The sequence below is a fragment of the Furipterus horrens genome, unplaced genomic scaffold (assembly GCF_987537825.1).
Source record: "Furipterus horrens unplaced genomic scaffold, mFurHor1.1.pri manual_scaffold_7, whole genome shotgun sequence".
NCBI classification, from domain to species: domain Eukaryota; kingdom Metazoa; phylum Chordata; class Mammalia; order Chiroptera; family Furipteridae; genus Furipterus; species Furipterus horrens.
The window spans coordinates 1,525,253-1,586,200 of NW_028327177.1; the positions used below are offsets into that span (position 1 = coordinate 1,525,253).

At 61.4% G+C, this 60,948-nt stretch overlaps 2 protein-coding genes across 2 annotated transcripts; one reads left to right on the forward strand and one right to left on the reverse strand.

The window, feature by feature from the left end:
- Positions 1–14,087: 14,087 nt before the first annotated feature.
- CUNH8orf90 (chromosome unknown C8orf90 homolog) lies at positions 14,088–18,079 on the reverse strand. The gene is made up of 2 exons (XM_090283109.1): positions 18,013–18,079; positions 14,088–14,569 (listed from the first exon to the last, which is right to left on the reverse strand). The coding sequence occupies exons 1-2, from the start codon at positions 18,077–18,079 to the stop codon at positions 14,088–14,090; spliced, it is 549 nt and encodes a 182-aa protein (XP_090139235.1).
- A 6,795-nt stretch (positions 18,080–24,874) lies between these two features.
- On the forward strand, positions 24,875–60,678 carry LOC150003938 (maestro heat-like repeat family member 5). Its single transcript, XM_090283111.1, has 32 exons — positions 24,875–24,954; positions 25,795–25,945; positions 27,714–27,793; positions 27,944–28,125; positions 29,269–29,414; positions 30,075–30,203; positions 31,472–31,631; positions 32,706–32,758; positions 34,578–34,685; positions 34,934–35,050; positions 35,514–35,633; positions 36,062–36,214; positions 36,335–36,457; positions 37,141–37,220; positions 38,088–38,223; positions 38,881–38,976; positions 40,362–40,466; positions 41,716–41,851; positions 42,155–42,324; positions 45,813–45,962; positions 46,776–46,930; positions 52,975–53,134; positions 54,132–54,313; positions 55,853–56,035; positions 56,447–56,561; positions 57,214–57,357; positions 57,642–57,818; positions 58,353–58,508; positions 59,553–59,675; positions 59,781–59,883; positions 60,126–60,200; positions 60,422–60,678. Exons 1-32 carry the CDS (start codon positions 24,875–24,877, stop codon positions 60,517–60,519), a joined length of 4,146 nt encoding a protein of 1,381 aa, XP_090139237.1. The 3' UTR covers positions 60,520–60,678.
- The last annotated feature ends 270 nt before the right edge of the window (positions 60,679–60,948 follow it).

The following is a 60,948-nucleotide window of genomic DNA, read 5'->3' on the forward strand; positions in this document are numbered from 1 at the left end:
CTCTCCCTGAGGCCCAGGAACTGAACATGCAGCTGAGGCCACAGTGGCCAGAGGGGACCGGCAGTCAGTAGGCAGACACGGGAGGAGGCTTTCAGAGGTGAGGCCCACCAGATCAGGCCCCCAGGGGACATGCCCCAACAGACAAGAACTCATCCCCTGCTTCCGGACTCAGCCCCTGGTCAAAATGGAGACCACAACCCAGGTGGCAGTAGAGACAGCAGGGTCCTCCCGCCTCGCCCCACCCCCAGCCACAGGTGTGGCCCATTAGGAAGAGGAAACCCGGAAGTCAGGTGAGGCCCGACCCCTCGTTCTCCAAGGCTGGGCCCGGAGCCACGCCTCTCCTATCGGACCTGGAAACCGAGGCCCAGCTCTGAGCCCATGGATTCCTTTCGGGGCCTGGCTGCAAAGGGAGGGCCAGGTGATCACCCCTGAGGCCCTCCAGGGGCCAGCCCAGCCAGTGGAGGCAGCTAACCTCTGCCACGCGTGTGTACGAGGTGGCTGCTCTAGGTAAGGACATCGAGGGGTCCCCATGCTCCGCACGGCCGTCTTACTGATGGGGGAGGGGGCTGGAGGGAGGGGCCCTGCTGCCCTTCAGGAATTGGCACCCAGGGAAGCTGGTCCCCAAAGGCACTCCTGAGTGCCCTCTCCATGAAGCTGCACAGACCGTCCCAGAGGGCCCCCAGGTAATCCAGCCTTGGGAGAGGCCGGCCAGGTCTGGAGTGAGGCGGCTGGGGCGTCACGTGGGAAGACCAGGATGACAGCTGGCAGGGTCGGGGGTGGGATATCAGCCGTGACTCAGCATGAGCCATGGGGGGATCCGGTCAGGGGTGCAGAGGTGAAGGTGTGAGAGAGGGCCAGGTTCCAGGCAGGTTTCCTGCCTCCCTCGCTGTGCCGCCCCCGCTGGGCAGGAGGAGGCAGCTGCCAGCGGCAAGCACACCTCTGCGTCCCCGAAACCCTGCCTGCGCGTTCCCTGCCAGTGCGGCTGTGTCTAGCTGGCCCCGGGAGCACTCACGGAGGCTCTCAAATGTTAAGTGAGCCCCAGGCCCACCTCCTTGCAAAGGTCACTTTCTGGAGAGTGGCTGAGACACCGCTGCCCCTCCCACCCCCAGGGACTGGCTGACAGCCAACTGCCCCCCTGCAGCGCCCAGCCCAGCCCCAAGTCCCACCCCTCCTGCGGGGCAATGCAAGGCAAGAGGGAACAGGCACCCACATGCAATGGCAGCGCTGGGTGCTAAGCCTTTATCAAGCACCACCTGCATGCAGTCCCTGGACTGGCCCCTTCCTGGGTCTCCAGCACATGGTGACCCCATCGTGCAGTGAAGCAAACAGGCCCCCGAGGCGATCCCTTGCTGGGGCCACAGGGACTAGGACAGTGAAGCTCCCCAGCCATCCTGCCTGTTCCCCATCTCCCACTGGGCTGGGGGGGGAGGTGCCATGTCCTGTCCCAGTGAGTCACAGCCCCGCCCCCTGTCATCCCGGAGCACTGGCTAACTGTGGTGTGGAGTCCCCAGCCTCGCCCCTGTGGACTCAGGGCAGGCTTTGCATGAGCAGGGAACAGACACTCTCCTTATGACATCACTGAGCTCAGGCTGTTTGTTACAGCAGCAAACCCAGCCAACCCTGACGGGTCAGGGACCCGGAGGTGGTGGGGCCTGTGCTTCTCCTGACTGGGCTGACGGGAAGGACCCCAGGCTGGCCCGCCTCTCCCTCACGGGTCTTCAGCCCCTACGTGGGACACCGTGGGACAGTGGGTGCTGTCTCCCTTGCTCCGGGTGCACTGCCCGGGAACTAAACCACCGCATTCCACTCCCCACAGCCCCTGGGGTGGGACACAGCCACCCCAGCTGCCAGGACTGCTCACCCCGTCACTGGTCTTCTGCTGAGGCCACACGAGGGCCTCATGGGGCAGCTGCTTCCCTGTCCCCATCTTCAGACGAGGGAATGGAAGCTCAGAGAGGAAGAGTGTGGGGTGTCCCTCTGAGGGGACTGCTGTGGTGAGGGGGGCAAGGGCTGTGAACCCGTGAAAGCCCCTGAATCTTGCATTAAAAACCCATCGACGCCACAGCATGTGAATCCTGTCTCAAGAAAACTGCCGTCTGGCTGCTGTCTGTTTTAGTGCTGAACAGCTTCAAGCCAAGCGACGGTGGGTGAGCCGCGTGCTGGGCTGGGCCCAGAGGCGGGGCCTAGCAGGCCCCCAGGGCTGCGGGGCTCCCAGCGCCTTCTCCCCTCCGGTCACGGCTGTCCCTCTGTCCTTCACTGCTCAGTGGGGGAAACAGCATAATTTTTTAAGAGAGGGCGGAGGAGGGCCAAGGGGGAAAGGTTGGGACAACTGTAATAGAATAACAATTTTAAAGTCTCAAAATAGAGCAAGAATTTAATGTCTCCACTACTTTTTTTGCTTGTATTTCTTCGGGGTTTGTTTTTGTTTCGTTTGTTTGTTTGTTTGTTTACAATTTGTGGTGCTAGGAAGCTGAAATTTTGTTTTCTCCAGGCTCTGGGACAGAAAGAGGGGGAACTTCTGGGGGCGGGGTGGGGAGGCGGCAGGGGACAGGCCAGGGTGCAGAGAACACCCCTGTCCTCAGGCGGGGAGGAGGAGCAGCAGGTTGGGGAGGACCGCCAGAGGCGGGGACGTGTCCTGGCTGGGCCCCTTCATGGCTCTCCCTTCCAGGACTGATTTCCGCCTCCATTTGGATAATTGCTCTCCACTCAGCACTGTTTCTCCCCTTCATTCAAGGAGGAAAAACGCACCTGAATGTCTTTGGGGAGAGACACTCTTCCACACTCCGCGCAGCTGTCCTCTGGAAGGAGGGGGAGGGGCCTTTTCAAAGTTACCCAACTTTCCTCCCCCAATGGAAAACGGGCCCTTTCTCCCCCACCTGGGCGTCAGGTCACAGGGGCGTTTGACCCCAGACTCACCTGCTGGGGGTCAGGGTCAGGCCTCTGCCTCTGAAGGAGATGAAGACGCTGGGGTCAGGGAGGGCGGCTGCTGAGCCACTGCCGGTCAGCACCTTCCCAGGCGTGTGCCACCTCCCCCGGCCCTGAGGCACACGGGACAGGAGTATCCTGTCACAAGTGTGGAAACGGGGGCTCAGTGGACCAGGTGGCTCCCTGGAAGTCTGGAGCTGGGTGCTAGCTGAGCCCGGCCAACGCCCAAGCGTGTCCTCTGTGCCTGCACCCAGTCGCACGACACACGAGTCCCCAGGCCACGGGCAGCCGGTTTGATTCCTGAGTCTTCATTTCCTCTGGTGAAGGGATAGGCCCTCGGGGCCCTCGGTCACACCCTGGTCCATCTCAGCTGCTCCTCCCTCCGAGGACCCTAGGTGTGGACCCTCCAGGGAAGCGACAGAGAGCACAGTCACCAAACAGAGGCAAACCTCCCCCAAAAATGTGCTGAGTGCCAGAGCAGTCGATACGATTTATTAATCTGTCAGGAACTTTTCAAGATTTTAATGTGGTATTTAGAGTCTATTTAACTGGGTAACAAAACACCCCGCGTCAGAAACTGTAAATAACCATCGCTCCATCGGGCCTCGCCGTGCGGTCGGCCAGCTTCCCTTCCCAGCTGCCCGGCGCCCCTCAGCTCCCCTCTCCGCATGGACCAAGCTCCCAGATCACTGGCGGGGCGCACCCAGCACAGTGGGAGCGCGGAGGGGGGAGCTGCGAGTCTGATTAGAATACAAGACAGAAGATCAAGCTAATTAATTTTTTTCACGTAAAGAAAATTTTTTTGGTTTCCCCTTCAGCTCCCGCAAAGCCCCGTGAATTCTATCTGCTTATGTAAATAAAGCTAAAGAGCAGTAACATTAATTAGCAGCATAAAACTTTTGCACATCCGCTGGAGATAGCAGGCAGTTGGGGGCGCGGATTAAGTTCTCCTTTAATTAGAATTTACATTTTCCGCAGCTTGGCCCCCAGCACGGATTCCATGCCCAGTGACGGATTCCAGTTCCTTCCAAATGTGTTGGCTTCCAATAGGGCACCAGGGGGCCTGTGCCCCTCTGAGGGGCTCTTCTTCAGCTCCCCAGCCAGCCTGGAGCCGGCTGATTACAAACAACGCGACTGGGTGACGAGCGTCCTTTGTGGGGCTGGTCCCTCTGTGAGTCTCCCCACCAAGTCCCAGCCCCAGCAGAGGTGAGGAGACCGGAGCGGGGAGGCAGCCACTGTGGGGTCACATAATGCTGACCCCCTCTCCACCCCCCAACCGTCCCAGAGGGCTACGGTCTCTGATGACCTCACTCAGAAGGCGACAAGAGCTGGCCTGTGAGCATCTGAGGGGACAGGTGCCACCCTAAAATGCACCTGGCCAGCCAACCCTCACCCGCACCGCAGCCCTGCGCCCCTCTCCTCTCTGGCACAATGTGACCACATGCCCCCGAGCGCCCGCCGCAGACGCCTCTAGGAGACTCGGGTGAGCAGTCCACCATCCTCCGGTTCCAGCCTTTGGTCCGTCTGGCCTCCCGAGGCAGCAGCACTTGGCCGTGAGAAGGCAGTTCCCATGGCAACAGCCAGCTGCAGAGGGGGGAATCACCGGAGAGCTCAGCCTCGGAGCTGCAGAGGCCGGAGCTGCAGACAGGGCTGGGGGGGGTGGGGGGGGAGGACCCCCGGGGCTGAGGAGCACTGGCAGGGAAGGGTGCCAGGCGGCCCTCAGGCCTCGCCGCAGTCCTCGCTCACGGGGGGACCAGGCCAGCTTCCTCCTCTGAGCCTCCGTTTTCCCTCTTGAAAAGACGGATCAGTTCTACTGCAGAAGGGTTGCAGGAAAGGTGTCATTTACGGCGGTCACTGGGGTCATTTTTAGAGCCTCTACAAATGCCGGGCACGTTACAAACACGTTACAAAGAAGACCTCCGAAGAAGGTGTAACTGTCCCATGTTCCAGGTGATAGGAAAGGTCCGTGTGAGCTGAGGGACCCCCCAGGGCCCCGGGGCTGCTGGGGCGGAGTCGGAGTTCAGCACAGGAGCCTCTGAGGCTGTGGCCTTGTCCCCTGCCGCCTCCCACTGCTGGCTGGCCAGCCCTCTGAGGTCGCTGCCCACAAGCCCAGGGGGGCCCACGGACGGGCACAGACCCAGGGCTGACACCAGGCTGCTGAGGCCACGCCTGGCGGAGAGAACCGGGGCTGCAGCTCTTCCCCCAGAAGCGGCGAGTTGGACTTGTAGCTCCAAACAGTGGCCAAACGCATTTCCCCAAGACACCCATCGCCGGGCCCAGGCGTGGCTGCGCCAACTCCCGCCTCCCCACGCAGGGCGGCGCTGAGATGTGCCCTCTGGGCTGGGGCCCATGACAGCGTTTTCCCATGTCGCCACCGGCAGCTGCACTGAAATGACTCTGTGGGGGCTGCTTTGCAGGTGTGTGGCACTGAGGATCCGGTGACAGACGAGCTGGGAGCCACCCTGTGACCGGTGCTCAGCCCTGGTCACTGCACCTGTCCCTGCCGCTGTGCCCTCCACTCCGATGCCAACATAAAGGAGGCAGATAACGTGCGACTGCTATTGGGAGGGCAGCTTTGACCTTGTGGGTCACCTGAAAGCATCCTGGGGACCCTAGCTGGGGTCCCACGGGCCCCGCCTGGAGAACTGACGAGTTAAGGTGCGCGCTCCGGGAGAGGAGGGTCCCTGCAAGCTTCCCCCTGCTCCTCCTGGCGTAGGGCCTGGCATTCAGAAGGGGTTTGCAGGGCAAATTATTGTTCCACTTCAGACCGGCGGTGTGACCCAGCATGGACACTTAAACCCTGGGGCGGCAGCAGGGCCTGTCTGCTGAGAACCGTCACCGCCGCTGGCCCTTTCCTCTGGGCACAGCTCGGTCCCGAGGCCAGCTCACCTGGCCTCTCAGGAGCCACTCCTCTTAGGGCCCCACACAAGGAGGGCCCTGCCCCCTGCCCAGCACCCTGGTCCTAGAGATGCCGATAGCAGCCACCATGATGTGGGGGCTGTCACCTCCCGGAGCCACCACGTGACCGTTTGTGAGGCAGGGCTGACAGGACCTGCCTGGGGTGGGGGTGGAATCAGAACTCTGCCCCTGTGGGCCTACCAAACAGCCTCTGGGTCTTCATCAGGAAGCGGTCTCAAACTCTGTGGACTGGATTTGGGAAGGAAAGACACTTGGGTGCCCAGGAAGTTAAGGGTCGTAGCTCAGTCATCAGAAAAGAGACCATCCCAGCACCGCCGTCCAGGGGGGTCACTGCAGTTCTTTTGGGGCTGCCCAGCTTCCCTGCAGGCTCAGGGCCTCCATGCATGTCCCCACAGGAGGCACCAGCAAGGGGGCCGAGGCCGTCCCAGTAGGTCCAAGGACTGAGTCCGTGAACATGAGGTCGGCTCAGTCCACAGTGGGAGCAGTGCTCGGGCCATGACCAGGAGTGGGGCCAAGTTTGTAATCGGGGTCAGTTTGTGCCCAGGGTCAGGGTTCAGCTTGTGACTAAATTCAGGACCCGTTCTATGACCAAGGTCAGGGTTCAGCCTGTTATCCGGGATCAGGGCTCAGTTCATGACCAGGATGGGCTCAATGCTCACCCAGGGTCAGCGCTCAGTGGGACCAGGTCAGGGCTCAGCCTGGGACTGAGAGAGAAGGGTCAGCAGGGGTAGAGCGTCTGGCGCCCCTTCCGGCCCCTTGTCTGCATGGGCATCAGTGAAGAGCCTGCAAAGAGGGGCCCAGAGGAACTGGCTGTCGCCCCTGACAGCAAACCACGTGTTTTGCCTGGTCGTTCTCTCCCTTCCCCTGCCCTCAGCCCAGCCAGGCAGCAGGGAAGGTGTAATTAAAAATCAGGTTTGTTAACATGAACACGACGTACATAATATTTAAAACATCCAAGCGCCTTTAACTTGCTACTGACATGCATTCGCTCATTAAACAGGAATTTTTTTATGGCAGCAACACTGCAAATAGCTCTTATTAAAATGCTCAAAACACCATCTGGTCCTTAGCTGAGACTCTGAAGCGTGGCGGAGGTGGCCCAGCAGCCCGAGGACCCGGAGATTCCTAGTGGGCGGGGCGATTGGTTTCCCCGCCCCACCCCCCAGTCCTCTGGGGGTCCCCGTCTGCAACCACACACTTCTCACCTCACTCCGTCTGACAGAGGAGGAAAGGGAGGCTGAGGCTCAGACACCCGCCCAGGATGGCACAGCTAATGAGGGGACACCCGTGGGTGAGCCTGTGTCTGACTCAGCCGGAAGCTCCAGCTCTCTCCCGGGAGGATGGAGGGTGATGAGAGGGAAAGAGCCAGGCAGCCTCGCCAGTCAATGAGGCAGGGACACAAGATAAGCTGGGCTGCAGGACATTCCAAGAGTCACGCTTTCCTAGGGCTGGGCTCTGTGGATGGGATGGAGTCCATCCCCTCACCGGGCTAGGAGGACACATGAAAAGGGTTTTTTTTGCACACTGTCCCCATGGGACACCCTGGGACAGGGAGGGGCTGCAGGTCCCCTGAGCTGCCCCTGGGCAGTGTCTGGTGGGGCTGCAGTGGAGCCTTAGGCTGGAGGGGCCAGGAGGGAAGCAGCCCAGAGAGGTCAGCAGCCAGGCGGAGGTGAGGGAGACAGAGGGAGGGGAGGGGTCCCACCCACCTGGCCCGCTGTGCACGAGCTTCTGTGTCTTTGAGTGGGCCTTGCAGACGCAGATGTCCAAGCTGGGGCAATTGTCATTTGGGGGGCCTCAAGCAAGTCCCCTGAGCCCCTCAGCCTCAGTTTCCTCATCATTAAAGTGAGTCTAAAGTTGCAGTGTTCAGAGAGCTGCTGAGATAGTGGGCAAGGGGGCTGCAAAGGCCTCTGTGTCATCGTGTGCAGATCCCCACAGGCTCACGCACACATGCATGCACACACATGTGTGCCTGTGTGCCGACACAGAACACGCACCCACACTAGCAAGCACAGGCACACATGCATGTACATGCATGCACAAGACACAAATGCATGAGTACATGTGTGCCTGTGTGCTGCTACAGGCATTCACATACACACTAGCAAGTGCAGGTGTGCACACGTATGCACATGCATACACACAGACACAATTGTATGTGCATGTGTGTGTGGCTTGTGCTGACACAGGCATGCACACAAGCAAGCACAGGTGCATGCACGCTCACATACATGTGCACGGGTGCAAATGCATGCGCACACGTGTGTGCCTGTGTGCTGGCACAGACCACGCACACGCGTGCAAGCGCAGGTGCACATGCGCACGCCCAGGCACGTGCCCACTGGCACCTGTTTGCTCACAGGTGTGGGGTCGGCCAGAACTCACAGACGTTAGATGCAGGGCCCTGACTGAAAGGCAATAGCAACCAAACGTTCTAGGTGACGAGCTGATTTGAGACGTGTTGCGATAAAAATGAAACACAGACACCGTGATACAAATGAGCGACGTGCAGACGCCTCTCTGCCACCCCTCCACCCCCAGAGCCCCGGACAGTGCCTGCCCTCCCCCTCCTGGACTCGCTGGGCCCCTGACCTCCCACCACGGACCCCCTGCAAAGCCAGGATCCCCTCCTCATGGGCGCTCTCAGATCAGGGCCCGAGGACTTGGCAAGCGAGGGGCTCCTCCCCAGCCCCTTCCCAAGCGATAAGTGACAGTTTTTAGAAAGTGTCAACTTATTCCCAGCTGTTGTTGCCAAAAAAAGGAGAAAGGAAAAAAAGCCTCCTCGGTTTCAAGGAAACTCACGACAACTTCAGAAAAACGCGTGAATGTGATGGATGTGCTCACTTCCCTGAATATTCAGCGGCGGCCAGGAGCCCCCATTGGTCACATGCAGTCTGGAGCCACTGGATGGGGGCCGGCCAGAGCTGGGGGACCCCTTCCGGGCCTGGCCTCATTCCTCCCGGCTTCCTGAAAGGAGCCATCTTTTATTTCTCTTTATTCCCGGGAACAATGGCCCTTGACATAAACTGCTCCTGCCAGCAATTAGCCGTGATTAATGCAGTGCCGACCGCGGGGGCGAGGAAGCACGCGGGAGGGGTGGGCAGGCCTCTCGGGTCCATGGACTCGAACAATCGCGTCTTTAAGGGGCGTGCAGGGGCTGAGTCCAGCACTCAGCCTGGGAACTGGCTGCGACCCAGGGTGGCCAGTGGCTGACGACAGGGCCGGGGTCAGAGGACAGAGCCCCCCTGCCCCAAGGACTCCCCACCTGCCACAGACACGCTGCTTTCAGCCTCCAGGCCCAGGACCTCAATGGCTGGGGGAGACTCGGTCAGCCCGGTGGCCTGAGCCAGGCCCCGAACTGACCATGCCTGTTTCCCCAGCTGGAAAAACGGGGACCGATGGGACCCACTTGGCCTGGGGCTGGGAAGCTCTCAGGCACACACTGTCCCTGGGGTCCATGTGAGCCCAGGGGACGCCCGACTATCACAATACCCTGGACACTCCCAGGCCCTCCCCACCCTCCCAGAGCAGCCAGGTGAGGCCTGCCCTACACACGCCATCCCCAGCCTCCATCTGTTCCCGAGATTCTCGTGAACTCCCATGGTAGGGAGAGAAGGGATGTCTGCCGTAAGCACCTCTTCTTAATTTAATTTCAGGGCTCGTTAGCACTCGGTAATTAGAGGGCGGTGGGAGCACTCATCCCCGGGCAGGCCAGGGGCCTCGCGTCTCCTGCCAAGGACAGCCTCTGCCTGCAGAGGGGACCCGCCCGCCAGCCCGCATCAGACCCATGTCACAGAGGAGAGGCCCGAGGGCTCCCCCAGCACCTCCGCTGGGCCGTTCAGCAACGCCACCCGCCACCGCGCTGTCCTCCTGCTGCGCCCAGCCTGGGTCCCCAGCACGCCCGTCAGCCTGCAGGCCGTCCCTCTGCAGGATCTGTCTGCAACCCCTCCAGCGTTCCCCCTGCCGCTGCTTCAGCCAAGCCCTGGGGGTCCCCGGCTCCTCTGCCTCTCTCGGTCCCAGCCTGGCCTTCAGGAAGCCCCGCGGCTGCCCCTGTCCCACGGGGTCTCCAGCTCAGTCGCCCGCCCCAGATCACGTTCCACCCCCAGCAGCAGAGGGACCTTCCAGGCCGGCGTTCTCAGCTTCCCTCTCCGGGCTCACCCCCGCCCCCACCGAGGGAGCCCTTTCAAACACTTGCTCCTAACTCACCGCCGAGAGGCTAACGCCGCGGACCAGCCAGGCCTCTGCCGGGCTGCTGGGCGTGTGGCCGCGCTTTGTACCTGGGAGGGGGCTTCTTCACCCCCTCAGAAGTGAATTTCTCCTTGGGGAGCAATATCGTCCCCCAGGAACACCTGCTCTAAAGCATTCATGAGATCATATCATGTCTCTGCTCCAACCTACTCATGGGACAAGCCACAGTCACCTCACTCAGGTGCAGACTCCACATGGACACCTGCATCCTCCACTTTCCCCACCTGGACACCTGGTCGTCCCCTCCCCCTGTACCCCCTCCCCTGGGGCCCCCTCCCCCGGGGTTCCCTCCCCCAGGGGCCTGCCTCCCAGCCTCCTTCCCCAGAGGGTTCTGCTCAGGTCCCCCCTCTCCAGGGGCCTCCCTCTGAGCCACCAAGCACCCAGACGGCAACTACTTCCTACGCCCAGAGGGCAGGGGCAGCTGCTACTCCCCAGGGGCCTGCGGGCAGGGCTGGAGACCCGTGAGCCCCTGCAGAAAGGAGAAGGGCTGAGCAGGCCCACCTGCCATGCGGCCTACGGCCCCTGCCACTCACGATGCATGTCTACAGCCTCCTTCCCTTTGTCCAGCCCTCAGGGCCCACAGGCCGCAAGTGAGGAAACCGAGGCACAGAAAGGCAGCAGCTCAGCCTAGTCCACATGTCCACGTGGCCTCCAAGTCACCAACAGGTGACTCAGGCCATAGCACAGGGCGCCACGTCAGGAGGCCCCTCCCTGGCTCAGTGCTCCGCTGGCCCCGTGAGGAGCAGGCCCCTCCCTGGCACCGGGCCTGCCCGCCCTGCAGTGGCGCTGCCTTCCTGCAGGGGCCTGCCACCCATGGGGGAGGCTGCATTGTGCAGCAGGAGGGGACAAGCCCAAATCTCCAGAGCTGGGGCAGCCGGGGCTCTTTGTCACTCACACGGCAGGTACCCCGGGAGTCACAGTGATGAAGGAGCCACAGTCTCGAGCACCCCAGAGGGTCTTGCTCCGGCCCAGGAGTGATAGATGTCAAAGTGCCCATGACTCCCTGACCAGCACTGGCCACCCAGCCCTCCCCAGCCACAAGGGGCTGGGGGCGCAGGCCCGCCTAGGAAGTGCCAAAGACCGGAACAGGAGACACCTGGCCAGTGGTGAGCAGCAACCAGCGGCCACAGGAGCCTCAGGCCATCCCAGCCTCCCCTCCATGTCCAGGCCATGGCCTTGGCTGTAGGGGACCGCTCCTTGTGGTTTCGGGAATTGCAGCCCAGGCCACGAGCCAGGCCCCCCACGGGAAGGCCTGTAAGTCTCAGCAGAAGACGGAAAGGCTGTCAGGCAGACAGGACCAAAGGCCGCTCAGAGGGTTCCCATGGGAGCTGGGTTTAAAGAATACATGTTATGCTTTAGAGCCTGCTCTGCTTTTCTTATCTCTTAGTTACCTGTAAACACTCTGTAGCTAAAAATGCATGAAGCCCTGCACCTGATGTCAGCATGGCGTCGGGACGGTCAGCAGACCCTGACAGACTGGTCACTGCGTTCTCTATATTGGTATCTGTAATCAGTAACTGTCAGCTGTAACCCGAGCGCCTGAAAGCTTATTGATGAGTCATGAGTCTTGACCTTGTAGCTCGAGAATCCCCTCCTCAGTAAAAGGCACAGGAAACAGAAGTTCTGGGCTCTTCTCCACTAGAGATTAGCCGCCTCCCGTCCCTCCAGACAAAGCACAGCGTCCTGGATAAATCTGCCCCGTCGGCCATGGTCCTGAAACCTCTGCGGGACAGGGAGCTTTCCCCGAGCCGGGGCGTGGGGGTCAGGGCCGCCTTCTGTGACCGTGTGGACCTTCGGGAGGCCTTCCTCCCCGCTGCTGCCTTCGGCCTCCCCTGGCCCTCTGCTCATTGCCATTCATTCCAGCTCGGCCTTTATCGGCTGAACGAGGGTTTTATCTGACGGGGGAGGGACCCAAAGTGGGTCCTCGAAGCAACTCAATTAATCTTCCATCAGAAACTCTAACACAATCAATTTGGGGAGCCGGCCGACATCACAACACAGTAATTAGGAACAACTTTCAACTCTTGGCTTCCTTTGAAGATTGTAATTGCAATTAATTAAACATCCTTGCTGCTCCTCAGAGCCTTTTCCCGAGGAAACTGGAGCAGAGAGGAGGGGCCTCACCTGACCCTGTTCCTGGGAAACTGGGAAGTTGGTTCCTCTGAACACCAAAGGGCGTGCTGTTTTCTGTGTCCCTGGGAAGCCTGTGGTGGATGCCAGGCAGGGAGAACCGAGCCTCGGGCTTCAGAGCTGATGCCCCAGCATCCTGCCCTCCCCCCAGGGCGCTGCCTGCACCCAGGACAGAAGGGGGACCCTTGGGGGGCCCAGCCCTTCTGCTCAGCAATATATACCCCAGTCACATTTCTAGAAAAATGTCTACTTAAAAACATACTAAGTATGCACTCCAAATTCTGAGTACACTCCACAGTCATGAAATGACTCCGCCAACTTGTGAAGGTTGGTAAATGGTCCTCTCCATTTCTGTTCTTGAGGAGGCATGTGCTCCATCCCCCCAAGGGCAAGCAGGCCTGCCAGAGTCAATGTCCGTGAGAGACCTCCTTGTCCCTGGAGTGGGACAGGTCTGAGGCATGCCCCACGCTGCCCCAGGGTCCCCAGCGGGACCTGCGGCTGCCCATAGGGACACTTGCTGTACATCACACCTGTTACGGGCTTCCTTCCCTCCTCTGTTTGCCTTCCCATGGCCCTCCCTGTGTGTCCTGGTGGCACCTCCCATGTCAGGTGCAGGGGTTGCTGCTGGGGGAACCCAAATAATTAATGTGCGATAGAGGATACTGATGCTGAATGTCATCACTGCTGTTCTCCCATCGCAATTCAGATGTAAACTATTACATGGCAACTGTGCGCATCTCTATAAAAGTAAAGGCTGGGAAGGTGGCTGGAGCAGGAGCTAAGGGTCTGTGGGGCCACCTGGGGGAGGGGGTGCTAGACACACGTCTCCTGGAGCCCCAAGGCTTCCTTCCCCTCCGAGGTATGCTTTTCCTCTCACTGGCTCTCCAAGCAGGGCTTTGGGAAAAAAAAATTTCTACCCAGGACTAGGAAGCTATAAATAAGCCTCAAAGTAGAAGAAAGGGGGGAAAAGCAAAGCTCGGATTCTATCTGCACTCCAGCGAGAACGCGCCCTCCCAGCCCGCCCGCCCGGCCGCGCACACGGAACCCGGCCCCTGGCGTGCAGGGCGGAGGAGGGAGCCGCCGGGGTCGTGCGCACAGCGGCTCTGCCCCGCGGCCCGCCAGCCCACCGCAGGCGGGCCTCAGCCACTGCTTGTCAGCTGTAGGAGGACGTGCTCCCGGGACGGAGGCCGGCTCCCTGTGCTGTTCCCAACTCGGGGTTCTCTCAGCCCCGAAGTGGGAAGCAGGAGGCGACCCTTTCTCCGCAGGGTGCGCGCGTAGGCAAGGGGCTGCGGTACCGGGGGGTGTCCTGCACGGCGGCCCTGCCCTGGTGGCCCTTCACTGTCACAGCCTCTCCCCGTGGGCGCCTGTGTCCCCTCCTCCCTGCCCTGACACGGCCGCCCTTCCCTCCGCCTCTGCACCCCGTCCCCCGCACCCCAGGGCCTCTCTCACGGAAACGGAACACTGCTGAGCCTGGAGTCAGACTCTCCAGGAACCAGGTCCCAGCTGTGCCTTGGGGGAGACAGGACTTCGGTGTCCTGACTTGTGGGGTAGAGCCACCCGCCCCTACCCCAGGGCTGTGGCTAGGACCCCAGCGGGGAGGCCCTGGGGGAGCCGGGCCACCACCCTCCCTGTTGCAGGTCCCCCTCCGTCTGGCAGCCCTGGCCACCCCGTCCTGCTCGCCATATTGATTCTGTCCCTTCACTCACTGTTCACTTGAGACCCGTGTGGCTCTCCTGCCCCACGCGGACCAGGCCTGCCCTGGGGGCAGAGCAGAGACTAGATGCCGGCCCAGGTGTGTCCATCAAAGAGCCTCAGAGGGGCAGGAGCGTAGAAGCACTCTTTATTAACTTTCTGGGGGATGCTGGGGGCTAGCCAAGTCTTGGGGTGCCCCCATTGAGGGCGGTGGACTCAGACCCCACAGGCCCTTTGAAGGTGGTGCCGGTGGTGGGCCCAGGTGCCTCGGTCACGAGGCCAGGCCCCCAGCCAGTGCCCACCTGTGCGCACTGCGACGCCAGGCATTCCAGGCGCTGCTTGCGCAGGGCCGCCTGGGCTGTGTTGTGCAGGGGCCGCAGCAGCGCAGGGGGTGCTGCCCCCGGGCCCCGCAGCAGGAAGTCGAAGTCCGTGCGGTCACGTGGGTCATAGAAGAGCGGCCCATTGGCAGGGTCCGGCCCCGGCGGCCAGGCATACGGGAAGGGCAGCGTGAAGTCCTCTGTGAGCACGCGGATGGCGAAGTCATCCTCCTTGCCCAGGGCGCGGTAGGCCCGCCCAATGCCACGGAAGTGCGCCTCCCAGAGCTGCATGTCCCCGCCGTAGATGTCCGGGAAGGGAATCTTGTGTGGTGTGACCTGACCTGGGGGACCAAGGCATGAGTGACAAGTGACCGCTGTGCAACAGGCAGAGCCACCGAACAGACAGGATAACAAAAAGCGAGGAGGAGACTGTGCTGCGTGGCTGAGCCTGGGACAGCAGAGTGGAGGGCATGCAGTGGCTGAGGGGGGACGGTACCCACAGGCGGCCCTGAACTGGGTGGGAGAGTATGCACCACTGAATATTATGGGGGGCAAAGCTCCATATGGGGAGGAAGTCTGGGTAGTCTGCCGGACTGGCCATGTAGGGCCTCCCAGACAAGCTCAGGGTGTTGGGCTCACCCCCCCCCCCACAGTGGTGAATAGGGAAGGGGGTGACCTAGCCTCTCTCCAGAGAAGGTTGATTCTGGGCTGTGCAGAGAATGGACTGTGGGGACCCAGCCCAGAGGTCAGGTCATATCCAGCTGAAAATGAAGTAAGGACAAGAAAGGAGAAGCACTCCTCAGGAGGGGAGGTTGAGGAACCAAATGCCAGGCCTTTGAGATCAAAGTGGGGGGTATCCCAGGGTGTGAAGCCAGTTCCCGGCCTGGCACTGCTGGCCCTGGGACCCGGGGGGAGGAGCAGCGCCACAGGGGGCAGGTCAAGTTGGAAGGGGAGTTGGCTTTGTCTCTGCTGGGACCCCTCCCTGGGGGCCGGTTGAAGGAGAAATGTGAAAAGCTCTAGGCCTCTGTCCTGTGGCCTTACAGTGAGTGATATGGGGATTCTTGGAGGGGCTGGTGAAATCCAGGGACCCATGCTCAGAAAATCATGTGTCTATGAGCATCGCACTTTGCCCCTGGCTTGGGGCCTCTGTGCCCTGGGAGCCCACCCACGGCCCCAGATGGCAGCTCTGGCTGCCTCATGCCCACACCTTCACTCTGACTCAAAACACTGGCCGGGCAATCCCTTTCCACTTGGCCACACCCTCCTGGCTCAAGAGCCTCTGGGTGATAATTCTCCTCCCCTTCGCACGGATAATCATGGGCACCTATGTGTGCCAGACGGGCGCCGTGCCAGGCTGTGCACCACACACTCATGTCCTTGTGAACTCCAGGGCAAAGAGCTGGTAGACCTGGGTTGGAGGTCTCACCTTCTGCCTGTGAGAGCCTGGACCACTCCTTTAGCCACCCTGCACCTCAGTCTCTCTTCTGGAAAGCGGGAGCGATCAGGCGCGTCTTGCCACCCTCACAAACGAGAAGGCACACCCGCCTTATCACCTGGGAGTATTTTTCTTAGCTCAGCCCCCAGAGAGCACCGGAGCAAGCCAGCTGCAGGACTGCGGCGCTCCGTCAGCACCGCGGACAGCTCCCAGGCTGCGCCCCGGGCGTCCAGCACCGCGGACAGCTCCTAGCTGGGCTGGGCTTGTGGTGCCCAGCGCGCTGGACAGCTCTAAGGCGCAGAGCAGGTGCCTCCGACCGCAGCCCGTCCTGTCTGTCCTTGGAGAGGCCTCCTCCCCAGGGTCCCCAGGGCAGGCAGCTGGAGTTGCAGGGCTGTCACATTCCGCACCGAGAGACGGGCAGGGGGTCAGGGGCGGGGCTGTGGAGAAGAGGGGAGTTGTGAATGGGACCCCTGAGAGGCGAGGAGGGAGCCCGGGGTGCATGAGGGGAGCGACGCCCTCTGACTGCAGTTAGCCGGGTGCGTGAGGTCGTGGTGCAGACAGGCGGGAGGGGCAGGGCAGCAGGGGCAGGAACCCGGGGCAGAGGGCGGTGGTGAGAGGCACTCAGATTCTGTCCCTACCGTGAGGACGGACAGACAGGCTTTGCTGACAGAGAGGGCGAGGGCGGGGGTGGAGAAGGGGAGAAGGCAGGAGGGCCCTGGGGTTCTGGCCTCAGCACCTGGCAGGAAGGAGGCTCCATTTGCTGAGATCGGGGCTGCTCAGCGGAGCCTTGAGTCAGGCTTAGGAAGGTGGGCGCCTCCGCACAGGCCGGGGAGAGGCTCCGAGTCTGGAGGTGGGAGGGGGCTCCAGGCTAGGCTAGACCCCCGGCAGGTGCTATTTAGGGGCGCAGAACTGAGCGAGGTCCCCAAGGAGGGGAGGAGAGAAGAGGCCCTTTCCCTCCACCAGGTCAGGGAGAGGGGGGCCGGCAGAGATGCAGGGGAAAAAGCGGGGCAGGGCCTGAGCCGTGCGCACGGGCCACATCCAGGAGGTCCGAGGAGCGGCTGCACGCGGCGCTGCTTTGGTGAAGTGCGTGGAGGGAAGGACCGGCTCGAGTGGGCTCGAGAGCAAGCGGAAGGGGCAATCGGGGGCAGGGAGTATAAAGCGCCTTTGTGAGGAGTTTTGCTGTAACCGGGAGCAGAGAAACTGGGTTGCCAAAAGGGAAGTGGGGTCAAGAGACACGGTAAACGGCAGCACACTTCTGCGTGGGCGGGAAGGTCGCGTGAAGAGATCAGGGTCCTGCTGGGGCGGGGTGGGGGGCTTTGGGGGAGGGTCCTGACGAGCACGGGGAGCGTGGCCCGGGTCACGCGTGGGAGCAGGCAGGGGAGGACGGCCCCTGCGGGCACAGGTGCGGGTGGGCGCGTGCTCACGGAGCCTGAAACCCACGGGCCAGCAGCTGAGCGCGAGGGGCGGGGCTTGGGGAGAGAGCGCCGGACGCCCCGCGGGCGTTGGTTAGTGCGGCGGGGTCTCCCCAGCTCCGCTGGACGGGCCCAGGGGAGGCGTAGGTGGGAAGGTGGGGGGTGCCAGGCTGAAGCGACAGAAAGGAGAGGGCCAGGAGGGAGGACGTGTGCGGGTGTGCGGGCCCTGCAGAGGGGGAGAGCGAGGGGGGCAGGATGGGGGGGGACCTGCCAGAAACGGTGCCCCCCGCCCCCACACAAGGAGCACTGGGGTCCCGCTCCAGAGGGGCCGGGCTGGGGGGAGACTCCCAAGACTGGGCTCGGGCTGGGCTGTGGTTCGCGGTGGCCAGGCCCCGGGCACGGGGGCATGGCGGGGTGAGGCATTTAAGAGGAGTCTGGGGGGCGGAGGGGCCATTGCTATGACAGCAGGGATGGAGAGAGGGTCCGAGACCAGAGTCCAGAATTCAAAGAGGGGGGGCAAGTGGGAGGAATAACCTCGGTGGGGGGGTGCCTGCCCCTCCCCAGCGGGGGCACTGGGAGTGTAATTCTGAGTGCAGCCGTGGTGTTCAGGGAGGTGATGGGGGAGGGGAGGGCCAGAGAATGATCCAGAAGGAGTCTGAGGGGTGAGGAGGAGCCTGCCCCACCTGCAGGCTCAGGGTGCAAGGGCTGGGGGCCCCCCGGGGGGGCTGCAGGGCAGCTGGTCCTCAACTAGAGCAGGAAGAACGGTCTGTCAGTTCTGGGACGGGGTTCCCGCGTGCGCCGCCCTATGACCTGGGAGAGCTGGCCCTCCTCCAGGAAGGGGGGCTGTGATGGCTGCTTCCTCTGTCACGTCGTCAGGGCCCCAGGTCCCATGAGCACGCACTCCGCCTCCATCCCTCTCGCCTACCTAGCGTCCCACCTGGAGTAGGTTCAGAAGGCGGCGGCAGAGTCGCTTTGCTGGGGTCCCCAGAACAGGAGGAGGCCATGTCAGGAGCCTGGGAGTCAGGCTTGTGTACCTGGTTGCCCAGGAGACTGGGGGAAGGGTCTCCTAGGGAGAAAAGAACCTTGTATTTAAAGGGGCCCCACCTGGAAGTGGGCTGGGCTGGGAAGGGAGAGGTCAGGGAGGTGAGCAGACACAGGGGCCCCTCCCCCACACCCCTGCAGCTCACCTGCCATTCAGAGGCCTGCCACGCCCCCAGCCCCACACCCTGTCTCCACCAAGCCACCCAGGTTTATGGGCTCCTGTGCCACTCCTTCCCCCATCGCTCAGGCCACTCTGGTGTCCACAGCCCGCACCCTGTAAGTGCTCCCACAGCGTGGAGGCCATGACCCAGCAGAGGCTGAACATGCCTCCCTACCAAAGCCACCTGCCCCGCCAGCATTCTGGGGCTCAGGGCTGCTCAGCGGCCCCTTCTCGGCATCTCCGCAGGCCTGGAGATAGGGGTCCAGCGGAGCTGACCTCAAGGACCCCGTGGGGGCCCAGGAAGGTGCTGTGAGTGGGTGGGTGGGCAGGCGTGGTTGCCGTGGTGAGGAGCCCACTCTGTCTTTCCATGTCCCTGGGGGCCTAGTAAAGGCAGGCCAGACCCCTGGTGGGAAGAAAGAAATCCCTCTCCCCCAAAAGAACCCCCTGACAGCCTGTGTGGGGAGGGCCTTGCTCCCCTCCACCCCAACCCCTGGGAAGGGCACAGGGGCGGGGGCTATGCAGGCCCCTCCTGCCGGCTCCAGCCCCTCAGGGGCCTCTCTTCACTTCCTGTGCCACCTCCAAGTTCTGCGTGAGTGAACCTGCCGCACACTGCAAGGGCTTCCAGAGGCGGCGGAGCGGGTTCCAGCCCCAGCCCCCAGCCCCCCGCCCCCAGAGGAGTGGCGGCTCCTCAGCCCCTGGGGCCAAGTCCCAGGTGGCCAGGAGTCAGGCCTGGGGGTGGGGCGGCCCATGTCGTTACATCACAGCACCCTTCTCCAGGTAACCTCTCTCGCATAATTTCAGGTAAGCTGGCCTCATCCCTGTTTTACAGGTGGGGAAACTGAGTCTCAGAAAGCTAAGTGTGTTTATTTGCTGGGTTGAATGGAGTCATACCACCCTGGGAAGAGGGTGAAAACGTCAGGGGAAATGGCGCACTTCACGTCTCAAATGAGGTGTGAGAATCTGGTCACGTGGCCACTCTCAGCTGCAAGGGAGGCTGGAAAGCGAAGTCCACAACTGGGCAGCCAGGTGCCTGGCATCTGGAGGGAAAAGTTCCAGTTTGCCACAGTAATTAAGGCAGGCCCAGCACATCTTAGTTTGGGCTTTGCAAAGCATGTTGTTAACTTACTAGGGCTGCTGCCAACAGTCACCACACTGGGAGGGTTAGAACAGTGTCACTGGGCTGAAATCAAGGTGTTGGCAAGGCCACGCTCCCTCCAAAGCCTCTAGGACGACCCGTTCCTGCCTCTCCCAGTATCTGTGGCAGCTGGCATTCCTTGGCTTGTAGCCACATCACCCCAATCTCTGCCTCTGGGGTCACATGGCCTCCTCCTCTTCCACCGGTATCAAAACTCCCTCTTACGAGGATACCTGTGACTGCATGCAGGGACCACCCAGGCAACCCGGGATAATCTCCCCATCTGGAGACCCTTCACTTAGTCCCAGCCGCAGAGTCCTTTTTTGCCATGTAAGCTAACAATGACAGGTTCCAGGGACTGGGACATAGATATCTCTGGGGCCATCGTGCAGACCCTACAGCAGTGGTGTGAGGACAAGAGGTCACTGGGAGGCATCCCCGGGGTGACAGAAGGAGGCCGATCAAGGGTGTCATCAGGCAAGCCGTCCTCTCTGGGGACCCCTGGGGCTCAATCCCACTCCTGTCTGAGGGATGAAGGACCCCGCCAGTTGCCCGCCCACCCGTCGGTCATGGGCTGAGCGCTGGTCCCAGGAGAGCTGTTTCTCTGGCACCTTAGCCTGTGGCCAGGGAGCCCCCAGGACAAAGAAAAGCAGGGCTGATGTTGACTATGGAGACAGGAAGCACCCATGGGAGGTGGCTGGGGGACCAGGGTCGTCTGCTCCCTTGTCCCCACCGCAGGGAGCTTACAGTCCAGCTGGAAAGTAAAAGACAAGGTAATCAACCAATAAAAGAAACACCAGCTGCTAAGAATCCCAAATCACAAATTCAAAAGAACTGTGCACCCCTATGTTCATAGCAGCGCTATTATAGCCAAGTGCTGGAAACAGCCTTAGTGCCCATCTGTAGATGAGTGGGTCAAAACGTGGTGCATTTACTCAATGGAGTACTATGCAGCAGAGAGAAAGAAGGAGCTCCTGCCTTTCATGACAGCACGGATGGAACTGGAGAGAATTATGCTTAGTGGCACAAGCCAGGCGGCGAAAGACAAATACCATATGATCTCACCTATAAGTGGAAACTAATGCACAAAACAAAGAAATGAGCAGAACAGAACCAGAGGCATGGAAACAAGGGACAGACCAACAGCGACCAGAGGGGACGGGGAGGGGAGAAGGGGGGAGAGAAGGGGACAGGACTAGGCCAGGAACTAGTATAAATGACCCACGGACATGGACAACGGGGTGGGGACTGGCTGTGGGAGTCGGGGTGGACTGGGTGGAGGAGGACAAAGAGGGGGAAATTAGGACAACCGTCACAGAACAACAATTGTAAAAAAAAAAGCTCAAAGAAAAAGAAACACCATCTGTGACGAGGAAACCGTCCGGAGCTGTGACAGTGCCATTCCGTGGTCAGGGGCAGCCTCTTGGGGAATGACACTGAGGCTGAGGGTAAGGGCCGCCTGTCACAGGAAGGGAGGGGAAGGGTGGGGGGCGCCGCGTGCACAAAGGCCCTGAGGCAGGACAGGCGCAGGGTCCCGAGGGCCAGGAGGCCGTGTGGCTTGGCTGGGAGGAGGGCAAAGGCGTTCAGCCAGAGTGCAGCCCCAGCCACACACGCCTTCCTCCTCCGGCACCCTGGTCACCTCCATTCTTGGCAGCTCCCTCCTGCACGGTTCCCCTTCCCTCCTCGCTGAGGGGCAGACAAGGGTCCTGGCAGACAGAGCAGGGAGGGCACAGCCAAGGGGGCAGCACTGAGGGTGGTGGCCAAGGAGCAGAGGCCAGAGCCCCTGCTGGACCACTCTTCACAGATAATCCCTCCTAGTGCCAGCAGTTATTTTTAAAATCTCATTTTCAGAAAGTGGAGGAGAAACCTCTTTCCTTTGCCTTTTTTCCCTCTTCTTTCTGTGAAAGATTAGGAGGCGGGTGTGAAGGGAGAAGGGAGCCCTGGCAGGGAGGAGGTGCCCCCAAGCAGTGCACCTGCTTGGGGCCCAGGAGGCTTCCGCTGTCTCTGGGTCCCCATCCCATGGGTCCCAGGCCCATGAGGCAGGACTCCCCTTCTCGGGCAGCCCCTACAAAGGCGCTTGTCTGCTTCTTTCACCCAGCAGGCACTTCATGGGCAAATACTACATGCTTGGCCCAGAAGGAAGGGAGCCCCAGGTCTCCACCTTCCTGGGGTGCAGGGTCCAGTGGGGAGACTCTGGCTAGGAGCCAAGAGCCAATAGGGAGAGTCCCAGGACGGGCCTGAGGGAGGGGCACGAGCCCGGCCAGGGCCATGAGCCCAGGAGCAGTGGCAGGAGCGCGAGGCTCCATGCGCACAGCAGGTGAGCCTGGGTGGGCTGGCAGGACCAGGACGGACCCCAGGGGACCATCACGTGGGAGGTCTCACTGCCACCCCACAGGAGGCCCAGAGAACGGAGTAAGTCCCTGAGCCAGAAGAGGCAGGAGCCAGCTGTCCAGTCCCAGAGGGAGGAGCCGGAAGGGGCGGAGAGGTGGGGTCTCCTCCTCTTAGGCGCAGCGGCAGCAGCTGGAGGGAACCGGGGAGGTGGGGGCGCAGGAGCTCTCCCAGGGTGGCGATGTCTGCAGCCCCCGGCCCGGCCCTGAGCGGTGGGGCAGCAGGGTCCCCTCCCGCACACACTAGGCCCTGTCCTTCTGGGTCCAGCAGGGCTGTGCGTTGGGGAGAGCGGGTCGCTAAAGGGACACCGCATCCGCCCTCCGCAGAGGCCTCTGCCGGTCCTGCCTAGGCCCACGGCGCCATCTGCTGGCCGTGTAGAGAAGCGCGGGCGCGCGGGCCCCAGCGGGGCCTGCACCCTGGGGAGCAGCTGGTACCCCGGGGGGTGGGGGCACGTGTGAGGCAGTCTGTGGGTCTCATCCTCACCCTGGACCGGGGTTAGAGGGCCTCCGTTTGAACCCGGCTCCACCACTGAGTGCTGCATGACTTCCCACCAGCCCCCGACCGTCTCTGAGCTCCAGCCCAGCGCCAGGGTGCTAGGGAACACGCACACCAGGCTCCCAGGCGGCTGTGGAAGTGGCCACCAGGCCGGGTGCCCGTGTCCAGCAGGGGCTGGGACCGCTGGTGCTGACGATGCTCCCTAATTCCTGAGAAGTTCTTGGGGGTACAGGCACCCAGGGTGCCCCAGCGGGGACACCGGACCCTGACCTCTTTATTTTCAAACACGGTGAGCAGTGGGGGAAGTGCACAGGGACCCGATCCCGCGTCTCGGTGGGGATCCTGCCCCGTGTGCTGGGGCTGAGGTCTGTCCACAGAGGGGCCCGTTTACTCCCACCCACCCCATGTGCTGCAAGAACCCCCGACCCGGCCTCTCCCGGACCCTGCAGAGATGGGCGCCCCACCTCCGAAGGGGCTCCGTTTGCCAGCCAGGACTTGCCAGAAAGTTCTCCTGTGGAAACAGTTTGCAGAAGCCCCGCCTCATCGTCGTCCAGGGGCAAATTGTCCAGGCCACTCCAGGCTCCCGCACAGCCACGGGGGGCCGGGGCGGTCTAGGCTAGGGCTACAGAGTCCCCAGGGCTCAGCCTCTCTCCCCACCCCTCCTCTCTCCTCCCTTCTGCCTGGAGTCCTAAGAAGGGGACCCAGTCCCCGCCCCAAGGCCTCCCCCTTGGCCCCAGTTCCAGGTTCCCAAAGGAGGGACCCAGTTGGCCCCCCTTGTCCGGTGAGCCTGGCAAACGTTCACCGGGCAGCTCCCCGGAACACCACGGCCGGCATCAACGGCGCCCAGAGCGTGGCTGCTCCCACGGCAGCTGGCTTCTGCAGCAGTGCGCCGGCACCGCTGGGGACAGGCGGAGTGTCCGCGTCAGTCCCCTCGGGGCCTCAGGAGCAGGGCTGGAGTCCAGGAGCCGTGAGTGCGGGCTCTCTGCTGCCTGGTCTTAACACAGCCCGCTGGACGGCAAGCCTCTGCGGCTGCGTTCCACCACCAGTGGCCTGAAAACTAGTCATGGCACCTGCGGGGTGGCTCCGATTCACGGGCCGAGGCCACCGGACAGAATGACTGCCAGGGACCTGCCCGGAGGCCAGGGGCAGCTTCTCAGAGAAGGGGCGCTCCCCGAACCCCCGTTCCGGCGGCTGCACACGACCAGGCCTCCCAGGGGCCCTCGTTCATGACGGAATTTCTCAGCGCCCTTCATGGTGCAGGAGGATGGAGAAGGCGGTGTCCGGGGGAACTGGGGGATGTGCTGACCCTTCCCTTCCAGAGTGACCTCCACGAAGGACCCGCTCCCCGCGCCTCGGAGAAAATCACAGCACCTACCTGCAGGGCTTGTGTTGGGGTTGAAGGTTCAAGGTAATATACTCAGGATGGCGCCCGGGGCCTGGGGGGCCCCCATAAACACATCTCCTCCTTCCTCTCCCCTCACCCGCCTGCCTCAGTTTCCCCACCGCCCAGCAGGACTCCTTAGTGCCACGTCGAGGGAGTGTCAGGGACTCTACTGCACGAACACCCAGGGGTGCCGCCCAGAAAGCCCTGTGCTACTCACGGAAAAGCATTGGCGTCTCCAAGCAACCTGGGGAGGTGGGCATTGTCGGCCCGTTTACGAAGGGGTCATGGCCCCAGACGGGCCATCTGGCCAGCCGTGCCAGAGCCAGGGTTGGGACCCCGGCGGCCAGCCCTAAAGCCTCCGTGGCCTGGGGGTGGGCAGTGCCCGTCTGTTGTCTCTGAGACCCTCCCACCGTGGTCCCGGTCCTGGGCTCATGGCTGTCTCTGGAGTCCAGGGGCTGCCCGCACAGCGTGGTGGGCAGAGACCCTCCTGTCCAGGGGCTGGCAGGGCGGAGGGAGGCACCAGGGGCTGGGGTTAGCTGGTCCAGCAGCAGGTCCCGTCACCAAGAGTCCCATGGTCCCTGCAACCTCCTCACTCCTCACCCCACCCAAGGGCCTCCAACAGCCATGCATGGTGACAAGAGTCCATGCTGGGGTCCCCGGTCTGCCTTCTGGGCCCAGCGCCACTCTGCAGCCCCGCGTCCGGCCCACACAGAATACTAACCCTCCGTCTCCTGGCATGGGACGTGTAGCAGTTAGTTAGCCACCGCTGTGTGACAAAGGACCCCGCAGCGTACTGCTTCCAACAACACGCACTTGCTGCCCCACGGGTTCCTGGGTCGGGAGACCCAGCACAGCTGAGCCGGGTCTCCTGTCTCGGGGCCTCTCGAGGCTGCAGCCCCGCTGTCTGTGAGGCTGCCCCATGGGATGCATGGGGCACAGCTGCCACCCAGAGGTGGCAGGTCAGGTCCAAGGTTGCACGGGGAGCACAGGCCTGTGCACTCGTACACATGCTGTGCTCAGAGCACTGTGCCCGGTGTCACAGCTCTGTTCCTAGAAAGGTGTCCTGGACGCTGGAGCCATTGTGACCTCAAAGGTGAGGTCAGGGTTGGCAGGGCCAGGCAGGCGCTGCCCAGAGAGACATGTGCCCTGCTGGGCATGAGGACAGGGCCTGCGGGTCCTCCACACCGCACCCCAACATGGATGGGCAGCATTCCGAAGAGCCAGGTGGCCACACCACTGCTGACAGGACATCAGTGACTGTGTCCCAGAGCGCCAGGTCAGCCAGTGCCAGGCCAGGCCCTGGGGAAGCCCAGGAGGGGACCTGATGCCCTGCTTCCCACAGGGGCCTTGGCCTCTCCCTCTCTGGGGAGAGAGCCTCCCTGTGGGGTGCGAGGACAGACCCCCAGGCCCCAGGAGGGAGGGGTCCTGCAGCCACGAGCCACTGGGGAGGGCGGCCCCCACAGCAGCCCTGGGCGTGGGAGAGGCGGCCAGGAGGGAGGAGACTGGAGGTCAGCCACGTGGCTGGCAACTGCTTGTGAGTGGTATGGTGCATTCGCGAGAACGGAGAGCCCGAGACAATTTGAATTTCAAATTGTAGCGTTTATTTTAGCTGGCCAGCGACTGCCCACCCGTCCACAAGCCGGACTTAGGTGAACAGCCCCGACCCTGGGGACTGGGGGGCTTATAAAGCATTTCAGGTGCAGGAACTGGGACAGGAATGCAGCTTGTATAAACAAAAATTTCCCACTGTTCCCCAGGTCATTGCTCAGAGGACCAGGTCCCTGCTCAAAGGCATAACAGTTAGGCTAAGTTCCCTATTCTGCTTGGTCGGAGCACGCCACCGCGGGGGTCCCGTTTCCGGGACCCAAGTCCAGCTGATTACCCTACTGGCTGGACATCTGAAAAATACCCTCTACCATGAGGACCCGAGGCGTGGCTAGCCGTGTGTCAGTCCAGCCCACACGCCTGCCGTGGGGGTGGACAGAGGGCAGGCTGTCCCCCTGCTGCCCTGAGCTCCAGCTTCTTCACGGAGCGTTCCTCTAGGGCCTTCAGGCCTCAGTGTCCCAAGTGTCCTGGGCGGCCCCAGGGGCAGTGCCCGCTTCCTCTGCCTCCTCAGCCCCAGGCGGAAGGTGGCCTCCATGGGGCGCAGGGACGCCCAGCTCCCCAGACTATCCTGGGCAGTTCCGGAGCCGGTGCAGCCCGTGAGCGCCTTCCTGAGCGTCGTTCCAGGCACAGCCTTGCACCTGCGGACCCAGCCGTTCCGATCAGTGCGCCCTTGTTTCTTGTCCCCATGGGGGTGGTCAGGCCTGTCTTCTCCTTGCCAGGCCACGTCTGCAGCTGTTTGTGTTCCTATTGTTTCTTTGTATTAAAAACACCTTCCATCTTGGCGGCTGCAGGGCTGGGGTGCCGATTTGGGACAAGAGAGCAGGTGGCCACGGCCTCCGTGGCCAGTGCAGACCGGCCAGAGGCCCCTGCTGGGCACAGAGGTGTGAGGCGCCCGCGGGCGCGGCTCGATCCAGGCTTCGTGTGAGAGGCCGAGCTCCCCAGGATGCGGGCCTCGGGGTCAGGGCCCAGCTTTGAGCTGGTGCATGCGGCCGAGGCTGTGGTTCTCCACCTGCGTCCCGGCAGCTCATGCGGTTGGTGTGAGGCCACCCTCACCGGGCGTGGCCGAGGCGATGACGGGGCAGAGGAGACGGGAGGGGAGGCGGGGAGCTGCCCCGTCCCTGGAATGCCTTCATCCACGCATCACTCACTCATTCATTCCTCCTGTCAATCAGCACCCTCTCTGGGCACGTCCTCGGCCAAGCCTCCCTGAACCAGGCTATTTGAAGTCTGGCCCCCACAGCTCGTCCATCCTGTCCCTGCTTGACTTCCCCCCGTGTCCCTGTCCCCAGCTGACACGATACACAGCTCCTCATCTGTTCATCATCTCCCCCCGCAAGAATGGGGGTACGAGGGCCGGGGCTTCTGTATGTTTTGGGTGCCTGGCTATGTGATCCGCCAATGTTCCCTCCAGGTTTGTGGCTCATCTTATCATTTTTTAATAGATGTCTTTGCAAAAGCAGACGTTCTTCCTTCAGATGAAACCTGGTTTTACTTTATTTTTCCCTTATGGATAGTCTTTTGGTGTCAATCCGAGAAATCTTTGTCTAACCCAAGACCATGAAGCTGTCCTCCTATATTTTCTTCTAGAAGGTTTAGAACTTTAGGTTTTACTTTTAGGCCTGTGATTTGTTGTCATTTCTGTACATGGTTTGAGGCAAAATCGGGAGGTTTTGAGTGTGTTCGCCCCACCACAGCAGCCCATCGGGTCGGGCTTTCCTAACGGGGTTGCTCTGCACCCTCACCGAGAACCAGCTGGCCTCGCACGTGCGGGTCTTCTGGACTCTGCGTTTCATTCCATTTATTTGTTTCCGTGTTTCCGCGTTGTCGCGTCTGCTATACTTTGTAACAAATCTTGAATCAGCTGTGTTACTTTTCCGTGTAAATTTTAAAAACAACTTATTGGTTACCACACACACAAAAAAATTCCTGCTGGGATTTTAACTGGAACTGTAATAAAGATTTAGATAAATTTAGAGAAAAGTGATATTGTCACATATTGCGTCTTCTCATTCATGATCATGGTATGCCTCTTCTTATTAAAGTCTTCTTGATTTCTTTCGTCATTATTTTTCACTTTACAGTATATAGATCTCGCAATTATTTGTTACGTTTATACCTATATGTTGCATCATCTTTAGTGCTATTGTAAACGGTGCCTTTTGAATTTCAATTCCCAATTATTTATTGCTAACCTATAGAAATATGACCAATTTTTACATCCTGACTATACTTGCAAATTTGATGGACTTGCTTTTTAGTTCTAGTAACTTTTTTTTTTTTAATGGGGAACCATGGGAGGATTCTGAGTGATGTGGGCTGGCACATTTCTTCCATGGTGGAGCGAATGGGGGGCGGTGAATACTGAGAGATGCGCTCCTTCTCATCTGCCGCTGCCCCCCCTGCCCTGACGCTCCCTGGCTCCCATCCCAGACCCCCCCACCGGGGTTGGGTGGTGGTGGGGGGGGCATCTCACGTGATCCTGAGAACACTGGCTCCCCCTCCAAGCCAGGGTGGGAGCTGAGCCCAGATGCCCCACCCTGAACGCTCCGGTCCTGCCAAACCTGTCTGGCCCTCCAGCACTAGCTGGGAAGTCAGGACGCCCCGGCCCATGCCTCCGAGGCGGCCAGGCGCAGCCACCCAGGACCCCTTTGTCGTTCCAGAGTCTCCTCCCACACCTCGGGATCCTCGCAGGACCCGTCTTGCAGGAGGGCACCTGGGAGCTGCGCCCGCAGGGACAGACTGACCCGTCCCACCACCGTCCCCCCGTGCCCGTCACACAGCAGCCCGGCGGCCCTGGTGCCCCGGGAGCACAGGGTGTTCTTGGAGAACGCCTGCAACGCAGGTGACCGCCGGCCTGGGCCCCAGGTTCCAGCACCTCCCACCGCGGCCCTCCACCCGAAGAAGTCCCAGGGAGGAGCGCTGGGATCCACACTCCAGGACCCGAGGGTGTCAGGGTGTGGACACAGCACCCCTTTTCGCAGGGGGCCCCGAACACCCTCCTTGGCTCCTTCATGCCTCCTAAGCCCCAAAACGCCCCCTTTTACCCCTCACCGCCACGCCCCTCCCACACCACCCACACCTCGGAACCTCCCTCAAATGCCTCTCCCCTCACCAAAAGGATGACTTGCCCCCATCCTTCTATGCTAAGTTAGACTGCCTTCAAGGAAGCAGCCTTGCCTGCCCCTCCTTCTTAGCCAGGGCTCATTGCCCATGCCCTCTGTGTGCCCAGAGTCTTTTGTGCAGCTACCCCACAGAACAGACATCCGCTGATGCCAAGCAGGGCCCCCCGAGCTGGAGGCTCCCTCAGTGTGCATCCAGGCCCTGACTCCTCTCTGAGCCCCCCACACACAGCCCTCTGCGCCCCCAGAGCGGACAGCACTGAATGCTGCCTGAGTGGCTGGAGGGTGAAGGCCTGAAGGAATGAACAGATGGAGAGAGAGGGGGCTGGATGGTGAATTTATGGGAGATGGATGGATGGATGGATGGATGGATGGATAGACGGATGGATGGGCAGATGGATGGGTGGATGGATGGATGAATGGATGGATGAGTAAATCGATGAATGGGTGGATGGATGGATGAATCAATGGATGGACGGATTGATGAGTGGATGGGTGGATATAGTTATTAATGGTTGGGTTGGTGGGTGAGTGTCAGGATGGACAGACAAGGGGAGGGGTAGATGGGTTGATGAGCAAACATACGTACAAATGTGCAGGTGGATGGACGATGACTCAGTGGATAGGTGGAGGACACACGAATGAAGTAGATGGACAGGAAGATGGCTGAATCGATGAATAGGTGGAAATATGCATGCATTCCTGCTCTTGGGTCTTGAACCCCAGAGGACTGACTGGCCCAGGAATGTGCCCAGCGCTCCGTCCTCACTGTCAGATCACGTCTCCCCATGCCCAGCCCACCCAGCCCTGCCGGCCAGTTGCCCCCCCAGCCCCCCCACCTCACACCTCTTTGCCATGTGCTTTAGTCACCTGTTTCAAGATGCTCCGAGACCTGAGTGGCTCAGACCCACTCCACCTGAAGTACATTGTCAAGCAGATCAGGGACATGGCTCATGGGTCCCCCAGCCTGGTGATGGAAACCATCCATGACTACTTTGTGGACAACCCTGAGGTAGGAGCTGCCTTGGCCACTCACGGGAGGCATGGGGAGCAGAGGGGAGGGCTGGGTCCCCAGGCGGGCTCAGAGCCTGGCTTCTCCGTACAGCAGCTACATGATTTGGGGCAAGTCAGCCTCCTGCTATGTCCAGTGGGCTGGTGGGGGGGGGCAATATGTGTTAACTGACCTGAGAACAATCTCGTGATACAGATATTACGATCCCCATAGATGAGGAAATGGAGGCTTAGGGAAGGGAAGGGATTTGCCTAAAGTCACAGAGCCATGAAGTGGCAGAGATGGATGATGGATGGACGGACGGATGGATCCTTGGTTGGGCGCATCACTGGGTGGATGATTGCCGGGAAAGGTGTGTGCACTTTAATGAGTGTGTCAATGAATGACTGCATAAGTAAACTGGCTTTAGAAATGGAAGGCTTTTAAAATCCCATGGCAGTTCCCTGAGAACAGAGACAAATTTTTATTCACCTGTCTCTACAGAACCTAGTTCAAGGCCTGCATATACTCATAGTAGGTGCTCACTAAATGGTTATTGGGCAAATGGCCAGATGCATGCCCTTGGCACCTTTCCCCTGGGGCCTCCTCTGCCTCCCCCCACATGCTCTCACTGGCCTCTCCTAACGTGTCCCTAAGCCTCCGTCCCCCTGCCGCCCACAGATCTCCAGCCACCACAAGCTGCGGCTGCTGCATGTCCTGGAGAGCGTCATTGGGGCTGGTGACTCCCTGGAGGAGGCCTGGGAGGAAACCTTCATAAAACTGGCGCTGGAGAACATGACCAAGTCCACGGTGGGCCTCCCCGTCCCCCCTCCCCCCGGGGCTCCCGGGAGTGCAAGCAGCTGCCCCAGGGACCCAGGCGTGCTAGGGCGGCCCGGCCTCGGGTGGCCAAGCGGTTCCTGTCCACTCTCCCATTTTCCGACCACCAACCCCTCCTGCGGGACAACCTCACGCACCCATTTCACAGTTGAGAAAAGGGAGGCTCAGAGAGCTCATTGTCACCTGACAATATGCACTGGAGGTGTCGTCCTGCCCCCAGTGCGGCTGTGGGGACTCCAGGGCCGATCTGAACATTCCCTCCTTTATCCGCGCCCTGCCTTTCTGCTGGCAGGCTCCTGGGACCTTCTCTTTGTCCCGCACGCTCCGCGGGTCCACAGGGGCGTGCCCCGCTCTGGGGCTTTGTGGTTCTGCATCCTTGCTTTGCGGAAAACGGCTCCCGTGACTTCGCCGGGGGTCACGGCTCCAGGGTCCGTTCCGGGCTCCAGGAACGCCTGCCACTCAGCCGAAGCGCCTCCGAGGCTCCTGACGGCCTTATCTTCCTCCCCTCTTCCGTCTGTCTGTCCTTCGCTCTGCCCTCTGCTGACGCGCTGTTATCTTCAAGCCCTCTAATTGAGTTTCCCATCCGTGCCTTCGCGTCTTTAACTTGCAAGAGATCTCGATTTGTTCTCGGAATGTTCGTCTCTCGTATCACCCTGTTCGTACATTCACGGATGCAGTATCTCCTCTTATCTGTCAGAGGATATTAAAGAGGGTTTTGCTGGAAGTTTCCATCTCTCTGTTTGGCCTCTGTCTCCTCCAAGCTACTCGTTTCTGGGTTTCATCCGCATGTGGTTGTGGGTTTTATGTGCTCCCACGTCTGAGGCCTTCCCCTGGGGGGCTGTCTGCCGGGGGTCAGAGTTGACCAGGTGCCCCAAACCCACAGGTGGGCTGAGAGGATTCGGGGTCCGTTATGGAGTAAAGAGGGGAGCCCACTGGCCCCTGCTCCCCCACGTCACGACTCTGTCTTCCCTCCTGGTCCGGTGCCCCGCCTGGGGACTGAGGTTCGGCTGTGCTGTGGGGGACCCAGTTCCCCGCTCAGAAACCTTCCGCAGCCCCCTAGACGCCGGACCTCCAGACGCTGCTGGACTGCCCATGTGTGTGTGGGGAGGGCCCTCGGCACCTGGCCGCTTCCTCAGCCGCTGTCCCCATCCCTGCCAGCCACAGAGGCCGGGAGGTGTGTGTGGACACCGAAGCGCCCAGCATGGGCGCCCGCTCTTACATCTGCCCCTCATCACCCGCAGGAGCTGGGGGAGGTGTACCAGGACGCGGCCAGCGATGTGCTGCTGGCCATCTGCAGGCACTCGTGGCGAGGGGTGGCCCAGCACCTGGAGACCGAGGTCCTAAGGGGCGACTTCCCCCACCGCAGCCTCCTCTACGTGATGGGCGTCTTGACCTCTAAACGTACGTCCTGCCCTTGGGACCTAAGGCACCTCAGGCCCCTCTGCCCCAGGCCCGCATGGCAGGGCTGTGGCAGTCACGGAGAGAGACCCAGGAGGGAGCTGGGTGGGAGGCGGAACAGCCCGAGCACACCCGCAGCCCGCCTGCCCTCGGCCGGCCCCTGTAGGACCCTCTGTGAAGGGTTACCCTGTCCGGCTGAGCTGCCCCGTTCCCGCCCTAAGCCAGGGTGCCACTGGGACGAGGGCTTAGCTAGTGTAAGACAGCAGATGCTGACTGAGGACCGGCCACATGCTGGGCTCCCTGCCATCAGGTGCTCACAAGAAGGCCAGCACCCACTCCCACTGGGGGTGAGCGGAGCTCACTAGTGCTTACCTCGGGAGGCACTGGGCTTGCCCTGGTGGCCATCAGGGAAGGCTTCCTGGAGGAGGCAGCCAGGTCTAAGCTGTGCCTTGGAGGGTGAGCAGGACTTTGAGGAGGGAGTGGTATATATGCCTCAGGGCCTTAGGGAGGGATTGGTCCACAGCATAAGCGACAGGTTGGGGGCAGTGGAGGACATGGTGTGGCCTCAGAGGCCTTGCTTGGGAGTTGGAGCATCGAGGTCTGGGGGAAAGCAGGCTCCAGCTTGCCTCGGCTTCGTGCCCCTGCCTTGGGACTGGCAGGCTGGGTGGAGGTCCCTCCGTGCCTGGGGTGGCCTCTGAGACCCCCAGGGTCATCCCTGAAGCAGCCCTTCCCTCAGAGGCTGGGTTTCCCAGCTCACAATGCCCCCCTGTCAAAGCCCTATTTTCTCACCTTGAGGCGACCCCAACACATCCCAAAAGACAATGGGGGAGCCTCCCATGGCCTCCTGAGGTCTCCCAACAAAGCCAATGAGGCCACAACTCCAGCCTGGCTAGGGTCCCCGAGCTCAACCACACTGCAGTCCTGGGAGCTCACTCCCGCCCTGGAGCCGAGATGGGCAGGGGCAGGACAATGTCACCCTGACTCAGTCCGGTGTCCGGGGAATGGAGGAAATGGGCCGGAGCCACAGCCCTGGCCGAGGACACCAGGCTGGCCTCCAGCAACGGCTCTCTCCCACAGAGGAGCTCCTCGGCCAGGCTGAGAAGGAGGGCTGGGAAGAGCAGCTGACCAAGGTAGGGAGGGAGCCCAGACCACAGGGGACGCCAGCGTGTGTGGGGAGGGGGGCCCCACTTCACGGGTGAGCACTTGGCACAGGGCAGGGGTCCAGCATATACAAGGCCCTTCCCACCCCTCCTGGGGGCGGGGTCCATGACTGAGGGGCCAAGGGGACAGAGTGGCGGATCTCTGAGCTGGGCAGGAGGGAAGCAAGGTGGGGTAGACTAAAGCCGCTGGAGCCGAGGATTGGGGTCCATGCGGGTCTGCCTCTGGCCACCCACCCAAGTGAGGGCCTGTGTGGCTGGGAGGAGGGACGTGGGACCCCAGCTGACCTGTGTTCAAGTCCAAATTCAACCAGTCACAGCCATGTGACCCAGCTGACCTACCTGGCCTCTCAGTACCTTAGTTTCCTCATCTGCCAAATGGGGATGAAAGCACCAACTCTAGTGTGTGCTGTGAGGGTGTAGGAAAAACTCCATCTAAAGGGTTTGGTAAGTGTCCATTCTTGTTATCACGTGGTAGCCGCAACGCAGCCCTGATTACCTGTATTCTGGTAGAAATAAGACCAGCAGCAGAAGCAGCAGCAGCAATGCAATTAACAGACACTGAAGACAGAAAATCACTCAGGGTATAGACTTGAACAACCTAATTAACCAGATTGATCTCATTGACACTCCTTTCAAAAGTAAACAGGACATTCACTGAGCGAGATTCATGGCTGGGCCATATGCAACATTTCAATAAACTTAAAAGGACGGAAATCAAGCAGAGTACATTCTCGGCCCAGAACATAAATTAAAGATCAATAGCAAAAGCAGCCCTGGAAAACTCTCAAATATTTGGAAATTAGACAGCACACTTGAAAGGAACGCATGGGTCACAGGAGAGACCGCCCGGGGAGCTTCGGCAGGACTTGAGCTGAATGATAAGGAGAACACGGGCTAGGGAAGCGGCTGGGGCCGGACAAACGCGGCGCTGAGGGAGAAATCTCTGTTTTAAATGCCGGTGTTAGAAACGCAGCCAGGTGTCCGCTCTGCTATCTAAGCCTTCATTGCAAGGAGCTCTAGACTAGAGGAGGGCCCGGGCTTGGTGCCACAGTTGGCTGGAGCACCGTCCCACGAACCAAAAGGTGTCAGGTTCGATCCGGGTCCGAGCACAGGCCAGGGTTGCGGTTCCATCCCCCGTCAGGGCACGTATGGGCGGCAACCAATTGAGGCTTCTCTCTCCCGTTGATGCTTCTCTCCCTCTCTCCCCCTCTCTCTGTCTCTCTCCTTTCCTCTCCCTGTCAAATTAATTAAAAACTTAGCCTCAGCTGAGGATTGTTTAATTAATTAATTAAATTTAAAAATGCTTTGTATTAAAAATTTAAAAGCTAGAGGAGGACTCAAAGTTTGTAAAGGGACAAAGGATAGGGAGTGGGGGATTCAAACAGGACAAAGTGACACACTCCCTGATAGGTTAATCCGAAAATGAGGACCAAACCCAGAGCCCCAGCGTCAGGGAGGACACAGGGCCGCGCCCGCAGCCTCACTCCCCCAATGGCAACGACCGAATGCCGTTCCAGTGACCTGGGCCGTTTAAGAGAGAACAGCCAAGTGGCCTGAAAAACACCAAGGGCCAGGCTGACCCCAGGAGACCCAGCGGCTCTGAGCAGCTGGACACACAGCCCCACACCCGCCCGCAGACACCTCCAGGGGCTCGCGCTTCCCCAGGGCAGGGAAGTGGCAGCGGGCGAGGAGCCAGGGCACCGAGTGGCTGGGGTGTGCCGGGCCGGCGGGGGGGGCCCCAGCGCGCAGGGAGGGGGGCTCCAGTCCTGCCACCCCCGCCTGCTCACAGATAGCCGTCAAGTCAGTCCAGTTCCTGAACTCGGACGTGTGGTCCAAGGAGCTACAGTGGGCACTCACCAAGCCCGACCGGACACACCAGGAGCAGCCCCCAGAGAAGGTGGGCCACACCGCCTCCCTGCCAGCAGCCTGCTGCCTGCCCACCTGAAGTGGGGCCCGAGAGAAATAGGGGGCAGGGGGGCAGGCAGTAGGACTCAAAGCCCCACACCTGAAGCTCTCCCACTGGGTGGGGGGTGGATAGCATCTCAGAGAGCTGCTACAGGAGCCCCACGGGTCGTCCAGGTGGACAGGGATGGACACAGCAGGGTCAGGCTCAGGACAGGGAGCTGACCGCCCCCCGCCCCCCAGGCCTTCCTGTTTGTCTTCTACGGGCTGATCCTTCAAGCCGAGGACAACCGCAGCATGGTCAGGGCACACCTGCGAGCCCTCCTGGAGACCTCCCACCAGTGGCCCAAGCAGAGGGAGGTGAGGCCAGCCCTCGGCCCGTCCCCAGGCTGGCTGACCCCGAGCACAGGCTTAGCCTGATCCTGGTCACCTGCTGAGCCCTGACCCCAGTCACACTGGAGCCCTGACCCATCACAGATGGAGCCTGTCACGGCTTGGGTCTCCTTTCTCATCACACACCCCGTTCCTCCCTCTGGCTCAGGTCTGCTCTGGGGGGAGGGCGGGGCGCGGTGGGGGTGATGACAGACCTCCAGGGAGCCGCGTCTCCCTCCTGCCCCACCCCACCTCCCTCCAGGCCCCGTAGAGAAGCCTCTGAGGGACTAGACTCAGAGCTGCACGTGCTGAAGAGAGCGCAGGGTGGCGGGTGCATGTCTGTGACCCCAGACAAGTCTCCTCCCTTTCTGGGCCTCAGTTTCCACACCCAGCGAGGGGCCAGGCCTGGCCCTGAGACCCCACGTAGTGGCCCTGCTCCCCCACCGCTTAGGGCATTGCTGTCACGGTGGGGCTGGCCGCAGCGCGCCACCTGGACCATGTGTGGGCCATCCTGGAGCAGTTTGGCCGCAGTGCGCCCGTCAAGTGCAGCCTCCATTGCTTCTCCCCAAAGGTACTGCCCTGGGGTCGCTGGGGCCTCCATGGGGGGCTGGGACATTGAGGCCCCCACCCCCCAGAAAGATCTGAGCCTCCCAGTAGGGTCCTCTGGGGCAGGTGAGGGGCACAAGCTTTGGAACACATGTCCTGGCCCCTGGTTTGGTTCCACCTCTACGTCAACTTGTGGTGTGACCCCCTTGTGCCTCCGTGTCCCCCTTGAATAGTTCCTTCCTCCCTCGCCAGCTGCTGGAATGGACAGGAGCCCTGTTGGGAGGTGCTCTGTGACAGCTCCTGGGGTGGCAGTTGTGGCCACCGTGTATTTATTAGTAGCTCGTTGACCGTGGCCCTTGTCTGAACATGAGACAAGGGCCTGGGGCACCTCCTGCCACTGCTCCACCAGGGCAGTGTCCTGCAGGCCCTGATGCTCCTCATCTGCCCGCCCAGGGCCGGACCTCGGCAGACCTGCGGTGGAAGTGGGCCAGCAGCACCATCCTCCTGGCCTATGGTCAGATGGCGGCCAAGGCCAAGGCCCACATCCTCCCGTGGGTGGACAACATCCTGTCACGGATGATCTTCTTCTTCCGCTGCAGCTCCTGGGTACGTCCAGTGCCCGGGGCCGCCCTCTCCCCCTCAGCAGTGCCTGCGCCATGTGTGACTGTGGCTCTCGCTCTCTCCCGCCCTCCCCACCCCGGTTCTGGGCCTGACCCCAAACGCCAGGACGAGACCCTGAAGCAGAGCTTCCTCACTGCCATCCTCATGCTGGTGGGGGCCATCAGCCGCGACAGTGGCGCCCACAGCTACAAGTTCACCCAGATCTCCGAGCTCCTGGAATGTCTGATGGTGAGCGCCAGGTCCCGGGGCAGACGCGGGCAGGGAGGGGAGCCCTCCCTCAGACCAGCTCATTCCCAAGAAGCACCACTGGGAAAGGGGCGGGGCAGCTGGATTTCTAGAGCATGAATAAGCCCCTCACAGGCTTTCACACCTGGAAGCATATCCATGTCCCCACCTCACTTGGTCCTTTCAGTGACCCTCATCTGGCCAGGTACATGCCCCTAATAGGACGTGGTTGAGGCCCAGAAAAGCCAAAGCCATCCATTCTGCTTATACTGGCCTTGATATGAGCAGGAGTTACGGAGACTGTGACTTCATGGAGCCCTAGGTTAGGGAGGAAACACACACATGAGTGGTGGACAGTCACAAAAGTAATAATAATAGCGTTTCCTGTTTGCTGAGTGCCTGCTGGGACTCAGACACTGCTTTGCATGCCTTTCTTCATGCATAACACGTGCAGCAATGCCATGCTATTTGTGAGCAGCTTGGAGACTTGACCAAGGTCAAGCAGCTAGTAGGTGGGAAACCAGCATTTAGACGTGACCTATCTGAGTGTAAAGTCCACACTCTGGTTCTCTAAGTGGGAGCCAGGGCACCCAGTGGGAGAGGAGCTGGAGCACACAGATCAGACTTGGTGTCAGGAGTGGGATCGGTCCAGACGTGAGTGGCAGCCTTTGCCCGGGCGTTTGCAGGTTGTGATGGAGAAGGAGCCCAAGGACGCGCTGTGCACGCTGACCCGCCAGCAGACCCTCCGCATCATCTCTGGCCTCTGGTAGGCTCCCCAGCCCTACGCACGGCCTTGTTCAGCACCCAACAGCAGCCTGTCAGGTCAGGCGTGCTGTCAGCCTGGCAGCAAGGCAGGGAGGGGTCAGAAGTCAAGGCCCTGCTGGGAAGGGCTGGGCAGCCATGGTGGCCATGGTGGCTGTGGGTGTGCCGCGCATGGAGGCGAGAGCATCTGGTCCTCTAGACACTCAAGGCCAGAGCAGTCAGGGCAAGATCTCGGTCACAGACAGGACCTAGAGCAGGCTCCAGCAGTCGGGGGAGAAAAAACTAAGGAAAACCGAGTCTAGACACGGGAAGGGAGGGAGGCTCAGGGATGCCAGTGTGGGTGGCAGGTCCTGATTTAGCCCTTCACCTACCGGCAGGACCAGGGGGTGCCTGGCCCCCCTACCCTGGCCAGGACAGGGTGGATCTGACTGGGAGGCAGTGGCTCCGGAGTTCAGACTGCATGCTCTCTACCTGCAGAGGGACATGGCAGGCAGGCAGCCGAGCGTCCTGTGGGCCCGGCTCTGCCTGCAGCAGGTGGCAGGTGGAGGTTCCCAAGAGTGGTTAGACCAGGTCCAAATCCCAGTGGAGCGACCGCCATGGGGGAGATACCAGACTGGCCCCGTAAAGGGTGCCCGGGGCTCAGAGCTTCTTGAGTCCCTTACAAATCCCTGTGGAAGCCACCTGCACAGGAAGCCTGCCGCAGCACACAGAGGGGACAGGCTGAGGGGTCAGACAAGCAAGAGGGGACAGAATGTCCAAGTCCCAGGAGGGGCTGTGCTCCAGGATTGCCTACTGCTGGCTGTGCCGGCAGCTGTCCCTTCCCACCCCCAGCTCCTGCGCCCTTCCCTCACCACCTGCTGTCCCCACACAGTAAGCTGAGGCCACCCCTGGACGTGGAGAAGAAATCGCGACTCCTGTCCGTCTGCCTCCGCAGTGTGCTGGCCCTGCCACTGCTGGACGTCCTGGAGAAGCACACCTGCCTCTTTCTGGAGCTGCCCATCATACAGGTGCAGACCAGCACCTGCCCCCTCCTCCCAGGGGGCCCTTGGGCAGGGTACCAGCTCTGCCCGCTGTTCGTGCCTTGGAAGGGAGCTGGTGTTAACTGAGCACCTGCTGCATGCCAGGCCCTGCGTTTACCTTTCCAGAGAGCTGGGGGGAGCTCCCCAGGGCATCCAGGGAGTTGGTGGCCAGCGCCCAAGGGCTCTGCTCTGATGGGCTCTGATGGAGGTGGGCTAGGTCATTTCTGTGGTCCCTCCCTCCCTGGGCATGCCTGGCAAACCAAGCAGAAAAGGTTGGGGGCCTCATGTGGGGGCCAATCACTGGCCGCAGCTGTATCACTGGCCAGAACCACTGTGCAATGAGAATGTGAGCTCTTGTGGGAAACCTACTAGGATGTTCCTGATGGTGGAGGCAGAGCCGTAAACGGGGCAGCACAGGGCCTCTGCGGGCCACACGCCCAAGAGCCAGCCCTGCTAGAAGTGACCTTGCCTCAGCCACGGAGAGCCTGTGCCCTCCTGCCCAGCCTCCCCACCTGCCAGACTGGGGTTGTGATGCGTCCCCTCCTGGGCACGCTCTCTAGTGGGCAGCCTGGCCTGCTCAGCCCCACACGAGCCTCCAGTCACCCTCTGCAGCTGGCTCCTGACCGGTTCCTTGTCCCCACACAGAACCTCTACAGCAGCACCTCAGAGGCCCTGAACCAGCTGCTGCAGACCTTCATAACGCAGAACCCCACAGCCGAGGAGCTGCACCTCCTTCTGTCGGTGAGGCGGGGGAGCGGTGGCCAGTGCAGGGCTGGACACAGGCAGGTTTGAGCCAGAGAGCAAACACAGGAGGATGTCCCAGAGGAGACAGGGCCTGAACTGGGGCTGGGGAGTGGCCCAGGAGACTTGAGAGCTGTCCTCTTCAGGGATCACAGTGACTTGGGACACTAGTGGGCAGGAAGGCACAGGGCAGGTGCATCCAGGTGGTAAGTTGGCCTTAAATGCCACACTAAAGGAGTTGGTGAGAAAATGCGCCACAGCTCTGGCCAAGGTCTGCCCTCCCAACCCCCAGAGAATGTCCCCTGCAGCTGCGTTCCCAGCTGTAAAGGGGTCTCAGGAGCCCACAACCCCCATTCTCTCTCCTGCCCTCCAGGGGTCCCACCTGGACAGGAGGAAGACAAGTCAATAGGCAGTGACAGTATCCAGAGGCAGGTCAGAGGTCAAGGCCACTGGGACTTCACCCTAATGAGGACTAAGGAGATGGAAAAGGAAGGGGAAGGAAGGGAAGGGGAGGACCCTGCAGGCAGCGGCACACAGAGCAGTGAACAGTGTACATGGGGCAGTGGGCCCAAATGGAGAGCGGTTACATATGGCCAGGACACGGGCAGGGTGCTAAGTGAGGGCAGGTCAGCAGGGGCCAGCCCTTGGATGACTGGGGGTTCACGGAGGTGCGGAGAGCGGCTGAAGCAGGGACTCAACCTGGGAAGACATGTGGAAGTTGGGGTGTGTGAGCGTGGCTGGGAGGCAATGCCGTTCGCATCTGCACTCACCTCAAGCTGCAGAGGAGCACGTCCCTCCCCTGGGAAAGTGCGTGACAAACGACAGCAGTGCCAGAGTGGCTGCCTGCCACCAGGAGAACTCACCGATGTCCTAGTGCATCGCCGGGTCACAGAACCCCCAAATACTGCTTACCCTCCTCCCGCTTCGGAACCACTGCTCTGCGCACATATCGCCTTAACGAAGAGACTCGCATTTGGCCTAAAACTGTTCAGTGTAACTGTTTCACGGGCCTCGGTACCCCTTTATAACTGGGCGTTCACGTGGTGCGCAGAAAAGCACCGCTCTGGAAAGGGGCGCGCTGTGCGAGGCGGGTTAACAACCAGGCGCCTCCGCAGGCTTTGAGCAGCAGCGGGGCGTCAGCGACAAAAGGAGGGAAACACTCCCCTAGGAGCCCCGCTGCCTGGGCCGTGGGCGGAGACTGTGCGGGGAACAAAGGAGGAGGACCTGGAGAGGTGCAGGGTGAAGGGGGCGGAGCCTGAGCCCAGGGTGGGCGGGGCCTGCGCCGAGGTGGGCGGGGTATGCGGCGAGGGTGCGGCCCTGCTGTGGGTGAGCCGAGCCGGGGTCCGAGGCTGCAGCACCCCTCCCTGACCCCCCCCCAACCGCAGCACCTGTACGTCTGGCTGGCGTCGGAGAAGGCGCACGAGCGGCAGCGGGCTGTGAACAGCTGCGTGGGCCTCCTCAAATTCCTGAGCCTCAACCTCTACCTGGTCGTGAGTACGCCACACCCCTCTGCTGTCCTCGCCAAACCGCCCCTCCCAGGGCTTGCCAGGGTTCCTAGGGTTCAAGGCCCCCTGCGCCCCGCCACCAGTGCAGCGTGGCTCCATGAGTGCCCTGGGGCGGCCAGGTGATCCCCCTTATTACATAGGAGGAATCAGGCCGGACTGGGACTTCAGGACCTCTCAAGTCCTCCCAGCTGGGCTCTGCCCCCGGGTGCCATGACCCTTGACCCAGGAGGCTGGGCACTTGTCAATGCCCCTTGAAGCTCCACCCTGCGCCTCCGTCTCTCACCCACGGAGTGGGAGGCAATGGGTCCTCCTCAGAGGGGTACAGTGGGGGCCAGGAAGGGGCTGGTCAAGTGTGCGGCCAGGCCCCAGACCAGGGGTACCCACCATCCCGCCGCCCTCCGTCCGCCATGACCCCCATCAGGTCACGGGTCTCCGCTTACCCCCATCCGTGGTTACCCAGGGCGTGAGCTGTGCTTCATCTGTCAGCCAGAATCAGCATGAACTCCACGGGGAGCCACATGGGGAGATAAGGAAATTAGTTCCCCACCTGAGGCCTGGCAGGCCTGCCCGTCTCACCAGGGTGGAGGGGCGGGCATGGTGTTGGGGAGCGAGGTCTGCTCTGCAGCAAAGCCCACCGCAGAGCCCTCCAGCTTTCCGATGACGAGGAGGACCCTCTAGAGGGGTTCAAAGTGGCTTCAATTTACTCACAATCAATTTCCACAGCACAGAAGTGGGACTAGGGTGAGGCCCTTGCCTCAGGCGTAACATTTATGGGGGCAGTCAAGATCAGTACTATTTTAATGTGACGTTTGAAACAATTAACTCAGCAAACTGTGGCCCATGGGCTGGCTGCCTGCTGTTGTAAGTAAAGTTTTATGAGAACCAGGCCTGGCGCTAGGGTGAGACCAGGGTGGGGGGAGGGGCAGGGAGCGCACAAGGTCACCGGAATGTAGAGTCCAATGCTGTCTTTATTTACAGTTTTGAAACTTATTTCATCATGGGATTTTTCCATTCATTTTGATTTGTCTAAATATTACATGAACATGTTCTTCCTCTTGATTCCTGAGTGTTTTTGGCCACCCCCTAAATTTTGCCCAAGCCCGAGTGCCAGCCAGCCCTACCACATGGAGGGAGGGTGTCCATCTGACACTGTCCATGCTGGCGTGAGGGTGTGGCAGGGTGGGGGCTCCATAGGTGGCCTCTGCCATCAGGGGTTCCCCTGCACTCCCCACAGCCAAAAGAAGATTTCAAAGGGGCCGGGCAGCTGGTGGGAACGCTGGGGATTCTGTGTCAGGACCCAGACAGGGCCACCCAGCACTGCAGCCTGGAAGGGTTGGGCCACCTCTACCAGCTCCTGATGCGCCAGAGAGGTGAGCCTCCACAGGCCGCCCGAGCGGCCCCTCCCACCTCAGGACAGCCCCTGCCAAGCCCACACCAGCACCCCTGAACCCAAGTGCCCCCCGATCTGCCCCAGACGCCCCTCTAACCTCAACCATCGCACTGTGATGGCCCCACCTGGACCCCCAGAACCTCTGTGAGTCTCATGCCCAAAACTGGGCGCAGGCCTGACCCTGATTACCAGTGGTCGCACCCTAACTCCTGCCCATCCCAGTCTAGACCCTCAGCGCCCCTCTGCGCCACACTCACAGCTGCCCAATGCTGCCTCTGTCCAGCAGAGTCTTCGCAGGTAGAAGTGCTGGTCCCTGAGCAACGTCTCCAGGCCAGCACGGGTGGAGCCCTGCTCTGCAGCAGTGGAGACCAGGAGGCCATGCCCCCCGTGCCCCAAGAGGTGGCATTCACAAAGGACCAAATCTTCCAGCTTGGCAGCTCCCAAGTCATCAAGGTCAAAGCCCTTAGAATCGTGGGCAGATCCGGGTGGGGGGCTGTGGCCATGCTCTGCTCCGACCCCCACCGCCACCCCCTCTGATAGAGATCCGACTGCTGGCTCAGCCTGGCTGGACCCAGGGGGTCAGCACCTGGGCCAGGGTGTGGGAATTAAAACCTAGGCCAGGATCTCGCCTCCGTCTTTGGTGGTTCACTGAGAGCTTTAAGAGGAGCCCCTGCCCCTGGACTGGAACAGGAGAGTTGGGGAGAAAGGAGCTGGGCACAGACTCTGGGGTCAGCAGCCGGGCTTGAGTCCCAGCTGTGTCTCTCAGGGCTTTGACCTTGGACAAGCCCCTTCTCTCTGAGCCTCAGTCTTCCTCTGTAAAATGGGCACAGTGGTGCCAGTGACACCCCAGGCTCCGTGAGCAGCCAACCAATGCCACTGTCACTCAGCTGTCATGGTTAGTGTTCTCTGAGGCACCAGGTGACATCCGTCACTTTGAGTCTGATCTTTACAGGGTGACCACTCTGTGGAAATAGTCCTGCCCTCCTCGTTCTCACAGGGGCCTCTCCTAACCCTCTGGACGTCAAACTCCACCCCTGTGACAGCCTTGCCTGTCTCTCCTCCCCAGCTGTTATCTGGTCGTCTGGTCATCTGGTCTACCTCGGCCAGCTCCTCCTTGGTCAATGGCTTGTGGGGGAAAGAGGGTTGTCCAGTGGTTCCTAGTGCCCCTTTCATCACCATAGTGAAATCCTGTATCTTTGTGACACTTAGTATCAGATTTGAGTTGCACTCCTTTCTGAAGATGAGTGAGGCTGAGCCCTGGGTGTGGCTGGGCGCTGGGCGTGGACAGGCTGTGTTGCACAGGCCTCGTGTCTGCATGGCTAGGTCGTGATGTCACTGCCATGGCAACTCCAGCCTGCCCATTCTTGCTGTTGAACCCGTGGCTAATGAAGACCATGTACTTGGCTTGTCCACCTCCTGTTAGACCTTGTGCACCCCAGCCCAGAAGCGGGGAACTCAGCATGGCCCAGCCCAGGGCTGGTGGTAGAGCCAGCCTTCAATAAACACCCATTCAGTAAAGTCGACCCAAATGATAAAGGAGGAGTCAGGGCCCGGCAGGTTCTGAATCTAGTCCTGGCTGGCTCCGGGCGCCAGTCCTCTGCAGCTGCAGGGAGCTCTCGGTGAGGCTGGTCGTAAGAAGATTAGTACAGAAGAGCTAAAGCCCTGAGGAGGGGGCTGTAGGCAGAGGCAGAGCAGGAAGGGAGGGTTCCGCTGGCCACCAGCACCGTGGGGACCCGTGGTGAAGGAACCCCAGAGCATTCAGGCCCTCGGGTGGGCTGAGTTACTAGGAGCATAGCATCCAGGACCGGGGGAGGAGCAGTCAGCCCCCGTCTGCACTGTCCCTGAACACAGAGTGGGGGTTCCACTCTGGAGCTCCCTTGGACACGTGACAGTGTGGACAGGAACACGGAGAAGGGAGAGGATGGGATGGTCTGCTAATCAAGGGATGGTATATCTCAGAAGGTTTGAGGAACAGATCTGGGTTCTAGTCCCAAGTCTGTCCTTGATTCCAGTGTGGTCTGGATACACTACACCTTCATCACTACCACCACCTTTATCACCACTATCACCACCACCACAACCATCATCACCATCACAACCACCACCACCACCACCACCATTGACATCACAATCATCATCACTGTCACCATCATCACTGTCAGCATTACAACCACCACCACCACCATCACTGCTGTCATCACCATCACCATCGCCACCATCACAACCATCACTATCACCATCACCGCCATCATCATCACCATCATCATCACAACCACCGTCACCATCATCATCATCTTCATCCTCATCACTACCATTATCACCATCACCATCACCACCTCTTTCACTACCATCCCCACCAGCGCCGTCACCACTGCCACCAGTCCTACATTACGGTCACCCCATCTCACATTCAGCATCTCAAAAGTATCTACCAATCCTGAGATTATAGTATGTAGGATTCTGAGTATCTAACCACCATTCTGAGTTGAGTTTCTTCACAAACATTCTAAGTAGTAGAACTTAGCAAAACTTTAACATTTTAGGAAACTGTTTTAATCTAACCAATGTTCTAACCAGATTTGTAATAGCCTGATATTCTCTTTAAAAAGTTCATATAAACTATAAATATTCCACTGAAATTACTTTAACATTCTAACAAACAACTAGTAACCTAACACTCTCACAAAAATTTTACTAAAATTTTAGAATAAGATTCTAATAAATATTCAAATATCCATTATGTAGCACTTATGTCTACATCTAATAAACATACAAATATTCTAACATACTTTCAAATATTTTAACAAATGTCCTAACGTGCAAAGAAACATTTTATTGTTCCTGTTATTCTTGTAGACATTACCATTTTCTATCAGGCTTCCCAACTATCACCCTATCACCAGCATTTTATCTCCCTCTGATTATCAGATGCTCCAAGTCAGAGCCTTCTGATAGAACTTTCTAGAAGGACAGAAGTGTCTATATCTGCATCATCCAAGGCGGCCACTGGTCACGTTTGGCTATGAGCACTTAAAATGTGATTGGTACAACTAAGGAACTAATTTCAAATTTTACTTAATTAAATTAAGTTTAATTAGCTATGTGTGACCGGCAGCCACCACACTGGGCAATGATGCTCTAAGTATTTCTGGAAGGTTCCACCTGAGCGGCCCCAGGATGACCTAGCCCTCCCCCTCAGAGACTGTGGTCTGAGGCTGGGGAGCAGGGGCCCCACCCCCACCTTGCCTTTCCCCAAGAGCCTCGTTATGACCCTGAGTAGCTCATGGTCTGGTATCGACAGTGACAGCCACCTCCCTGACCCTTTGGTGCTGCTCCTGGGAGGATGCGGGCAGAGAGCCGGCAGAGCCAGAAGCCTGGGTTCCAGACCCAGCCCGGCCTCGCCCGGCTCACGCTACCCACAGTGAGGGCAGCCCATGCCCCTCTTGAAGCCTTGGGGCTGGTCCAGGTGACCTCGAAGGTCCTTACAGCTCTGAAGTTTGGTTGCTCTTGATTAAAACGCTGTAGGTGGGGGCTGGGGCCTTGTGTGGGAGCAGCCAGCTGGGCTGAGGCCAGCAGTGAGGAAGTCCATGAGGGGGGACAGGGCAGAGGAGGGGAGGACAGGAGGCTGGCCAGGCCGCGTGGGTCCCGGGAGAAGCACCGGGGTTTGAGCGAGGGAGGGAGCTGGTCGCTGTCCTAGGACGGGCGTTACGCCTCCCCTTCTGCCCACCGCTCCCTCCGCCCCAGGCTGTGGTTCTCTCAGAGAGATGCGGAGATGATCCAACCGCATAATGGGGTGCACATGTGGGGGGCCCAGAGGAGCAGGGCTCGGGAGCACGCAAGTGCTGGGAGACTTGAGGCCCTGGAGCTTGGGAGAAGGGGTAGGAGCAAAGGCGGGAAGAGGCGACCCACACTGATGGCCACCTCCACACCTGCCGCTGCAGGAGGCCATGAAGCGCCTGACGTTAGCAGAGCTGACCAACCTCGCCTGGACCGCCATCAGAGGCCTGGGCTCCACCAGCCCCTTCCGTGTGCAGGCGGCCGCCAACATGCTACTCACCACCGTCCAGGAGCACGGGGCCCGGCTGGAGACCGTGAGGGGCCGGGGGCCACGGGGGGGCCGGCCGCGATGGGGCAGGGGCGGGGTGGCCCGGCAGCAGCACCCAGGGGCTAGGGCCTCCGGGCCAAGGCGTGGCCTCGAGCCTGAGCCCGATGGAGGAGACACAGGCCCGACCTGACGGGTCCGGGGAGGGCGGGAGGGAGGCAGGGAGGGGCCAAGCAGGGGTTCTGGGGCCCCGGGCGGTGTTTGCAAGGTCAAGGGGCAAACACACATTGACTGAGCAGTAGTATGGGACATGGAGAAGGAGGGGGCACAGCCTGGACCCTCCAGGAGCCCCTGGTCTGACAGAGGGGACAGACCCCAGACAGATAAGTCCCAGACAGCACAGGAAAGGCAAAGGCAAAGGAGTGTGCCTGGCAAGGTGGAGCCCCCAGAAAGAGGGGGCCCCCAGGCCCTGCAGATGAAACCTCGGTGGGTGATGTTAGATCCGAGGCAGCAGAAGGAGGGCGCCCCAGGCCCGGGGAACAGCGTGTGCCTGTTCAGGAGATGACCCGGTGGCTGTGTCTGACCCCTCCCCTGACCGGGCAACATTTCATCAGAGTTGGAAGACCCCAGATACCTTGTGAAAGGCAGAGGGCGGTCTCCCTCCCAGACGGGGCGTCCCCTGCTGACCGCGGGTCCAGGGCAGGCCTGCACCTCCCCCCGCACTGCCCGCTCGGGAGGGGACCACCTCTGAAGGGGCCCCAGGCTCCCCGGGGTGGGGCCTCCCTCCCTCCCCGTGGGCTCCCCAGGACGGGCCCCCTCCGAGTGCAGACCGGCTCTCCCCCACGCCCGCCCTCCCACACAGGTTGCCAGCCTGGGCCGGGCCATCCACCTGCAGCTCCGCTCGGTGCGCGTCCCCCAGGCCATGGAGGACGCCCGGCGCGCCGTCACGCTGCTGGCCCGGAGCCACGCGCCCGAGCTGGTGGCTGCCTTCCTGGACTTCTCCGTAGCCCTGGACAGGTGCCCGGCCGTGCTGCCCTCCCTGCCCTCTCCACCCCCAGCGGCGCCCTCTGGCCTGTCCCCTCCCGGTCTGTGAGGAGCCCCAGGAACCTGCTCATTCACGGGGCACCTGCTGGGGTGGGCCTCAGAGAGGCCCCACTCACCATCGTCCTATCCGTGCTCCCTATGGAACGCCCCTGCGCAAGCCTCAGCCACCCGTCACTTGTGGGGAGAGGGCCCCTCACAAACCCCCAGCCGACACCAGAGCCTCCTTCCTTCCCGCTCCCCAGGGGCTACCGCACCCTCCGGGTGGGGCTGGCTTCCTCCCGCAGCCTCAGACCCGAGCCGGAGGTGGGCTGGGGTCCTCGTCCTCCCCGGAGCCTCCGCTCTGAATGCCAGGCCCTCGGTCTCTGCCGCCGGCCACACGCCATCCCCCGTGCTCGCACCGCGCGTCCTGGACGCCGTGGCTGCTGGTCGCAGACGCCCTGGATCCCGGGGGTGGCAGCCTTCCCGTCACCCTGCCCGCTCGGCGCCTGGCCCTCCTGCTCCCACTCGGCCGCCCACTCCCCCGGCGCCCCCCGCCCTCGGTCCCCTCCACGCCCAGCACCTCTCCCGCTTCCACCCACCTTCACAGCTCACGCCCTCCGGACCCGAGGGGCCTCCCTCTCCCAGCCCCTCACCCGGCCGCTCTCCCGCCATGGCAGGACTCCAGCCTCGCACTCAGTCCCGGATCGCGCCCCCGGCCCCGCCTGCTCTGCCTCCTCAGCCGGCGGAACCCAGCCGGGCTTCAGCTTCGCCCCTGCAGTGAGCGGCCTGTGCAGGAAGGGGCCCCCCGCCGCGTTTGCCCTGCCAGCTGCCCCCCGGAGAGTCCCGGGCGCTGTGTCGCCCGGCCCCAGGCCGCGCCCCCCCCCTCCTGCGCCGCACACCCCGCTGCCGACCTTGCCCCTGTGGTTAGTGGTTCCTGGTTTTACTGCGTCGTGCTCAGAGGCTGCCGTCTGCAGTGCTGTCTGTAGCGTTGCCGCTTTGTGAAGTGTGCCGGCCTTTTAAACAGATCTCCTGAATGTTCTCTGGGCACTTGAGGTGCGTGGATATATACCCACAAGGTCTACCTTGGTCGTGTGGTTTCGGTCTTCCATGTTCGTTCTTACCGGCGGCCACGGTCTTACCGGCAGCCACGGTCTTACCAGCGGCCACAGTCTTACCGGCAGCCACGGTCTTACCAACTCCACGGTCTTACCGGCAGCCACGGTCTTACCAACTCCACGGTCTTACCAACTCCACGGTCTTACCGGCATCCACGGTCTTACCAACTCCACGGTCTTACCAACTCCACGGTCTTACCGGCATCCACGGTCTTACCAACTCCACGGTCTTACCGAAGTCCACGGTCTTACCGGCGGCCACGGTCTTACCAACTCCACGGTCTTACCGGCATCCACGGTCTTACCAACTCCACGGTCTTACCAACTCCACGGTTTTACCAGCAGCCACGGTCTTACCAACTCCACGGTCTTACCGAAGTCCACAGTCTTACCGGCGGCCACGGTCTAACCGGCCACGGTCTTACCGGCGGCCACGGTCTTACCCGCGGCCACGGTCTTACCCACAGCCACGGTCTTACCGACTGGTACTGAGGGCGGTGCGTCAAGTCTCCTGCTGTGAGTATGTTTCTGTCCGTCTCCTCCCCCCTCCGGCAGCTTTTACTTCATAAAGGGGCTGCCATGTTAGTGGAGGCAAAAGCACTCATAAATGCCCTACTTTCTCACGAGTTGTGACGTTCAGCATTAAGGAGTGCCCCGCCTCGTCCCCTCCTGCGCTCTGAAGGCCTGCATTCCACGTTGTCTGCTGTCAGGGCACTGCCCCTGCTTTCTTGTTCTTCCCACTCCCCCAGCAGGTGTCTGTCCGGTCCCTGACCTTGCCCTTCCAGAATCCGGTTGTTGTAGGTGTTATCTCAGATACAGCATGGCACGCGGTCCTGACTTATGCTCCCGATGGAAAACCCTTTTCTTTTAATAGATGAGTTCATTCCAATGAGCATCACTTACTGCTCTGACAGCTATGCTGGGCCTCAGCTCAGTCATAACATTCTGTAATTGCGTATTTTGTTGCATTTGTCACATCTCTTCTACGACATGCGCATTCTTGGACCATTAGAGCCTTTTTGATTCAGAGGAGGAAGTGTTTGTTCCAGACATTCCCTTGGTACTGACCTGTCTCAACGTCCCCCGCCCCTTGTTCTGTTACTTAACCTTTAGTGTCTGGTTTTCTCATTTTTATTGATACTCTAACTCCTACATGTTGCCCACATGCCCATCAACGGGGTTACTCTCTTCTTCCCTCGGACCCGCATTGCCCCCCAGGTGCTTGATCCTTTGTCAAGATCTGCAGTCTCGTCAGCCACCCTCACCCCGTGTTCGTTACCCGTAGGTACGCGCACTCAGCTCCGTCACTTTGCTGGAGTTACCCAGTCACCTCTCAGCTGGACGACACTCCCCTGGTGACAGCCCTCAGGAAGGGCTCCTGGCTTCAGGCCCAAGCCCGCCCCCACCTCGGGGTCTGTCTGTTGCCGTGTGCTTAAATGCAGGGCAGCCTGCTGGACAGGAGACCCTGGGTTCGCGCTTTCTTTAATGAGGCATTTAATAAACACTGCTCGGTTGTGGCCTCGTTTTGTCTTTGAAAAGTCTGATGAATTATATGATCTTTTAGCCCAGAAACCTTGCTCCTTTTTTTTCCCTTTATCTTTGAAATAGAAGAAGTTGGCTAAGAAATGTCTCAGAGTTGATCATTAATTTTCCTGGGTCCTGGTGGGTTCCTGGAACGCGCAGATTTAAGTGTTTTGTCTCTGAAAAGCTCTCTTGTTGACGGTGTTAGATGTGCGTTCTCTTTCGTGGTTGGTTTTCTTCTTCAGGGAGCCCAGGAACTCAGACGCTGCTCCTCCCTCACGTCTCTCGTTCCCACGCCGTTCTCGCTCCTGCCGGTGACGCCTTCCTTAAATTCACTTTCATCCTCGCGACTGTTTTACTGCTCTTCCTCATCCGAGTCTTATCTCTCTTAGGCACCTTGGTGGTGGTGGTGGTGGTTTTTCTGAGATAATTTTGTCACTTCTTCCATCTCGTCCCTGAATTCAGCCAAGTCTCTTTTCCTTTCTTATTTACGTATCTTCTTAAGTTTATAATCCGAGGTGGGCGTCTGCGTCTTCAAACGCTTGTTCCAGGGCCCTTACCTGTATTTGGACAGCCATCTTGCAGCTTTTTCTGCATCGTGGTGGCTTCCTGGGGGCAGTCCCCTCCTCCCAAGTGATTGTGTCTCCGGATTTCTTTGCAATCGCTCTGTGGATCTGTTCATTTTGCTCCGGTTCCTATAAGACGCTATTGGAGCCTTTCTAGGATTTCGAGGACAACGGCACCCTCTTCTGTCAGCACAGCAGAGCCAGGTATAACCAGGGCGGTTCTTTGGTTTGGCAGCAGGTGAAAGCGTCGCGTGTCCTCCAGGGCGCTGGGCTCTCTTTTCTCTTTTGGCCCCTTAGGTGTTTCCCTTTCACCACTGAACTTCCAAAGGGGGCTTCTTTCTTTCTGCCCCTTTTCTCTCCTCCAAGCTGTCCGTGTTGAAGCCGGCCCTTCGCCCTGGACGTGGCGCTCAGTCCCTTTCCTGCCGTGGTCGGCCCCCGTCTGCATCGCCTTGGGGGTGCTTAGGGAGGGTGCGCTGGGTCGGTGTTTTTCTTTTCTGTTCACAGTGGCGCTGGCGTTGGGGATTCTCTGAGTTCAGTTTCTGTGTCGTCTTTTCCCTTTTCTTGCTCCACTTGTTTTTCAAGGAATTTTTTTTTTTTTACTTTTAGAGACGGGGGAAGTGGGGGAGAGGGAGAGAAATGTCGATGGGAGAAACATCCACCAGTTACCTTCCATAGGCGCCCCAACCGGGGGCCAAACCCACAACCCAGGCGTGTGTCCTGACCGGGAATCGTACCGGCAACCTTTAGCTTTGCGGGCCGATGCCCAACGTCCTGAGCTACACCGGCCGGGGCCTCCAAGGACAGTTTGAGAGGCGGGAACCCAGGCCACCACCACGGCCTCCAGCTGCCCAGAAGTCTATCGTTCAACTTTTCTGTGTTGGAATTTATTTCTGACTTCCATCCTCGGAAGCATTTTCCAGACTTCAGCGTCTATGAAGTGGCAGCGTGTGTGACATGGGTGATGCCTTGCGTAGCTGCTCTGTCACCTGGGGGCACGACAGCCTGGGGACATTTCTAATTTAAACTCTCTGCCGGAGGTCCCTGGAGGCCACACTTGGGCTGTGAATCAGGCCCCATAACAGGTTTTGTGGTCGAATCCCCGGGGGGCCTGTCCCCTTCCACGCGGTGCGCTGGCCCCAGCACGCGTGGGTCCCCGCTGCACCCCTGCCCAGCAGGCGCTCTGTGCTGTCACACTTACACTGGACAGGCAGCCCGTGGGGTCCCGGCTCCAGGGGGCTTACACGCCCATCTCGGGTAATTTTTCTTTCTTTGAAGTACAGGAAATAATACAGTGTGTCCGGAAAGCGTAAACACAGAGAACTGCGTACTCTGTGCCTTCCCAGTATCCTGGTGTGTGGCTTTTTTCTCAGCCTAGTGTGTTAGGGTGCATGCCAACATGTGCCGCGTCCTCGGGGGGAGGCTCCCCGACTCCTGAGCCGCGTGGCTCCCCCCAAACAGCCTCAGCTCCGTGCCGCAGCTTGCCCGACCGCCCCCCTTCAAACTGTCCACGCCAGAGGCGCCTCCCACTGCCCCGTCCCCGGCACTTGGCGTCTGGCACACCCTTGTTTGCTGCCCCTGCCAGACGGTAGGGGGCCACTCCCCCACGGTCAGGGGTTTTTCCTGGACCTGTCACTGCCGGGTCCCCTGGGACGTGGCCTGTATGGGACCGTGCTCAGCACACACACGCCGGCTGAAGAATGGGCGCCCCCGGGGAGCAAACTAGAAACCTTGCCCCTGGGAGTCGTTGCCCGTGAGCCTCAGGAGGCAGCTTTGCCCTGAAGGGGTGCAGTGACTAGCCCACGGTCACTCAGGCAGCGCAGGGCAGGGAGGGCTTTGCAGCCCGGGCCCTTCTGACTCCAAAGGCCCTGTTCTTCCCAGCTGGGCTGTGACCACACCGGGCGTCTCCCGGAGTCCTCCAAGCTGCCGTACCCACCCAACCCAGGGTCGGACGGGACTGGGGCGGCTTCCCAGGGCTCGAGGGTGAGGGTGGCTGTCTTAAGGCCGGGGTCGGAGCTCACCCTGTCCACCCACCGTGGCCCTCCCAGCCCCACCCCCCATTCCGGAGTCCCTCCTGCCCCTCCAGCGCCTGCCATCCAGCACTCAGGCCCAAAGAGCACCGAGCACAGGAAGCAGAGGGTGGTCAGAGTCTCCTCCCTCTTGGGAGCCCCAGGGCTGCCTGCCTCCCCCGGGTCTCACAAGGCCATGCCCTAGGACCAGGTGGAAGGGTCATTGGACCATGCAGGCTGGGCCCAGTCCCAGCTCCCCAGTTGCGGGGCAGAGTCCCAATCAGTCACCCCCTTTCTCCAGTCCTCAGTTTCCCCATCTACAAAATAGGCACAAGGATACTGCCCAGATCTTCACATACCAGTGATGGCCCCTAACTTGACTCCAGCTGGGCCGGGGGTTAGCTGGACCCCAGCAAACACAGGCCTCGGAGGAAGTAACCAGAGCAGGCTTTCAGGAGGAAGAGGCTTCATGGCGACTCCCAAGGCAGAGTGGAAGTAGGCCAGTGAGGAGAGGGGCTCCAGGCATGAGAATGATAGCATATGTGGGGATCCAGAGGCAGGAGAGGAAGGAGGTCAGAGGGCAGGGGTCAGACGGTGAAGGCTTTGAGTGCCAGCTGGACTTGTCCTGCCAGTACTTGGTGACAGACAGGGGGTCCTCAGCTGGGGTGAGAGGGGCCTGGGAGAAAGACCCTGAACGTGAGGAGACCTGGGACCAAGGACCAGGGGCACCTCCCATGTCCCCCCCGGCCACGTCACTCCAGACACCAGAGGCCCTGGTCATGGTGGCACCTTGACATGGCGGATCCCTCTTGGCCTCTCTCTGCCCACAGCCACACCTTCCAGCTGTGGAGGGCTCTGGGGGCCGAGCAGCCTGGGAGCCGCCTGGTGCTGGCCACACTGCTGGCCTGGCTGCAGGAGAGGCCCCTGCCCGTCAGGACCAGCGACAGTGACCCCCAGCCCAAGGAGGAGACCTACCTGCGCTCGCTGGCTGTGAGTGTCTGCGCCCATCCCCAGAGGCCATCACCCACAGCCACGTGGGCCTTTCACATCAGCAGTGTCTGGGCACCTGCAGTGTGCCAGGCCCTGGGGAGGGGACCGCCCAGCCGGGAGGAGGGGCCTCCAGGGGCACTGGCCAGGGTGACTGCCCCGGACCCTGGGTCCCTGCCCAGCTCCCACTTCCTGGCCGAGGGCTCTGGACCCTAGGAGCCCGCGTCTCCTCTGTGCAGTGGGGTGGGTGGTCCTGCAGGGCCCGGGCGGGCGCTCAGGCATGTGGCATGGGCATGGGACTCAGAACATGCTGTGCAGATGGTACAGAGGCAGGGGCTTCAGGTTGGGGCAGAGCGGCGGGCGTGGAGGGGGCCTGGACTCGGGGGGCGGTGAATTCTGGAGAAATCCACCATCCATTAGGAATCTGCCCTGCCCCCTCCCCCACCCCCTGCTCTCCCCACAAGCCCAGGCCCTGCCTGCACAGCCCCAGGGGCAGAGAGCTCCCTTCCTAGCACAGCCACACCTGTCCTCCTTGGCTGGACTCTGCCCAGGGCACACAGCTCCCCTCCCCACCTGAAGCCACCCAGACTGCCACCTATGCGTCTGCCTCCAGCAGAGGCCAGACAACATGGCAGCAGAAGGAAAGTCCCACCCTGTCCCCAACACCCTCATCCCGGTGCTAACGTCAGCCAGCCGCCCTGTGGACACCACGCAGCAGCGCAGGGTCAGCACAGTGGCCTTCCCTGCACCCTGCCCCCTGCCCCCTGCCGTGCCCCAATCCCCTGCCCACTGCCGCTCAGTCCCTCCCCCTGAGAACACTCCGGACCGAATGCCCCTACAGGCTGGGAGGCAAGCAGCGGGGTGAGCGGGCAGAGCCAGGCCCCAGCGAGCGGGGAGGGCTGTGTGTGGCCCGACGTGAGTTTGCTGGATGGTTGGTCAGCAGGCCTGGCCCCTGGGCTCCAGGTCTCCGGAGCTCCGGTGTCCCCTGTCGTCCCAACAGGCCATGAACACACTACGCAAGCTGCAGTTCGCCCGCGAGTTCAGGGATCCGGTGCAGGAGGCCTACCCCCAGCTCCTCCTGGCCTTCCTCGCCCAGGTTCACTACATCTTGGAGCTGCGCCTGCCCAGGGAGCCCCCAGCCGGCCAGGACGCCCGGGAGCCAGCGGCCCCCAGCCCCCAGAGGTAGGGTGTCTGCCAGACCTGGGGCCGAGCAACCACGGGCCGCAGTGGGGCACTTACGCTCTCAGAGCTCCAGGGGCCAGAAGTCCAGGGTGTGCACCAGGCCACAGTCCCTCTGAAACCCGGAGGGAGGATCCTTCCTGCCCCTTTCAGCTCTTGGGCTACCACCCAGCCCCTGGAGGCAGATGGCCTCTGGGTCCCCCCCATGTGCACGCCACGCGACACTGGTACAGTTTTGTGCTGATGTCCTGGCCGGTCCCCGCAGCTCTGACCTGCGTGGGAGCCTGCCCCACGCAGCCAAGGTGCGGCTGGCGGCCCCAGCTTCCCCTGCACCAGAGCACGTCCTGGGAAACCCAACAAGCAAGTCTTTAAAGCCGTGGGGGCCTCGCGCTTTTCATTTGTTTGTATTACGATGTGCTTCACACGGCTGTCAGTTCTAACGCTCTCCCCGAGGCGCGTCACTGGAAAAAAATGCCACTTCTTCTCATATTGCTTCTGCATTTGAATGTGCATAAAGTTCCTTTTTTAGGCAGATCACCCGTGCAAAATGCATGAATCTTCCCTAATAAGCCAATAAACCATCCTCCGCCCAGAACGCGGGAGGGGCAGGAGAAAGCCCCCCGTGCAGGCTTCCCCCACCCCCGCGGGCCGCCGCCCCGCCTCCCTGCCCCCACCCGCCCCGAGAATGCCCAAATCAGGCCACGCCACCCCTCTGGAAGCCCTGGTTTGGCAGCAGAGACAGGCACTGGTGAAACCAGAAGCTTTGCCACCCTGCGCCAAAGTCCCCTTCCCTGGAAACTGTCCCCACTCTGTGGCTGAGCCCAACGGCCTGGAGATAGCTGCGTCCTTTGAGTGACATGGCTCAGGGTGAGATGACAAGCCAGCCAGCCTTTGGGCTGGCGCCACCGGGGACTCATTTCACCCTTTGACACTTGGTTTTGCCAATCTGCTCAGAACATGCTTGCTTGGAGCTGACGGCCGCGTTCCGGGGGTACACTCACACCCTGGGGTGGCCTGGACGGGGGACGGGCCACAGAGCGGGGCGCCCTGCTTCCTGTAGGCCTGCGTTCCGGGCCCGCAACTGAGTCCCCTGAAGGGCCTGGGCCGGTGGCCGTGGCATCACAGTGCCGGCTCGGAGCGAGGGGTCTGGCTCGACGGCACTTCTGCCACGCTGGCCAGGCTGTGTGACCAGGACAGGCCATCCAGGATCCTCTGAGCCTGTGAGGGGAGGTGCCTGCGGGACACCCGGTCACTGCCCAGCACTTGGTCACCATGCTTCCTGTGCAGCACCCGCTATCACACACGGCCGTGCACCCAGGGAGCCAGCCCCTCTCAGAGCAGAAGCGTGCCAGGAGCTGCAGACGGACACTTCCCTGGGCTTCCACAGCGCCACCCACTCCCAGCCCGCCCCTCCCTCCCCACTGTGCCCTCTCTGGACTCTCAGCCCCATGTTTAAAGGGAAACACCCCTCGGGGCTCAGCTGGGACCCCTCCCCTGTAACTCGGAAACCTGGCCGTCTCGGCTAACAAGGGCGGGAATGAGCTGCCGGGGGCAGGCCTGGCCCGTGACCCCTCTGCTCCCCCGCAGCATGTCCCTGGAGGCTCTGAAGAGCTTGCTGTCCACCACGGGGCACTGGCAGGACTTCGCCCAGCTGGAGCTGCAAGATGCCTGGGACCTCTTCACCACCATGGACACCTACCCCAAGGGTGTGGGCCTCCTGGCCAGGTAGGGGCGGGGCCTGACAGGGAGGGCTGATGGCCGCCGGGACCCCGAACACCTGTGAGAATGGCCCTGTGAACTCATGTGTGTGCCCGCGCGGCCCTTGGGCATGGCAGACGCGTGCTCCCTGTCCCAGTCACACGTGCACTGAGAGTCTGTGGACACACGCTCCTCCCCAGACGCCTCTCCAGCCTGAGGCCTTTTAGGGTACCAGGGCTGTGCCCGCTCCTCTCGCTCCCCCATGCCCAGCCCAGGCCTGGCACGCAGTGGGTGCCGAGGGGCTGGGAGCTCACTCTGAGGGATGGTACCCCCAGCTCAGTGATCCCTCTGGCCACCTGTCTGGGTTGGGCTGTGGCAGGAAGGCAGCACAAGGCCTTCCCGTGAGCCAGGCCCTGTCCCCCCCGCCCCCGCCCTCAGAGCCATGGTTCAGAGTCTCTGTGGGCAGGTCAAGGCCGTGACCCCTCAGCTGCTGTATAGCCTGCAGAGCCAGGAGGAGCGGGAGAGGAAGGTGGCCATCCTCATCCTCAACGAGGTAGGCCCTGGCCTGGACCCTGCCCCCAGCTGCCTCAGGGCCCCCTCAGCACTCACGCAAGGACCCCACCCGGCGAGGGACAGACCCCTAACACCCTCCTTCCCACTCGGGGCCCTGCTGGATCCCCGCCCCTCTGGCCCTGAAGCCCCTCCCTCCTGGGCCTCAGCCCTGCAGGAAATGCCAACTGTCCTCCCTCCTGGGACCCGGGTCCACCCCTGGCCTGTGAAGCTGAAAGGTGGTGGTTAGAGGCAGCCGTGAGCAGGGGACAGCACAGGGAGTGGGGTCGTGTGGCATTCCCACAAGGACATCAGCAGAGAAAAACCCAGATCACAGCCTGGTGCTGCTCCCCTCCGCACCGGCCAGCAGCAATGCCTGGGTCCCTCTCCACGGCCTCTGTCCCCAGAGCGTCCCCCAAGGCAGGCCGCTGAGGGACGTTGGCCCCAGCCTTGCTGTGCGGCCTCAGGCAAGGCCCTTTCCCTGTCTGAGCCTCGGTTCCTCCAGCTGAAGGCTGGGACCAGCTCATTAACCAAGATGTCCAGCGGGTGCTGGCCAACTGCCCCCCACCCCGAAACCCCCACCAGCCCCTGGTCCTAGAGCCCCTTCCTGGGCAAGGGAGCCAAGCCTGGCCTGCCTGCCCTTGGGGGCCACCCAGTTCCTCTACAGCCCAGACCTGCTGGAGGTGCTGTCTGAACAGGACGCCCTGACTGTGCTGGCCCGGAGCCTCCGGGACCCCAGCCCCGAGGTCCAAGTGCTGAGCCTGAGGGGCCTGGGGAACACCCTCTTCCACCCAGAGAAGGTAAGGGCAAGGGGCCGCGGCTGGTGTGCCCCCCACCCCAGGGCAGCCGGGGCTCAGGTTAGAACCCCAGCTCCGTGTGCTTAGGGACAGACGCATGGCTTCACCTCGCTGGGCCTCAGTTTCCTCCTCTGTAGATTGGGGCTGTGTCCCCAGGGACAGTGCAGGTGCCCAGGCCAGGGCGGGGCCTGCAGGGGGCATGTCACAGGCAGAACCGGAGGGTAGAGGGTGGGGGCGCAGGGGCCATCTGCGCCGGCACCCTCGGCCACTGCCCCCGCCGCCCCCAGGGAAGCCTGCTCCGAGGACAACTGCCGCCCTTCCTCAAGGGCTTCTCCCAGAGCAGCGAGCCGGTGGTGGTGCGGCTCCTGGGCTCCGTGTCCGAGGTGCTGCACCGCCTGGGGCCGTGCGGGCTGGGGGCCCAGAGCCTCGCTGTGGCCGTCAACGCCCGCTCCTTCTTCGACGACGTGAGTGTGCCCCAGCGCTGGGGCACCCCTACTCCTGGGCCCCGCTCCTCACGGGCAGGGAGAGCCCAGGCCATTAAGATGCAGCTCGGCCTTCCCAGACCCCCCGGCCACCAGCGAGGGCAGAGGGATGGAGGCTCAGGGGAGCGGCCTGGGCTCGGGCGCAGGTGGGCGGGGCCAGCTCCGTGGCCACCAGGTGGCGCTCGGCCCCTGTCCACGAGGCTGAACCCCACCAGGTCCGCACCTTCCAGAGGGGTCTTCCAGTTTACGAGGACTATTGTCCCTTCCCTGGGAAGTAAGGGGACAAGTCCCGCCCCTATAATGCACTTGTGACACTTGGGTTATCAGGACGGGACTGTGAGGGTGAGGGTGGCCTGGGACCCACCCCAGGAGCCCTGCCCTGGGAACCCAGAGCCTGGTGGCCGCATCCTGCTGAGGGAACTGAGCCCCATCTCCGCAGTGGGAGGGGAGGTCCCAAGGCGGACGGAGGCGGGGCCCGCACCCAGTCTGGCTGTGACTCTGAGCCCTGGCTTGCAGGAGCGGGATGGGGTCCGGGCGGCAGCCATGGCACTCTTTGGGGACTTGGTGACAGCAGTGGCAGGCAGGGAGCCCAGGGGCCTGCGCACTCAGGTACACCAGAGCATGGTGCCCCTGCTCCTGCACCTGAAGGACCACTGTCCAGCTGTCGTCACGGTCAGTGCCTGCTGAGGGACCTCTGCCTTGTAGGGGCTGGAGACCCACAGGTGGGCGGGGGTCGTGGGGCTGGAGGTTTGCTGGGTGACGGGTCCCCCTGGGGCAGCGGGTTTGGCTCCTGCTTTGGTTTCCCTCTCTACAGTTTGCCTGCCTCCCCACGTGTGCACACATACACACAGTCGTCTGCTCTCCACACATGCACACACACACACATCACACAGTTATCTGTTCTCCCCACGTGCACACACACACAGTTGTCTGCTCTCCACACGTGCACACACACACACCAGTTATCTGTTCTCCCCACGTGCACACACACACAGTCGTCTGCTCTCCACATGTGCACACACACACACACCACACAATTATCTCTTCTCCCCACATGCACACACATACACAGTCGTCTGCTCTCTGCACATGCACACATACACACCGCACAGTTTTCTGTTCTCACCGGGTGCGCACACAATCGTCTGCTCTCTACACGTGCACACACACACACCACACAGTTATCTGTTCTCCCCACGTGCACACACAAACACACAATTGTCCGCCCTCCCCATGTGCACACACATGCATGCACCCATGTGTACACATGCAGCTGTGCCTTTTCTGCGATCAGGACCCAGTCTGTTCTGCTCACTGCTGTGTCCCCAGCATCTGGCACACGGTGGGGGTTCAGACTGTCCATTGAACCTGCTGAAATATGGATGGAGCCCCATGTGTACCAGCCCGTGCCCGAGCCCCGACCATCAAGATGCAGCTCGGCCTCCCCAGAGTCCCCGGCCCCCAGGGAGAGGGACACTGAGCAGCCAGTTCCAAAACAAGCGGGAGCTGCCTTCAGAGCCGCCCGGGGCCCCGGTGCTGCAGCAGGCGCTGGGGCGTCCCCGGGGGTCAGGGAGCGGCAGCCGAGGGTGGGTGCGGCGGAGAACAGCGAGGCAGCCGGGCGGCTGGAGGAAGGAGCTGCGGCCCAGGGCCACAGGCTTCCTCAGACCCCACCCTAAGGCCGGGTCATCGGGTGACCCTCCCCCGCTGTCCCCACAGCAGGCCAAGTCCGCCCTCTACCGCTGCTCCGCGCTGCTCCGCTGGCGGCTGCGGCACACCCTCTTCTGCGCACTGGCCTGGGGGAGGGGCCTGGGCGCCCGCCACTTCCTCTGGGCCTGTCTGGTGAGGGGCCTGGGGCGCAGTGGGAGGCACTGGGCTGGGCGGGGAAGGGGGGGCGGTGCGGGCGAGCCGGTCCCAGGCAGTGACCAGCACGCTGTCCTTGGCCAGCTTACCCAGAGTCGGGAGGAGTTCAGCATCCATGTGTCCCAGGCCCTCAGCTACCTGCACAGCCGCCACCGCCACATCAAGACCTGGGCAACGCTCTTCATAGGTGACGGGGGAAGTTGGGCTCAGGGACCCCCATGCCGGCCCCAGCTGAGCACCCCGGCCCTTACCTGCCCTGCCCCTCCACCTAGCACCGGCCACACCTCTGCCACTGGACCAGAGCAAGGGTGGCTGGTGGGGGGCCTTGGAAGGGCAGGAGTGGGCCTGAGCTCCCCCAAGAAGACAGGGAGCCCCCACCCGCCCGTGACCCCATCTGCTGGTCGGCATGCGCGCTCTGTCTGTGCACAGGTTACACCAGCTGCAACCACCCCCGGGCCGTGGCCCAGGTGGTGAGTGACGGGGACCTGAAGCTGCTGCTCTCCAGTAAGCAGCCCCCACCCGCCCCACCTGTGGGAGGGTCTCACCCACACTGTCCGAGGCTGTGGGTGGGCGCCCAAGTGTGCGGGGCCCAGGGTGGGTGGGCTTGCGGACGGAAGACCTGCAGGCTTAGAAGGTGGACAAGGTGGGGCCCGGGCCCGTTCTGCTCCGCCACTCCACCCGAGGGAGCGAGGGCCCTCCTCCACTGGGCCCCCCCTCCCCTACAGTGTTCAAAGAGCTTCAGAAGGAGCTGGAGCCGGGCACCCAGGAAGTCACCACCAGGCAGCTCGGCTTCCTTCCGGAAGTGACAGCCAGCCGCAAGTGACCGCCTGCTGCTTCCTGCCGCCTCCCGTGCCCACCGGCTGGTCGGCCCTGCCCTCGATGCAGAGCTTGGGTGCGTGACACTTTTCCATTTGAAAGAAAGATCTAGATTCAACCAAGACATGTCGCATCTGTTGGTTCCCTGCCCACTCTCCCCTGGTGGGGACCGAGGCCAGCCCAGCAGACAGGACCAGGGGACAAAGCCAGGCCTGCGGTGTGTGGCAGGGCAGGCTGGGCCCCCCAAAGAGAGGCTGTGAAGTCTGTGAGGGGCCCTGCAAGTGGCAGCCACTCCGCTGAGGCCACCGCAAGGACAGTCAGCCGTGGGCTCCTGGACCGCAGCTTATCTCCGGCTCGGAGCCCCACAGGCTGCCGGCGAGGAAGGGTCTGGTGGCCCCATGTCCCCTTCCACCCTCCTGGCCCTGGTCTGGGCTGA

Excerpts from the sequence above, each read along its gene's own strand:
- CUNH8orf90 (XM_090283109.1), bottom strand. The coding sequence starts at position 18,079 with ATGGCCTCCTCCTGTTCTGGGGACCCCAGCAAAGCGACTCTGCCGCCG. Across the intron at positions 14,570-18,012 it reads GCCTTCTGAACCTACTCCAG|GTCAGGTCACACCACACAAG; the intron begins GTGGGACGCTAG and ends TTGGTCCCCCAG.
- LOC150003938 (XM_090283111.1), top strand. The coding sequence starts at position 24,875 with ATGGATGGGCAGCATTCCGAAGAGCCAGGTGGCCACACCACTGCTGAC. Across the intron at positions 27,794-27,943 it reads GGCTCCCCCTCCAAGCCAGG|AGTCTCCTCCCACACCTCGG; the intron begins GTGGGAGCTGAG and ends TTGTCGTTCCAG. Across the intron at positions 56,562-57,213 it reads CCATCCTCATCCTCAACGAG|TTCCTCTACAGCCCAGACCT; the intron begins GTAGGCCCTGGC and ends GGGGCCACCCAG.